The sequence below is a fragment of the Hemicordylus capensis genome, chromosome 2 (assembly GCF_027244095.1).
Source record: "Hemicordylus capensis ecotype Gifberg chromosome 2, rHemCap1.1.pri, whole genome shotgun sequence".
NCBI lineage: Eukaryota > Metazoa > Chordata > Lepidosauria > Squamata > Cordylidae > Hemicordylus > Hemicordylus capensis.
The window spans coordinates 281,680,503-281,752,591 of NC_069658.1; the positions used below are offsets into that span (position 1 = coordinate 281,680,503).

Below are 72,089 nucleotides of genomic sequence, written 5' to 3' on the forward strand. Positions count from 1 at the left end.
AGATTTCATTAAAAATACACCCTAAATAAATAAACACAGCCACAAGCTACTAAAAGGAAATAAGAGGGCTAATCATTGGCCAAAGTTCTGAATAAAAGGGCAGGCTTTAATTCCCTCTGAAAGACTGGGAGAGAGGGAGGGAGGTGGGCAGATCTTATCTGATCTCATGTTAGGCAATGCAACATGTTTGCACTAGTGCAGCGTTAAACTGCTCTATTATTGCAGAGAACCCATGCTTTGGAGAGCAGACCACCCTTGTGGGGGCTAATGCTACATGACAGGGGATGTTAGGGGCATTTGCAGACCATGGTTCTGGATGTTGGCCACTGTGTGCCTGTGCAGCAGATTTGACTTTTGGGCAGCAAATGCAAATGTGCAGGTTTGTGTATGGCACAGTTCTGCATGGCCATCTCAGAATTCATAGTGATTTGGAAGCATTTTTGCATGTGGAAAATGTATGTACACATCAGATTAAAGGTTGGTAGCAAATTGCCAGATCCATCGCTTTGCGTGATGTTATAGCATTGCCTTGGAACCTGCTTGTGTCACCAGTGGAAAGGTGCTTGCCTCCTCAAATATTAGTATCTCTGAATTGATCAACACCAAGGCCTAAAGGAAATAGTAAGAGGTCAGCCAGCTATTCTTCATTTTCACATCCTTGGAATTCTATTTTTACTTTTGTTTCTCTTCACCTTCTGCACAACACAGGGAAGAATAACATTTATACATATGGACACAGTGTTTTGTTATCACTGATCGTCATTTGTTTTAATGTGGATTTATTTAGTGTGTATGTGGACCACTTTTCAGATCTGCACATTTATTTAATAAGAAAGGCAAAATGAGAGATGAAACTCATTGGTTTAGGGGGAAAAGGCTGAAATCAGTAGTCTTTGCCAAGAATGTTTACCCAATTTACACTGAGGCAAACACTACTGGAATGATTTATAAGAAAAATAGTATTTCATATAAGTTTGAACAGAGCTTTTGACAGCAGAAAAGGCTTAGGGCTAGCTACCAATATTGCCAGAGTCTCCCTGATTGAGTATCTCCTGGTTGAGGAGGAAGGATGAACTTTGGCTACCTGATAAAGAAGCAAAACTTAAGAGTAGGTTATATAGGTTTTCCCACTGATGTCAGAGATAATTGGTGAGCTTCAATTAATTTTCTATTTTTCTAAAGTTATTATTTGGGAGAGTGAAGATGAGAAATGAGGATTGCAACTTTGATCTTTGGCTGCCCTTAACGATAGAATTTTATGAATGAGAATTTCCTCTTTCTTCTGGAAAGCACACCACAAATAATAACACATAGAGCATGTTCTCATGACCAAATGGGGGTGGGCTGGAGTGGAGGCAATGCTTACACTGCGCCTCCCAGATGACCAAAGCCCCGTTGGGTTTACTTACCCAAGCCTCACATGATTGGGCTACCACGCACTTCAGGAGGGAAGGAAAACCGGAGCTGTTTTCCACCACTATCCCACAATACATTGCATGAGCAGCAGACAGGCAGCCCTTAGTACAGCAACAGCTCCCCTCTTCCTGGCCCTGCTTTCCACCCAACTCTATGGTTAACATGGCCATCGATGGCCCAGGGACAGTTTAAAATGCACCAGCTCCAGAGACAACCAAAACAAAAAAATAAGACTTGCTCCATTTTCATCCTGCCTCACTTTTAACCTAGGTAGTGGATCTGGACTACCCAGGTTTGGAACTGCTGGGTCAGGAGGACTCCCGCTGTCCCAGATGACCACAGGTTCCTGGGTTAATCCTCTCCTACCTGGAATCTGTGGTTGTGAGAACAGGCTCATGATGTTCTTTGGATGGTTTCACAAGTTAAGTTTTATGTTATAAGCCTTTATGCTTTACATGTACACTTACAAATGTGTGTGCACAAATTTATGTTTTTAATGGCATATATGATTGGGATATACTACTACTACTACTATGATGACAACGAATATTTATCTACAGCTTTTCAACTTTTTCAATGTAGTTCACATAGAAAAATGAATGAATGAATGAATGAATGAATGAGATGGTTCCCTGTCCCCACAGGGCTCACAATATAAAATAAATAGAAGATAGACCCTAACAAAAGCCACTAGAAGGATGCTGTGCTGGGCCTGGCTCTCCTCCTGCTAAATATGAGACCTCCACATTCAAAGGTGCCTCTTCATTCAGTTAGGAGGGGCTTAAAGGTGTCTCTTTATTCCGTTAGCATGCACATGCCAGGAAATCAAGATTTGGCTGCCCCTCCTCCAATATATGTACACACAGTGGAAAACACTTTGCTTAACAAGGAAGTGGCCCTCGTTCTGGCCTGCTGTTTCTACATTTGTTCTTGTTAACTGATATAGAATCCCTGTAGCAGGGAAAGTCGGTTTTTCTTGATACCTTGAACTGATGAGCTCTATGGGTCAATGAAGATGGTAGTCAATAACCAATGGCTGAGTGAAAAATGGTTTGCTAGTTAATGAAAAGTGCTTTTAGTCCTGACAAATATGATCTATGTGAAATAATGCACATGGCTAAATTCTCTCTTTCATAGCTCATGAATCCAAAACAAATTTATTGCAGTTCTACTTTATAAGGTTTATTGTAGGCTGGTGCTTCTGGTTTTCTTCACAGAATGTTGAAAACACCATACATCTCAGAAGCTGAAGAATGACCTCGTTAGGGTACACTACATTATTTCATATATCCAGATATTTAAAGTAAAGTGGTAGGAAAGACAATTTCAGTTACTTGAATAACTATCAAATACAGATCCACTAAACTGGTTGATTTAGGGAACACAATTCTTCAAGCACTAAGATGACAGATATAGACAATTCAAGGAAAGATGAACAATTAAACCTGATGTGCCACAGCAAAATCACTTTGGGACTGCTTCATAACTGACAGGAAAAACCCAGAGAGTGTAATTTTAAGTTATTATTCAGTACTACTATGGTTTGTTGTCCAACACAAGTTCTAAAATCTTTGTCCTTCACACTAAACTTGATCTAACGTTGATTTCCAGTATGCAGGAAATTACAGCAGATAATTCTCTTTAATCTGAGTGAATGTTCTATTGGTAGAAATATTTAGGAGATGAACTGGCTGTTGCATGCCTTGTTTGCTTTCAAGTATGCTGGAATGTGAAATCATTGTCAAATTCTGATTGATCTTTCACTAATTTTGGTTAGTGTATACAGTCAAGAGAATCTAGTGCTAAAGCGTTTGCTGGTCTTCCTCACAACAAGAAAAATACAACCCTGAACACAGAAGAAAACTTGCTTGTAAAGGTGATGGACTCAGCCAAGCCTTTTCCATGACATGTTGCTTTTCTACTTACAGAAAGGGGTTTTTGTGTGTTTTTGTGTGTGGTAACATTCTAATATGCAACCTCTCATCAGCAGCCTGCAATGGTATAGTTCAAGGAAGGCTTTTCCATTTATGATGTTGATTTATATGAGCTGGCCCTTATTGGCCTGAGTTAAAGGGAACATCTTAGGACTGCTTCAAGCCCGGTGGTTTACACGATCAGCAAAAATTGGGCTAGGCTCTCTCCTAGCCCAATTTTTGCTGATCATGAGAACAGCCCCAGTGGCTGACATATTGCGCAAGGGCACATAAGCTTGCTAATGTTGCATGCATACAAGTTGTGAAACTGCATAAACTGCACAAATGATGTTATACAAGAGTAAGCCCATCATTTCCCATTTACTTTTGTATAACATCATTTGTGCAATTTTTGCATTTATGCAATTGTGCAACTTGCATGTACACAACACTACTGGGCTGACATGCCCTTGTGCAGTATGTCAGCCATTTTATTCACTTGATTAGTGAATTTGTTTTAAAATTATCAATGCACTAATCTCAAAACAAAGGAAATAAAAAGAAAATGGTTTAACGAGGAAAGCTCTTCAATGTTCTTCCTAGGGATGTGCACAGAACTGGCAGGGGCTGGTTTGACAGTGGGGTGGGGGGATAACTTTAAGGGCAGGGAAGGGTACACTTACCTCCCCCCCCGGCCGCATTTTCCCCACCGGCGCTCACTGAAAAACCGGTCTGCTGGGGCGGCAGTGTACCTCCCTGCCACCCCATACGCTCCTCGGACCGGAAGTGACAAGAAGTAGTATGTGTGTGTGTGTGTGTGCTACTTCCTGTCACTTCCATTCTGAGGAGTGGATGGGGTGGCAGGGAGGTATGCTGTCCCCCCACTGGACCAGTTTTTCAGTGAGCACCAGCAGGGGAAACACGGGGGGGGAGTGCATCTCCCCTGCCCTTAAAGTTACCCTCCCGTCGAACACTTGGAACCGCCTGGCGTTTGAACCTGTTCAGAGGCCCGTAAAAGGGCCTCTGAACAGGTTCGTGCACATCCCTAGTTCTTCCTGTGACTATATATTTAAAAGGGGGAGCTAAGAACTGGGCAAACATAAAACATTTCCATGAAGTTCCATTAATTTTCATGAACATCTGACTCTCAATGGCCTATGTCTAGAAAATTCCTCATCATCTTTAATAGAGGCTGGCATCCAGACCAACACTGCACCATCATGCTAGCATTTACTTATGTGTGAGGAAGAGGTGATTTACAGTTTCTCCTTCCCATTGCAGCTGCTCATGCCTCTTGCAACTATGTTCCTGTGGGCTGGGGGACTCTCAGGGACATAGTTTTGAGAGGTACAGGTGACTGCAGAGGGAAGGGAAGATTGTTAACAATTGCTCCTCTCCGTTGCACAATGGAAAATGCTGGCACATCGGAGCAGTGTTAGTCTGGGTGTCAGTCAGTGTCTTTTGATCTATATAGGAGCTTCTTGTATCATATGTGTTGGTAAGCTTTCTAAAGAAATATTCAACAGTGCATTTTTGTACACAACAATTATTGGGAATATTCTCATTATTCTAATGTTAATAGATCACAAATTTCATGGAATAAAAATCAAAAGCCATAGTGCAAAAGCAGTAATACAATATAATATAATATTAAAATAAATAAAACATCATACTGTCATTATTCTGATACAGAATTTTTACATAGGAATATCAATATATTTACATAACAAGAAGTCAGGTGTCTCAATTCAATAGACTTTTAGATTTTTTAAAAATATAAAGTACATACATTTCAAACATACAGTTTTCTAATGAGCTACTAGTTTATGCCAGATAAAACACCAATCCTTTCTCTGCTTATATTTGTATTATAATTGTTCGATTCTTTAAATAATATTTTTAAAATCAAAGTACTCTGACGCGGATTGTCAGATGTAAATAATGTAAAAACACTGTTGAAAAGTTTAAAGTAACATTTTGTATAATTATACAATAATTTCAACAATGGTGTAACTGAAATATAATACCCTAAGCAATTATTTTTAGTTTCATGTTGCTATATAAAATATTTTTAATTAAACTTAGTTGATTCAGAAGAAATTTAGTCACATTTATGGAAACTGACTTGATAATTCTGGGTGTCCATTTTCTAGATGACAGACCTAAGCATGTTTAAGAATGAAGTTAGGAGAGCGGAGCTAACCATCATATTTTTTTTAGTATAGGCCTACATTATCTGTGACTCGCCAAGCCAAATGCAGCCCACCAGCCATGTGTTTGGGTCTGTCAATTGCTTGGTATTTCTATTTTTGCAGTCCAAAGTAAGCAGCAAAAACAGGTACCTTTTGGGGCTTCTAGCATGTTGTTGTAGATGGCTGGTGTTCCAAATTAGTATGTCACTAATTGGGGCTGTGTTCTGAATGTACAGACCTACTTCAGTGCATCTTAATTTGTATGTGAAAAATATAAAGCACTCTGCATAATCAGCCAACACAAAATGTCTTGGCTGATATTAACTACAGCATCTTGGTATTATTATGGTTTACAAGGTGAGAAAGTATGTTACAAAATTTCCTCTGGCAAACAGCTTCATTATTCACAACAAATAAGGGTCTTAATACATGATGTGGCACAGAATCCTTCATAATGCTATTGCTAAAAAAAGACATCTTCATTTCTGAACTCTGGTAAACATTTGTATTTGCCAGGGGAAATCCAGACACAGGCCAAGTTAGGTAGACATGGACAGATGCGATGAATTCTCCTTCCAAAATATGGAACCTGGAAACAAATATTTAAAGTTTTTTAAAAGTGAAGACAGGAAAAAGCCTCAATGCTAAGTAGAACCTAAGTTTCCACACTGGTGCATGGGAATGCCAAACAAGGTATCCCATCATCTTCTTGTTAGTCTATTGGACAGTTTTTCTATGTTGATGTTTATTATTAACTGCATAATGTGACAATGATCCTCTTTGTGCACTGAAAGAAACTTCATTTCAAAAAGGTAGTAAGTCTAGTATATATGTTTATGGAAGCAACACTTTGGTGCTAGTTCAAAATCTATTGGAACTGGCAGATCCTATTTCACATATGCCACCTTGCTTCAGATTCAGATCGGGCTCTTCAATGGGGTCATCTAATCATATATGTCTTTTTCATACCTGTGGAAGAGTAATTATTTCCAGTGGTTTCCTGGATACAGCAGTCAATTTTTGGCTCTAAAAAAGGAAAGAGGTTCAACAGGATCAGCTTGGGACATGGAGCTGGGCACTGTTCTTCATTTGTTTCATAGGTTTACATATAGGGCCTCAAGAATATTCTAACCTATCTGTTGCACAGGCAGGATTCTTTTGATTTTGAACATCTCCAGATTATATTTTTCAAGCTCTTCAGAAAAATGAGACTTTTCTGCAAGGAGCATGCAAATTGAACTTAGATTATGGTGGCTCTGTGAAATGAAGCTAATGGCTTCTTTTCAGTCAGAAGAGTAGGAATTTATTATCTACAGTTCTGTACTATGCCATACTTTAAGCCAAATGCAGCAGCTTTGGTGAGGATCAGTTTCTGTTATGCTGTAAATGATGCAAATATATATGAAAATATTTGATATGATACTTTAGACATTATTTATCACAGCTTGACTTATAATTAGGCCCACTGTGGAGGAGCTGTGGACAGGGGTAGCCCAAGGTCTTTGGGCACCTGAGGTGAGGTACCAAATGCCACCCACCCACTCCCAACTGGGGAACTCTTTTCCTTCCTCCACACTTGCTGGCAGTGTAATTCTTCTCCCCCCCCGCCACACAAAGGCATGTTGCACCTTGTTTTTAGGGGTGTGCACGGAACCGTCTGGCCCGATTCAGTTCGAGGCCGGATTGACCTCGAACGGTACCGGGCCAGTTCGGTCCGGCATCCCTTGAACCCCCCACCAGTCTGGTCTGGGTGTGTGTGTGTTTGCGAATTCTAAACACTTAATTTTTAAAAACTACCTTTAAAATGATTGAAGAGGTGGTGGAGGGAGGGCGCAGAGGTTCCTTCTTCCCCCACCGGCCTTCAAAATGCACCCCTGGGGCCTTTTTGGCCAGTTTGGGCCTTGCTAAAAATGGCACAGCAGCCAAAATGGCGGCCACCATACATGCACAAAAGGCCTCTGTGAGGCCTGGCATGACCCACAGCCTCACAAAGGCCATTTGAGCATGTGCGGTGGCCATTTTTGTTTTGGCGGCCATTTTTTAAATTTGATTTTTTTAATGGCCGTAAAATGGGCCGAAAAGGCCCAAGCGGTATGTTTTGAAGGCTGGCGGGGGGAGGGGGAACCTCTGTGCACCCCCGCCGCCTCGATGGTCATTTTAAAGGTAATTAAATGATTTTTAAAGTGATTAAAATTCGCGAAACCCCCCCCCCAAACCATCGGGGTAGTTTGGTTCTGGGGGCTATTGAGCTGGATGGTGTTTGGTCCAGAGGTCGAACCATCGAACCCCCGAATCTGTCTGTACATCTCTTCTTGTTTTCCTCTTTCTTTCCCTGCTGCTGGAGTATTTCCTAGGGGGCTTACTTTATGCAGGCACCACTTACCCACCACCACTGCTACAGCAGCCAATTCCTCCAACTCTCCTCTCCTCCCAATTCCAGAAAAGGAAGTGGATGAGAGTAGAGTGGTGAGGAGATACTGTAAGTCATCACTATTCTCCATTTCCTCTTCTGAAAGGGAGATGAGTGGATGGGATGCCTCTGTAGTAGTGGCAGCAACTTGATGGCACCTGCATGGAACACACCCCAGTGCAGAACAGAAAAGATAGTGGAAAAACAGGCTAGTGGTGTGGTGCCCACAGTGGCAGGACACGGTGCCTGCCACCTCCCTGCACTCAGCACCTGAAGCAGCCACTTTACCTCGTTTCATGGAAGAGCTGCCCGTGAGGGGGGAAATATGAACAGCTCTGGTCTTTAGTAGTCTGTCAGGGGTGGCTATACTTTTTGGCAGCTTTGATCAGACTTCCTGGCATGTGACGTGTCAAATCCAAAAAATGTCATTGTTATAGTGTCTACTATAACTACCCCTTCCCCCCTTGTCTTAGCATAATCTTCCATCTAGTTTGCTGAGTTGGGCAGCAGGCAGAAATATAATGCTGGACAGGCAGACAGCAGTGTAGGCCTGATTCATTGCTTAGCCAGCCCTGTGGATCATTCTGCTCTTCTTTAGGTGTGCTACCCCCCTCACCCATTAACTGTGCCACTTTTGCTATGGGATAGCCACCTCTCTTCTATGTACTTTATACAAAAAAGCATGGGTTGAAAGATTTTTGCAGATCCCCAAACAATTTCCTCTAAGAATAAGGCAGTAGTCACTAATTATGGATGACAGCACTGTTACAAAAGCTGCAGGGCAGGGAATCAGCACTAATAATGTATCTAGTCCTGTTACAAAAACAGTCCTGACTAAGGTCAACAAGAACTTTATTTGTGCCCAGTTTTGTTCTCAAAGTCCAATGCATGTTATTCTTGTATGATTATTGCCGGAGTATCATGTTGTGAACCTTTTTCTTTACAGACGGAGCAAAAACAATATCTTATTCACTTTCCCAGAAAGAAAGAAAAATTCTCTAGAGGTGGTAGCAGGCTAAATGAATAACAATTCCCAGTCTTATCTGAGAGACTAAAATTTAAACTGTGTCCTGATTTAAGCAATATGCCTTCAGTCATCTCTGATCAGCTTATATCAGCTGGTGGTCCACTTTACAAGCTCTCCATGTGTGATTTAACAGAGGGCACCCAAGGCTAATCTAGTATAAAGACAAAATTGCCTTTCAATTTAGGCTTGTCCTTACAGATCAAGTTTAAATTCAGTGGCACAGCAGTGTGGGAAAATAGAAATTGAAGATGTCTGCTTCATGCCTGACCTGCAGACAAATTGAGAATTTCAATGTTTTGACACTTTGAATAGTCTCGTAATCTTCTATAGGTAATATTTAAAGGAAAATTAAATCCTGAAGAGTCATTGCAATTGCAGTGAGTAGTTTTAAAGAACAACAAATGCCTTGACAATTGAAAGTAGAGATGGCACAAAGCAATGCCAAGAGCTTCAAGAAAAGCACTGACATTCTTCCTGCTGTGGCTTCAACAGCAGGCTAGAAAGGAACGGAGCAGGAAGGTAGTGACCCCACACTTCATCTAATGGAATGGGCATGAAATTGCTTAGGAAAGAGGAGGAATGAATCCTTTCTGTAGTCTGTATGGGCACAACTGCATGAAGAAAAATTTGTTATACTCACATGCATGCACATGCATGCACTCACATGCTCATACACTTGGAAGGATAACACTAAAAAGCTTTATATAACCTTCATACAAAACTTTATATAAAGAGTAGAAGGTGAGCTTTGTTAAAGATATATAGTCCAGTTCCAGCTTCTAACATAGTAGTGGAGCCGCTTCTTTACCTGTTACTTCCTGACCTTGCAGTCAGGGACAAAGCAAGATTGGAGTTGGCCCTGAGACAAGAAGCGAAGATGGGCCTTTGTGCCCCCTGCTCCTTCTCCTGTCCTCTCCTTAGATCTTTGCTGCAGAAGAACTATACATGGTGAAAACATTCTCTGCATGCCTTTTCTCTTGCTCCTTCCTATGCAAATGACATCACACACTCTCCACACATGAGAGCGAAGAGCGAGCTGTTGCCCAACCAGTGCCCCCCCCCCCCGCATCCCTCAGGGACTCAGGGACATTTGTCCCACTTTGATAATGATAACGACACCCTTACTTGCAGTCTTTAATGGATGGGAAAAAACTAAAATCATTTGCAAGACCAAAATGATAATAATGTGGCATCCCTTTTGCATATAATAAACTAGTGAATGCCAAAGGCTCCTGCTTCTATTACTAGTGCTTATAGGTAAAACAGATTTTTCTTCATGCAGTTGTGCCCATATTTAAGGTGAGTGTGCGTGCGGGAGGCAGGAATCAATGCAGTAAATAAGTTTACCAAGTGCAGTGGTGAATGTAAGGAGATATGGCCAGAACTAGAATAGGAACATAGGAAGCTGCCATATACTGAGTCAGACCATTGGTCTATCTAGCTCAGTATTGTCTTCACAGACTGGCAGCAGCTTCTCCAAGGTTACAGGCAGGAATCTCTCTCAGCCCTATCTTGGAGAAGCCAGGGAGGGAACTTGGAACCTTCTGCTCTTCCCAGAGCAGCTACATCCCCTGAGGGGAATCTCTTCCAGTGCTCACACTTCTAGTCTCCCTTTCATATGCAACCAGGGCAGACCCTGCTTAGCTAAGGGGACAAGTCATGCTTGCTACCACAAGACCAGCTCTCCTCTCCTTCTGGCATAATACTGGCATAAGGTCCAATAGTGGTAAGAGATACCATCAGAAGCTATAAGCTTCACAGTTTCAACTTTTGGACTGTGTTCCCAGAAGGAAGTGGAGGCCATGCTTAATTTCTAAAAAGAGAAGTGTCAGGGTTCAGGCTTGTGTGGGAGTCCTGCCATCTGCTCAGGAAAGAAACCATACCCCTTGATTCTAAGTATAGGAGGACAAGGTGTTCAGAGGTGAGAGAACTGCACTGGGCTCCAAGGTACTTTTCTTAATTAAAGAGATCATGTCTATTTGCACCACTGACAAGGTGTAGGGAGGTGGAGAGTTAGGTTCTGTTTACAACAGGTTAAAAATATGTCCATAACAAGGCATGTGAGTAACCTTTTCATAAGGGACTATTCAAAAGCTTTAACAGGGTATTTAATTATTATTAATTATTATTTATTTACACAGTCAGACAGGTGTTATTGACTGGTTTGTTTTATCCAGACATCGAGTCCTTCCCAAGGACCTGGGATGGCTGAATTTTATTGTCAATGTTGTTGCTGTTATTACGTCTGTAATAACAGCAACATTATTATTTCTTGTTTACACAGTCAGACAGGTGTTATTGACTGGTCCAAAGCCAATGTAGCCATTGGCTACATGGAATTAGAAGCCAAAATTCCTAAAATATGAACTGAGTACTTAGGGGCTTCGTGGGTAGTTGGCACATGGGATGCCACTAATTCCCCACCCCCACCCGCAAAGCAGGGGGGTCAAAATGAACAGAAGAAATGAAGGTGTGTAATGAAGACACAAAAGAATCTAAATACTTCAAACATTCCTAAAAAATAAACTGAGTACCCCAGTGTGTGTGTGTGTGTGTGTGTGTGTGTGTGTGTGTGTGTGTGGTGTAGCTGACACATGGCAGTTGACAGTTGGCACTGTCCAATGACAGTCAAAATGAATGGACAGAAGAAATGAAGGCATATAATGAATCCTCATAGGGATTCATTATGAGGAAAGGTTATTAGACACAAAAGAATCTAAACACTTGAAAAAATTCCTAGAACATAAACTGAGTGGCACTCTACTGCCTTGCGGGTGTGTGTGGGGGATTGTAGTTGGCACATGGCAGTTAACAGTTGGCACTGTCCAAAGACAGTAGAAATGAATAGAAGAAATGAAGGTGTGTAATGAATCCTCATAGGGATTCACTGAGGAAAGGTTATTATACACCAAGGAATCCAAACACTTGAAAAACAGTGACCACACATTTTGCTCCATCACTTCTACAAGGGCTAGAGCTTAGCTTTTTAAAAAAATGAAAGCTGGGAATTTGGGGAAATTTATAGGAGGAATCAGAATCTCAAATTGATTCAAACAGAATCTGGCGCAATTCAATTTGTACCCGAATATAGCCAATGTATCACAGGGGCGATTTGTTCTGTCTCCAAATTGCCCAAATCAGCTAGATTCGGGTACAAATTGATTTGTACCCAATTGATTCACACAGCCCTAAAATTGCTTTTTAAATATTTTTGAAAAATATAAGATCTAGCAGTTACTTGGATCTGTCTCCAGCACTGATGGTAGAGCTGCCTGTTCTGATTAGTGCTGGTGGGGACTAGAAGGAATTTCTTGATATTAAAAATAAATAAATTTGTTGAGTGGACTTCAGGAAAATCCCTTTGGTTAATAATTTTATATTTCCAGTTATTAAAAGAGGGATTTTCAGTCATGTTTGTGGCTGACAACAGGAACAAACTGTGAAAACATGGAATGGAAGATTAGTAATTAGGAGCCGGATGAAAATGAAAGTCATCAACCTTGAAATAAAGGCTCCAAGATCTAAGTGGTATATTGTTTCAAATGTGATTTTACACAGACAATATTAAAAGGGGATAAGGAGTCTGTCTGGGAGCCGGCAATGAAAAACTTTAACTATCAAAACAATTTGCCTATTCAAAATAGTCACAGTTCCAGAAATCAATAGTATGACTTGAATGATTACAGTGCACAAGACAAGATTAAGGATAATTAAAAGTGTGAAATACTGACCATATTCTATAATACAAAATAAAACCCTTGGGGTATTTTTTAACCTTAGACCTTCTACAGAATAATACTGACAGTAATGTATTTATTTGCGTATGTTCTTATGATGCTATTTCCATAAAAAGACAACTTCCTGAATAATATATATGTTTCTGCGCTTTTGCAATGGATAATATTTTATGCAGTTTGACTTACAACAAAATATATTCGTATTTCCTTCTACCCTGTCAGTTACTGTATCACACAAGGTACCAGAATAATATACTAACTTTATGACTCAAAGGATGACAGTCTTCTCCCAAGTTGCCCATTGGTGTACACATGCGAAGGCTTCGAATCCAGAGACTAACAGCACAGCACATGCCTCCACCACACTGCAGATCTCTGTCACAAGCCTTAAATATAGGAAACAGACACACAGTTAAGATAAACAAAATCACCCTAAAAATACCCAAGCCCATTCCATTACCTTCTCACGTATAGAAAAGCTCTTATTTTGCTCTGTTCACACAGGGAGATTGCAGAGCTATAGAGAAAAATCCAAACTACCAGTTATCTTAGATGAAGTTTTGAGTCATTCCATGGGGCCAGTATGGGCATATACAGCCCAGTACATGCAATATGAAGTGCTGAGAGCCTGCCTGCCATGATGCTGGTGGAGGAAGCACTTCTGGCACATTCCTTTGTCATGTGAGGGGACTATTCATCTGAATCGCCCCTCTACATGCCCTCCAAATACCTGCTTAAGCAATACTTGGAGCATGTGTGTGGTGGGAGAGGCATTGCCCATTTCTGTTAGAAGCTGAAATGACTTTTTTTAAGCCTTTAAAGTCCTTAAACTGAATGTTTTAGATTTGTTGGGCAAACTCTTAATTATTTGGGTCGAATCACATATCAGATGTCATATGCTACCAATACTCAGATGCTTTCTTCTGCTTAGGTAAAGGTACCCATAGAAGACTATGGCACGGATCCAGCTAAAGTTAGTCACTTTAGTTGGATCCATGCCTCTTAGAGATAGTTAAACTTGCTATAAAGAAAACAAATTTGCAAAAAGCTTTTCACCTATGAGAAAGAAAGGCATTTCAATTGTGGGCCAGACTGAGGTAGTTTTTACAAAGAAACTCCATGAAGCAATTGAGGGCATACTGTTGGGGAAAAGACACATCTTATTTCTACCCTAAAATGAGACCTTCTGTAGGTCAACACCACAAACAGCTGGCAGATCACCATGACACTGCAAATGCCCCAAATAATCTCTTTTGGTCAACAATATACCCTGCCTAATACTGGATTCACATTCCTGAAAATGTTTCTATTTATACTAAGAAAAATGAGTATAAATTGTTTCTCTGTATCTGAAGTATCTACATAGCTTCTCACATATCTAAAACCATACCTAAACTGGTTTTATTTCTATCCATTCACATGGCCTGGAGCACAGCTTACAAAAAACCAAGAATATTAAATATAAATTTGTATAAACTATAATAAAATGATGAAAATAAAATTACTGGCTGAGATCCAGATTAGTGAAACATTTGTGCAGTTAACACTGTGTGTATTATGGGGGAGGGGAAGTTTTTGCCAGTCTCACCTCTGAGGCTGGAGGTGGCCTATAGCCACCAGACTAGTAGTTATTGAGAGACCTGTCCTTCATGAATTTGTCTAAGCCCATTTTAAAGTCATCCAAGCTAGTGGCCATCACTACATCCTGTGGCAGAGAGTTCCATAGATTAATTATGTGCTGTGTGAAAAAGTACTTCCTCTTGTCAGTCCTAAATTTCCCGACCTTCCGTTTCATGGGATGAGCCCTGGTTCTAGTGTTGTGAGAGAGGGAACAATTTTTCTGTCTACTCTGACTGATTAAGTGCAATCAAGTCAGTGTTGACTCTTAGCGACCACATAGAGAGATTCTCTCCAGGATGATCTGTCTTCAACTTGGCCTTTAAGGTCTCTCAGTGGTGCATTCATTGCTGTCATAATCGTCCATCCACCTTGCTGCTGGTCGTCCTCTTCTCTTTCCTTCAACTTTTCCCAGCATTATGGACTTCTCAAGGGAGCTGGGTCTTTGCATAATGTGGCCGAAGTGTGACAGTTCTACTCTCTCTACTCCATGCATAATTTTATACACCTCCATCATGTCCCCACTTAGTCTCCTCTTTTCTGAGGGCGACATGACCCTCAAGGACAATCAACTTCAGATGGAAGGCGAGATCAATAAAAATTGCCCCCTTTCTGTAGCACGTGTTGCATTAACCGCACACACTTCATTTGTCTGGGTGTCGGCTACAGTATGGAAACAACAACAACAACAACAACCTTCAATTAACCTTTGATCTCATAGTATTGTCTGTTATGTTTTCTAGTAAGTTTTATTGTTTTAAAGAGATTCCTAAAGTATTTATCCATTTGGTCAAATCTCGTCTGGGTGAAAATTAAGCTGTCTATAGTCAGACAATTGCTATCAAATATCTTTACATGTCAACTATCAAATCCTGACAAATATTAAATACTGAAGTAAATATTAGGGCTGTGCATGAAGCATTTCGTGCACATCCGGAAGGTGGTGGAGGTGGAGAACGGGCGCTTCAAAAGGAGGGAGGCAGGTCTTACCTGCCGCTCCACTGATCCTCCTCCACCACCCCCGCCACAATGCTGTAGGTATTAAATGCTGTTCGGTGTGGCTGCAGTGCTGCTCCCAGCAACCCGTGTGTGGTGCCGGCACGTAAATGGCGTCTGCGTACGTGAAGACACCATTTACGTGCCGATGCTGCCTGTGGGCTGATGGGAGCAGCACTGCAGCCATGTGGCATTTAATACCGACAGAGCTGTGGTGGTCGTTTAATACTGACAGCGCCATGGTGGAGTGGCGGTGGCGGGGGGTGGGCAGCTGAGGAGCTATGGAGGGGCAGGTAAGTCCTGCCTCCCTCCTTTTAAAGCGCCCACTTGCTGCCTGCAGAAACGATTTGACAGGGGCAGCTCGAAGTGTTTTAGCACCTTGAATTAGAGACACCAAAATGCTTCATGCACATCCCTATAAAATATCAAATCCTATGTTGAATACAGAGTATTTGGTGAATGTTTGCTATTAAAATCCACAATGGAGAACCTTGAGCAGAATTGGGGGTGGGGGTTCTCCTGTGTGTTTCTCCTACTCCTGTCTCCTCCATGCTGCTATAATTAGAAGACTCCAACATCTTAACTATCAAACCAGGTTTATCTCCTTTTTAAAGTACTTCCTTGAAACCTCCTACTTCCACAAAGCCTTTCTTTGGCCAATGTAACTTCAGCTTGTCTACTCTCACTATTACCAATTAGCCCTCAACTACTTCTGCCCTGACACCGACTGGATGGCACTTAATCAATCAGTCAATCACTTCTGTCCTTGCTGTTTATTAAACCCTGTGCCTTATTTTCATTGTTGTTCTCTCCAGCTTTCATAGTCTGTAAGCACTTGAGCAAGGACCACATCACTACTATGTTCTGTCCATGGATGGTGCTAAATATGCTATACATGGGTCTGCCTCAGTCTGGAAGCTTCAGTTGTTTCAGAATGCAGCTGCCAGGATACTGCCTGGAGCCAGAAAATTGGACCATATTATACTGAACTGGGCTCAATGCATTAGTTTTGACCTTTAAAGCCTCAAATTTCCAAGGACCAGAGTATGGACCCATTTGAACGACCAGTGAAACAGAGGCTAGGTTTTCCTGAGGTTAACCTTGGAAGCCAAGAATAATACCACAGATGACCTAGCAGCTACAGCTCCATTGCCTCCATCCACAATCCCCCTCCCTCTTCTGCCGAGCACATCACTTGCCCAGAAACTATTCGCCCTGATATGAGAGGTGACATGCTTGCAGGAGGAACTTGAATGCAAACCCCAGGTTACTCCATTCAAACAACACAATGGGGTCAGCGGAGCTCTGGTTCTATCAAGCTAGCTTCCTAACTTCAAATCGAGAGTTCAGCCCTTGGTTTGAAGGTGGCAACAAAACCGTGGTTGAGGGATTTCCCTGTATTTGGACAATGAGGAATGCTGACCTCAGGTGGATGTAACTGAGGGTTGCTGTATCATCCAAACTGGGCCTGTCTCAAGAATTGCTGTCTCTCATATAAGCCTGCTTGAGCATTCAACTTCTGTGATGAAATATAGGGCTTTTGGTTGCTGCACCCAAATCATTGAACAGCCTGCCTAGAGAAGTACATCTGGCCTCATCACTGCATCTGGCCTCATCAACAGGGGAAGTTAAAATGGTGCAATTCCAATCAGCTTTTCCATAATATTTATTCTTTACATTTATATCCCGCTCTACCTCCCAGTAGCTCAGTACATGCTTATTTTTATCCTCACAACAACCCTGTGAGGTGGGTTAGGATACTGTTCTCTTTAATTAGCTTTTATAGTTGACTGCTGCTTTCAGTTTGTTGTTGTAACTATTTCAGATTATTTTCACTGTCATGTTATTGTTTGGTTTTGTAAGCTGCCTTGGTTACATTTTATATAGAAAAGTAAGATTAAAATGCCATAAATAAATAAAACACTGGAGCAAAGCAATTCTCTCTGTGTTCTCTATGCTCCATTCTTCTCAAATCAGGTTGAAGATGGGTAAGTGGAGGAGCAGATCCCCCACAAATATTATGTGGATCAAGAAAGCCTTCTTCCAGAGAACAGTCAACCCACCTCATTTTTTGCTTGCAAAGGAAACAGAAGTTCCTCCCTACCTGAAACTTCATCTCTCTTGTCTCAGGTGTTCCCATCCACAATTTGAGAACCAGAGGCATTAGGCTTAGGCTATAACAGGGCTGCATTTATAGTGTGGATGTGGTACACTGTAATATAAGAGGAGAGTGGATGCCTTGTTCTCATTTGGCGATGAACTGAAAATTCCACTGTCCTGTCCTGCATCTTAAATGATGAGTAGTGAGAGTACTGCATGAATCAATACTGACAGAATGCCTGCTTTTATGTCTGTACGATATTGACTACATGACTAGAGGCAGACTGCATTAAGGCAAAGCACATATTCCAGACATGGCTCAGCAGAAGACTCCAAATAATTTAACACTGATCAAGAGATATATACTTTTGTTCAGTTTTGGAAAAATATTTAAAAGAAAAATGTTATCCACAGCAAAACTATAAAAGGCACAAGATGAAAGGTACAATCGATCCAATATAAAGCACATACTTTAGGTGGAGAAAAAGAAAATACAATAAAGCCGGTCTTATTATCAACATCATTATCATTTTATGGCTAGGAAAAGCAGAGACTTTAGCAGAGGAAAGAGCATATATATATATATATATATATATATATATATATATATATATATATATAAAAATAAAAAAAGAAGGCTAACCTAGTGCGGGGAGGTATTGTTTTGCAAAGTGCGCAGAAATTTCCAGTATCTGTGGAAACTGATGGCTACGTGGCTTATAAATAATAATAAAAAAAGAACCATCAGAGGGAAGCTCAGGCTCTTGTTTTCATTTCCTAGTTTTGCATATAATTGTTTACATTAAAAGTTTATTAGCAAGGCAACAGGGAACTGCTAAATAGTTTAAATGCCATCTAGAACGGGACAATTCTCCGAATCTCTCTCAGTACTACTCAGTGAATGTTTCCTCCTCAGAAATTAATGCTGAGCGCTAAATCTGAACGGTTTTGGCGTCCTGAGGGAGAAAGATCAAGCCCAGAAGAGGTTTCATCTCAGAAAGAAGGGAATTGGGGTCATGGATGAAAGCTCCCGGTTAGACTCCCTCAGTCTACTTTGGAAAAAATAGCCATTTCCCCCCAAATGGAATCCCCCCCACCAGCAATTCCGTCTTTATACTTCCAGATCGGGCACAACTGGGTGGCGAGAGAGGCTTCAGTTACAAACTAGGACGCCGCAGGAACCAGGCAACTCTCTCCACCGACCCGCCTGAACCGCAGAAATCGCTCGGTTAAAGGGAGTGCTCTGTTCCTGCAGGCCATGGAAAGCAGTTGCTGAGGGAAAAGATTCGGTTCCCCAAGCTATTCAAGCGCGCCTTCGATTAAGGTCCCCGCTCCTTCTCCCGGCTGCACCAGACCAGAGACCTCTCTGGTGCACTTGGAAACAAAACTTCGGCGACCAGCCCAGCCTTCGCCCGCTCCCAGAAACCCAGTACAAGGACGCACACACAGAGAGAGAGATCTCAGCTTTAGGATAAAACCCCTCCCTTGCCCAAGGCCCTTCTGTGACTAGGATGGGGGAAAGACCTCCCAGGGCTCCCCCAGGTGAAACCGCCTACAAGCCATTCTTCCCGAAGCGTCCCAAATCCCAGAACTTATCCAGGCTCAGGTTACCGCATCTTCCATGCCGCCCGGTTACAGACCCACACACACCCAGGTCAACTCAAGAAATCCAACCCCCCGGAGCACACACCCAACTTCCCTTAAGAATCTCAGCGATCATCAGAAAGACACGCCCCGCCACCCCACTCCAAGACCGACCCACGCAACAGCAGACAAACTCTGTTTTGTATGAAGTGCCAACCAGAGCAAAGGTGACACCCATGTCCCATGCAGGTTTTGAGAAGGAAAACCTCGCCCTACCTCCCTACAGGCTCAAGAGCATCCCCTAAATTAACGCTCCCCTTCTCTCTCCGACTCTGACCCATACCTGCCTACAGTCCGGACCCTCATATAAATTATAACTCTCGATAAGAAGAAAAGAGCCGAGCAGCAACCCTCCCATCACTTTCGATACAAGACTCTCCTGCTGCGGCCCCCTCCTCTCTCCCAGCGCCCACCCCACTTGTCCAGCCCTGCCCCTGCGCCCCTGGCGCTGCTTTTCGCTCAGCGCCGACTTTCCCGCCCAAATAGTGGACGGAGAGATTCACACGCGTTGACGCCGGACTCAACCGTCGCAAAGAACCCGTGCCTTGGTGCCAGTGCCGCCACTCCCCATGCATTTGTCTGCAAGGATGTGCGGCGTGGCGAAGTTTCCCCGTCCCAAAGGCTGCCTCTCTCTCTCTCTCTCTCTCTCTCACCCCGGTGATGACCGCAGAGTCCCCCGCTGAGAGCAGCAGGAAGAGGAGGGGAGCACAGCGAAGGCTCCTCATGGCTCCCTCTATCTCTCGCTCTCCCCGGGGCTGCGCCTGCTGCCTGCTCTGCGTTAAGTCTCCGTCGGAGTTTCCCTCAGGGCAGCGGCAACTGTGAGAAGGAGCGGAGCGGGAGTTCGGGCCGCTCTAGCTGTTATAAGGCTCAGGGCTGCCATTCAAAGGGAAGATGAGTCACCCACCCACCTAGCCCGGCAACGCTGCCGTCGGGGAGAACACGAACACGCGGCACGCGCTCGCACACACACGCACATCCCGACACAAACAATCCCACCTCCCCACACACACTTCGTCATGCAGAGGAGGCGCTCTCAAGTGGACACCCAAACAGTAGCACAGCAATGCACCCACACAGAAGGATACACACATCTCTTTCTCTGTGGCTGTAAGATACACACACAGTCATACCAAAGGACACACAAAGAGGACTTCGAAAAGTAGCCACCGAAAGTGACACAGTAATGTCTGATCACACATGGAAAGATATGCATGCTAATGTAGATTCAGTCAGAACAAAGGGCACAATAAAATGTCCCCAAATAATAGGGACAGTGATGTACCACCCAAATATGTGAGAACACAGTGTTAAACAGAGACAGAGACAGACTGAGAGGAATGCAAATAACTGGCCAAGTAGTGACCACATACACTCCTCTATTAACATCAAAAGGGAGAAACACATGCTGAAAGACTTTTGGTTGTGGTTTGGGACATAATATTGGATGAGGGAAAGCCAGAATCAAATCCCCTGCCAGTTGTGAAACTCACTATGTTGTCTTTGGCAAGTCATTGTTTCTCAGTCTACTATTTATGAGGTTAGTGGAGAAGAATTACTTTGTACACTGAACAAAGGGCCAATTTGGTCTGACCAGCCCCTCATCATGTGATGAGGAATGTGAGCTTTCATGTGTTATTCCTTTCTCAGGGTGCTATCCCGCAGCCACATAATTGTGTGTGTGTGTCCGTGTATGTGGTTCATCCAAACTGCCCCTCATATGAATTTTAAATACTACATTCAAGTATGATTTAAATCTCATGTGCCAGGCTGTTAGATTAACTGCTTCCCTCACAGTTATGCAAAGCAGAAGGGGAGTGGGAAATTTGTCAGAAAGGAAAGTGGGAAATGTGCACTCATAGCCTTCATTGCATAGTGGGCTGGGCCAGGCAGATGTACAGTACCATTTGAGCTGCCCCAGTGTTCCAATTCTAAAAAGGACAGCCAGGGTTTTAATACATAAGATATGCTTAGAAGACTAAGCAGGTGGCTAAGGTTTTGGCACCTGACTCACCACCTCCATTACTCATTTGTCCTTGTTTTTTTCTTTATCCCTGTCCTAGTTTTCTCTTTTTCTTTTAGATTATCTAAATTCTCCTTTGCATACTTGAAGGTAGAACTTTTGCTGTCCACACATATGCATAATTTTTTAAAAAAAGGTTTATTCTCTAATAGAAGCAACTTTAAATACATCCGAGGGTGAACACATGACATATTTCAAAATCTTGAAAATAAAATCTTGTTCAAATCTGGTCAGGAATTGTCAGATTTGTTTACAGTACTACAGCTTTTATTAGAATTACTTTTGTTTCATTATCATTCACAAGATGGCCATTTGAATGTTTCTGATTTGGTTATGATGGTGGCACTCAGAGGTCATGTACTTCTATGCATATTTAAGGGGCTGTGTAAGACTACAAAAGAAGAGAGGATGCTCCTCTTTTAGAGGAGCTGAAGGGAGAAGCTCTGACCTGACAGGACAGCTGTATTTTTATCCATTGTTAACATTATTTTTACAATTTTAAATAACTGTAAGCTGCCTTGGGTATGTGCCTTGGCAGAAAGGTGGTGTATGCATGTGTGTGTGTGTGTGTGTGTGTGTGTGTGTGTGTGTGTGTGTGTGTATGAAACAACAACAACAAGCCGACCCCCGCACAGAGCATCTGCGTGTTTTTTGCGGCCGGCTACCTCTCTCCCCCCGCCCCAGTCTCTGGCCGGGCTGCTGCCGGCCTCCGCGTTCAGGCCAGGCCCGCCGCCGCCGGCCTCCACGGCCGGGCCAGGGCCCCCGCCACCGCTGGCCTCCCCGGCCAGGCCCGCCTCCGCCCTGGCCTCCATGGCCCGGCAAGGCCCGCCGCCGCCTCTGTCTTCCACCACAGACGTGCCTCAGCCAATCAGGTGCGTCCCTCCGCTCCGCTGCCCAGCCAATCAGCTGGGTTGCCGGGATGCATCCCCACAGAGGCCGAGGCATGTCTACGGGGATTAAATATATAGATTAAACAATGTTTATTCGGAAACGAGACATGATGTGCAGCAGTAGATCCAGGATAAACAGGATGTGGTGCTTTGATGGGCTTAGACAAATTCATGGAGGACAGGTCTATCTTTGGATACTAGTCTCAGGGCTGTAGGCCACTCCCAGCCTCAGAGGAAAGATGCAGGGGGAGCAACAGCAGGAGAGAGGGCATGCCCTCACCTCTTCCCTGTAGGCTTCTCAGAGGCATCTGGTGGGCCACTGTGGGAAACAGGATGCTGGACTAGATGGGCCTTGGGCTTGATCTTATGTTTTTATCTGTTAAGAAGGGCTGTGAGTCTACAGGGAACCTTTAGCATCCCTGAGGTGACAGTCCATTGTACAGCAGAGTGAACACAGAGGGGGAGAGAAGATTGATTTTCACTTCCCTCCAAAAGTCCTTTCCACTTACATAAACATGTTCCTGATAGTTTTAATTAATTAATTAACGTATTTCTATACCAGTGTATATACCACCTCGCTGAAGATCTTAATCCTTAAATTTTTGCATATTAGTAGCACTGGGCACAATTTGGTCAAATTTAAGGACTTACAAGTACCTTCGATAGTAGAAGAATGAAGAACATGCTTTCATTTCTCCCACTAAAATCAATAAGAAAAGTGATTGAGTTTGACTGGATTGTGCCCAATATATTTTAAAGAAGGAACTTACTCACTCTTCATGATTCAAAATAGCACATTTGAAGGCACAAAGTCATGAAGTTTTTTTAAAAAAATAATGCATTAGAAATAAAACTAAATTCAAAAAAGAGGGGGGGAAACACCTGTCCCATATAATATCAATCAAGTCTTTAAAAAAATCCATCTTTAACAATTGTTTTGAGTTTTTAAACATAAACTGTTCAAGCCTGAAGGCAAAATATTATCTAGAGGAACAAGTATGGAATGTTAAAACAAGTATTTCTGCACATGAAATATTTTTAGAGGCAATAGGGCAGTTTATGCTAATCTAGTATTTGGCCTTCAAGCTGAGAATGGCCACAAGTGGTAAACACATCTTTAAGATCCGGTCATACATTTCTAGGAAAAACTGGAGCAAAATGAAACTCATGTGACATATCTTTCCAGTATTCAGGCCCTGCCAATTTGCGAAAGATCTAAATGGTTGCCATGGGCTTAGTTGTCCATGGGCCATGGAAAATCTGTTTTATAGCTGCTTTCCTCAAAAATACAAAGAAATCTTATGTAGATTTAACTAAAGGGTTATTCAGAAACAACTCCATTTTCTCCTTCTCCATTCCCTCCCTAACTTCACTCCCCTCTCTACAGGATCCCCACAAGGATCCCTATCCTTCTCAAAAACGCAATATAAAAGATTATTAGGTAGAATACAACACATCCCTCCCCTTTATAGCAACCAGAATTTAATTAATTTTAAATTCAGTGATGAAGTCTTGAAGTCTTTTAGGTGGTCTCCTGTCATGATGAGAGCCAGCATGGTATGGTGGTTAGAGTGCTGGACTCGGGGAGACCCGAGTTCAAATCCCCATTCAGCCATGAGACTTGCCGGGTGACTCTGTGCCAGTCACTTCTCTCTCAGTCTAACCTGCTTCACAGGGTTGTTGTGAGGAGAAACTTAAGTATGTAGTACACCGCTCTGGGCTCCTTGGAGGAAAAGCAGGATATAAATGTAACAAACAAACAAACAAACAAACAAACAAACACACATTTCCTAATTCTTGGGTTATCTGGCACAGGAGCTATTAGTGATGTTTTCAATGGTACAGAGGATTGTTCATCCCTTTCCATCAGCCTCCTCTGTGAGGTCAAAACTGGAGGCAAGATCAAAGTCTTTTCCAGTTCCTCTCAGCAATTCAAAAGGTGATATGCTTGTAGCAGAATGAGGAGTAGTTTGATAAGCAAATAGAATTTCACGGCTGCCGCTTTCCATGGTTGCTGTTGTGTAGTAGCTAGAATCTGTTCATTCTTTCCACTAAGCCATTCCTTTGAGGATGGTACAAGTAAAGAGTCTTGTGTTTTTCCCCCATGGTTATGCAAGTGTTGCTTCATTTCAAATGAGGTAAGCTGTGTCCCATTGCCAGTCACTAGTTCTTTAGGAAGACCTTCCCTTGCAAAAACTACAGCCATGAACTGCAAGCAAATACTGTTGTCAGCAAGTGAAACTTCTGGCCACCTGGAATAGTAATCCACCATCACTATAACAAATCTTTGTTTTGCAGGTTATCAAAAGGCTCCATAATATCCGGAGCAAGTTTTCCCCAGGGATCATTGGGCTACTCTACTGGACTCAAGGCAGTGGTAAAAGTCCTGTGATTTGTCAGACACAGCACAAGCCATACAGTGCTTGGTTACATTTTCAGTATGTTTGTCCATACCTGACTACCAGAAACTTTCTCTGATTCGCTTTTCAGTCAAGCTGAAAAGGTGACCTTCATGGGCAATTTTGATCACTTTTGCTAGTAAGGAGGGTGGTTTTGGGTTACCAAAGAGAGTGATTTGGCATAGTGAAGAGCATTTTCACTTTCCTAGCCATCTCTATAACTTTATTTAAGGTAGATTTCTGCTCCAAAAGCATTTTTTCATGCAGTTTGGAGCAATTTGTTTTCATAACAATCTGATCCCTGATCATTTCACCTGTAAAGTTGGCAAATTCATAGATTACACTTAAGGCATGCGATGCTATGATATACTGATTGACAGATTTACCAGGCAGTGGGGATCTAAAACAGAACTTGTAATGTTCAGCAATCACATTCAGTGTAGGGTTGAAATGATCAGCTAAGGCTTGAAGAGCAGCTTCATAATAATCAGCATCCCCTTGGTAGGAAAGTTGGCAGGAAAGGGCAAATGATTATATATCCTCTGGTCTTCAGGGCCCAGGCAGTGGAGCAATATTGTCTTTTGCATTTTTGGAGTAAAATAAGGGATCTGTATAGTGAGGAGGTAATTGCAGAAATAGGACCGCCATTGTTTCCAGGGAAGAGCAGGTTCTTCCGGGGTGGACAAGAAAAATGGCGGTGTTGGGATCTGTTGGGATGCTGCAGCAATCAGCCAGTGAACAACAGAGTCCAGGATTGATACAGAAAAAAGGTACCTTCAGGGGTTGTGCAGGTCAGGAAGCTGGAGAAACAATCAGCAGCAATGATAGTAGAAAGCAGTTCAGGAATGTAAGCCCAGTAATGCAATGAAATGAGGCTGCAGGAACATCGACAAGCTTTGCAGGTTCACATGCTTAGCTGGTTCTCATCGGTGAATGTTTTATAGCTGCTTCCCTCACAAACACAAAGAAATCTTATGTAGATTCAACTAAAGGTTAATTCAGAAACAACTCCATTTTTTGCTTCTCCTTCCCTTCCCTTCCCCTCTCTGACTCCACCCTACACACTCTCTACAGGATCTCCACTTGGAAAAACTTCTCAACAAAACAACATAAAAGATTACTAGGTAGAATACATCAAAATCCTTTGTGGCAAAGCATGCCCAAGAATGAAATTTTAAATGTTTTTTTTTTGGGGGGGGGGTGCTATTTGTAATAAAATTGCCATATTCAAGACCTCCAAATCCGGGCACCCTAATTTTTGCATGTTATACAAAGTATTCTGCAAATAATTTTCATGTTATGCAAATTATTCAGATTAATTGATGCACTGACCTGTTGACTTGTATTTGCTCTGGATATCTACCAGAGCAAAATAATTTTCTACCAGAAGATACCATGAAAATAAAAGAAGACTACACAAAGTCTGAGATATGAATAGCAGCAATAGAACAAAAAATACTTTGAGCTTTTCAGTTAGGGTGCAATCTACGCAAACTTACTTGGGAGAAAATCTGATTGAAACCAATGGTACTTCAAAGTAGGCATGCATAGAATGGATTGCACTATAAAGCCAAAAACAACCTTAAACATTACAATACACAGATAGGCAGTGATTTACATCAAAACCAAGCTATCCTCTCAACTGCCCTATAGAGATCCCCTGCTGACAAAAAACAAAGGCAACATACCTCAGGGGTATTCATTATTGTGAATCTTTCCCAGCCAGCCTCCTGTGCTTTACCTGCCTTTTTTGAAGTCCAGTGGTTGAGCAGAATAGTGACCTCACCTTTTGCTCCATAACTCCATTTCTACAAGAGTTAGAGCTTAGGGGTTTTTTTTTAATGGAAGCTGGGAATCCGAGCAAATCCAGGAAGGCTAAGCAATCTGGGTTACTTGTTTAAAATCTGGGCACTACCTGGAAATCTTGGGGAGATGTCAACCTTAGTTAGTAAGCACAGATGAAATTTGTATGGACTTCTGGAAAAAAGGTAGTTTAAAAATAAAACTTAACGTAAAGCTTTGTGCTTTCAGTGTTGGTGTTTGGCAGCTGCTCCTGTGGGGCAGTTCAACAATCCTCTCCAGTCACATCTGCCTGTACTGCCTACCTGCCACTGGTGAAAGCAAGTCCAAGATTCCAAAACCGATGGTAGAATCAACAGTGCACGCAAAATTCCAAACTGAATTTATTTCAGCAGATGAAACGTGCAGCGTAGTGGTTTCATGTTTAATAATTAAACTATCATTAATTAAAGAACGTTTTGATTGGATATAGTCTTTTTTCATTTAGCTGCAAAAGACGCATATAGTCTTTTTGCATTTAGCTGCAAATTATCAAACCTCAGGGGTCCTGATTTGGTCCTGATCAACTTTCAGTCCTGATCAACTGGCTTTTTGTGTGTGCTCTGAAGTATATGGGGAGTTCCTGTATCATCAAGGTTCCCCAATTCATTTTAGTGTTGAAATGAGTTCCACATGCAGGTTATGGGTCTCTGTTGCACATTTAGAGCTGTTTCCCATACTGAAGTGAATGACAAGTCTTGGTTCTCTGTACAGTATGCATGCTGGAGTTTTGGACTGGGCCAAACTCATATGTTACATGTTGAGATATCCACGACACACTGTATCTTGGTGACAACCTTTTAAGGTCATGATCACTTTGGATGTTTGTTCAGGCTTGGTTGTATTGCTTCAGCACATCCATTCCTCTCAAGTGACAGAGCAGCTGTGCTGTTGCCTACACGAATCTCTCCAAGACCAAAGAACAACTTGAGAGAATTCCAGGTCTAGCAATCATGGCACAGATAGTGCTTAATTTCTAGAAAATAGAGATGCTTAGGCTCAAGCCTGTCTGGAAACATTTAATATGTAAATTCCTTTCATCACAAGTATAAATATAAAAAAGTAAAGTAAGTAAATCATCTAAATAACCATGCTTTTACATGTAACAAAATCAGGTATTGGTAGTTTTTAAAACCTCAGCTGCTTTTATATCCAAGAGTACCACCTATTTTTAGCTTTTCAATACAGTTGGCTGTGCTCTTTATAAAAATCCATTCTGAGCTTCAGTTTTACAGAAAGTTAATTGTGTGTGAGTGGGCACTTAAAATTAATTGCTCTATTCTAATGCAGAACAAAGTGTATAGATTATGAAGAGCATCAGCTATCTAAAAGGATAATTTCTTTAATAAAAGAAATGACATTAGACATCTGCTAAATGCATCTATGCTTTTTTGTTTTGTTCTTGTTTATTGTCCAATGGTATAATTTGTTTTATAGATTAATAAAAAAGAAAGGCTTAAATTTGCACAAAATTTGTTTATATGTACAGGCATGCATGGGAAGAATAGTTTTCTAAATCAGCAGCTTATATATATTTCATAAATTGCTGAACAAAGCAATTAGCTTTCCTAATATTGCCTATTCAACATTCTGTTTGTAAAACAATACATTTCCTGAATATTGAAATATCACAATGACATTTTTTATGCACAATTCTACATTTCATCTTTGAAAGTAACACTTCCAACAGTGGAGTAGCTTGAACTCCACATCCAACTTCTAAGGGAGGAGAAAAATATAAGTGTAATTTGAAGGCCAAGTAGAAGACAGATTATCCTGGAGAGAATCTATCTGTGTGGTTGCTAAGAGTTGGCACCGACTTGACAGCACTTAATCAATCAATCTAAATGTGATATGTGTCTTGAAGACTGAGATGTTGGGATAAAAATTGGTATGCACATTCAGGACACAGTTCTGTAAAGCGCACTGTGATATGATCTCTTCCTTGTGTTCTTTGATATCACAGTGATTTTCAATGACAACATTAATTGTAATGTGTCTGAAGCAAACCTGGGAAGCATGGCATACAATGTGTAGGGCGCATGACCAACCAAGCTGGGAGGTGTGGCTTATAATTCTGCCAGCAAGCATACCACAAATGGAAAGTAGGTAATGGTGCATGCAGAGCACATTACTCCAGATTACTAGTGCAGATGAACCAAGCCTATACCTCCAACATTTCACAGATAAAAACAGGAATACACTTATAACAAACAATTCTCATTGCAAGGTTTCCTGCCTGTCCTCCACTTGGCTATTATATATTACTGAAGACTGGATTCCACCCACTATATCCCTGCTAACTTGGCAAAGAGGCACCTTTAATGTGGTGATTCTCTTTATATAGCAGGGGGAGAGTAACTGGCCCTATCCCCCCCCCCCCGCCCAGCACAGTACCTCCAGTGACTGTTGCTGGTGTCTGTCTTATGCTTATTTTTAGATTGTGAGCCCTTTGGGGACAGGGATCTATCTATCTATCTATCTGTCTGTCTGTCTGTCTGTCTGTCTCTGTGTATTCCCTGAGCCATTCTTGGAAGGGTGGTATAGAAATCTAACAAACAAACAAACAAACAAACAAACAAACAAATGTTGTGCATTGCATGGTGTCTTAGCGCTGTGAATCATTTACATACAGGTTACTAGAGACACAGAGTATCCACCCATCTGCTTGGAGATTTAATTTCTAGAAGCTCTGTGGAGCCCCTGAAAAAATGACAACTCTATCAACTCACATGAGGGGGAGGGAGAACAAGACATTCCCTAAGAGGCAAAAATAGAGACAAAATAGGGACAGTGATTCCAGAAAAAAGGGAGACTTGCAGCCTATGAATCATTATCAACTTTTTGTTTCTTGAACATTCACTAACAGGGATGTGCACAAAACAAATTTTGCATTCTGTTTTGAGCTGCAAATGGCCAAAACATTTTGAGTGTTTTGCCCCTAGGGAATAATGGGATACTTGAAACACCCCATTGTTCCCCATGAGTAGCTGCTAGAGACACAAAAGTGGGTTGTGCAGTAGGGCATGATGGGTGCTACCTATCATACAACCCCAAAAGGAAATGGGCTAGCATGTGATTTTAAACAAATGTCAAACCTTTCCCCATAGGATCTTATGGGCAGGGCCGTCCTTAGGGCGGGGTGACTGGGGCAACTGCCGCGAGCCCCTCGCTGGCACAGGCCCCGCTCTGCCCTGCCCTCCTCTCTCCCCCAGTCCCAGCCACTTATCTTTCCCTGTAGCCCAGCCGGAGCCGATCTTTTGTGTCTGTGTGCAGCTTGAGAGGCTTCCAGGGAAACTGCTAGATCCTCCTCTCTCCCGCCTCTCAGCTGTTCGGTGGGTGGGCAGGGCTTCCAGAGAGGCCCCCATGCAGTCATCCCTGAAGACTGAGGCTCAGGAAAGAAGCAAGCAGGCAGGCAGGCAGGCAGGCAGGCAGAGAGTGTCCAGCACCAGAGCTCTCTGTAGACCCTCTGCCCAGCCCAGCCCAGCCTTAGTAATGGAGCTATGATGTGATTTCCTTTTTGTGATTATCTTCCCCTTCCCTTGAATATTTAGGGATTGGCTTGCCATGGGGCTTTGGTATTAAGCAGAGTTGTAGGGCAGGGTGGGAGGAATATGTATATTTAAATTGAAGTGGATTGGACAAATTTTTTGGTCTTTAATTTTTTCCCTTTAATTTAAAAAAATCCCATCCAAAAAGTCTTATAAATGGCTTGCTTCATGGCAGAAAATTACAAAAATATCTGGAACTGAAGCTCCCCCTTAGACCATCATTCCATCCCCATATGTAAGAATCTGCCCTTTGCCTTCATACAAAAGGGTAAAATGCCCCCCTTTCTGTCCCAGCCTTTAGATCACCTGTTCTGGAATGAGTTGGCATAGGGCTTTGGTATTGAGCAGAGATGTAGGGCAGGATGGGAGAAATATGTATATTTAAATTGAAGTGGATTGGACAAATTGTTGGTTTTTTAAAAAACCCATCTAAAAAGTCCTATAAGTAACTTGTTTCATGGCAGAACATTACAAAAACCTCTGGAACAAACAACATTTTATTTATTTATTTATTTATTTATTTATTTATTTATTTATTTATGAATGCACTATGCTCAAGTTGATTTGCAACCCAGAAGGTCTGAGAACTGTGAAGCATGTGTTGTGCTTTTTATTTTTATTTCTTTAGAAATGCATTATATGTCCAAGCTGGTCGGACATGTCCAAAACCCTCACTCACACTATTTACACTGTATGCCATCAATCAGTCTGATTCTGTAATAATATGAAATGTTAAGGAGGCCCTGCACATGCTGATTAACCCCCAGACCTGCACTCCACTAGGGACGGCCCTGCCTATGGGGGATTTGGGGAAAGGTTAAAAATATGTTAAATATTGCCGGCTTGCCCATTTCTTTTGTGGGTTGGGTGGGTAGCACGCATCATGCCCTACCACACAACCCGCTTTGGTGTCCCTAGAGCTACCCAGGGGGAACAATGAGGTGTTTCAATTAGTTTTCCCATTGTTCCCTATGGCCAGAACAAGCTGCACTCACAGAGTTCACACAAAAGTTTTACATTGCAATTTGCAATGCATTCTGCAACCCTGCCTTGAAAAACACTGCAGAAGCACACAGTAAAAGGGAATCTGTCCCTCCCAAAACAGAACACACATTTTACAGACCAAAAATGGCCCCCCAAAATCACTGACCCAGAATCCACTGCCAGCCACAGTGCCTGTGCTGCAGTACATCAACACAAATTGCTCTCCCACAGACAATTATTACTCCTTACATTACTTCCTAACATTTCAACAGCTGCCATGGCAGCATCCTGACTTAGCAGCAAGCAAAGCCATAAACTTAACTAGAGCAACTTCAGCCACATTTTGACTGAGTACACCTTACAGACCAGAGTAGTGAGTGAAGCACAAGTTAGTCTCAAGACCATCACAGAAATCACCAATAAATATTAATTACACACACACACACAGCTGCTGCTGTCAATTTCTTGCCACAACATTATTCTTGCAAACAAAACAAACCACAACACATGGAAGGCAGGTACCCAAATTCTGCCTTTGTCAAACTGACATCCAGCAAAACCAGATAGTTATAGCAGCAATAGCACAGCATATTATACTCAGTGCTGAGAAAAGAAAACCACAAGATCAAACCTTCCTTGATTCCTTCCTGCTCTCCTCCTGATGCATCCTCTTCAAGAAAGGTAGGCACAGTATAAGGGCTCTCTCTGCTTCCCAGTCCCTTTGAATGCATTTTGAAATTCCATCCTTTTGTGTTCCCCCCACTCTCTCCTCCCTCTCCCCAGTCAATGGGTGCATAGTTGTCCATGACATCACTTGATTTGTATAATAACACAAGCCAACCAAGAAGCAAGGAGATTGCAAGTCAATGGGTGCATAGTTGTCCATGACATCACTTGATTTGTATAATAACACAAGCCAACCAAGAAGCAAGGAGATCGCAAGTCAATCGGAAGCCAGTGCCAGAAAACCAATCAGCGAGGGAAAAGCAGGCCTCCAAATTGGGGGTGGTTCTGCTCTGAGCTTGATATAGGCGCTTTATTTAAAGGGTATTCTGTTTTGAGCTTGAAACACTAAAAATGGCACATTTTGAGTTGAAATGTTTCACCATTGAAACATTCTGCATATCCCTATTCACTAAGGCCTGCTTCAGTCTTGTACTAGTGAGATAATTTCTACTGAGAACAGGCCATGTACATATGGGCTTCTGTGTATAAGGCCATATGTGTGAAGTAGTCTCATGCAGTTTGGGCTGATGTTAACTGCTCCATTAATATATTTTGCTGGCCTTGTTGAAATCAGCCTGAATGACAGGAAAACCAATTCATACACAAATGGCTTCCCATTTGGTTAGACTTCTCAATAGCAACAGTGTCACATGAAGATAACTTAAGCTTTCTAGCTGAATGGAAAGAACAGGCTTGACCTGGATGTTACTTCAAACTTTTGCAGCTGAAAAATGTATATATCCTGATATTAGAATTTTCTATGTACACATCATAATCTTTTCACAAACTACCAAAACCAGACAGCTCTACTAGGGGGGGAAGAAGTCACAGATAGAACTACTGAATGCAGACTTTTGTAGTTACAGTTGATATATTGATGCATATTTTATTTTTGCTGTGTATTTTGCACTTCTACACTTGTATTATGGGCCAAATCAGAAGTGATGAGGGAGAACAAATGAGAAGCCATTTGTGTGAATCAGATCTCTTGAATTTAATTTTAATTTCCCCCTTTTATTTTCAAATAAAGCATTACAACATAATATAATATAATAAAAATAGAAAGAAAAAGGAAACAATAACTAATATGACATATAAAATTATGAAACTCTTTTCATGATCAGTGAGAGAGCTTCTGGAGGGTTTGTGGGGAGAGTGGGCCACCCACATGACTGCTGGCTCCATCACGGAGTCGGTGGAGGCTGAAGGGATCAGGGGCTGCCCAGCCCCCAGAAGTTCTTCTGGAGAGACCCCCAAGGCTGGGAGGCTGGCTGTAGCCTCCCGGTCGGGGGTCTACTCATGTGTCTACTGATTGTGGGAATAGCTTCTATATATGTTTCTTTCACGAAACAGTTCATGAAAGCTGGACCAAATTGCTAAGAAATCCTCTTCTTTACTATTCTTTTGGGGAAAGGAGAGAAGAAAAAAGAATGACAAGGAATGAATATGAGTTAGCTACAACTGCAAATCAGGTTTAGATCTGTCCTTGCAATGCCATATAATAATTCTTTTGGCAACTCCCCATGTTTGAAAGATCCATAATTATTGATGCAGAAATAAATTCCATACACTGAGGGTATAGCTCAAAAGAACAAGTACATATTTAACAAACAATGTTCATTGTAAAGTCATATAATAATCTTATGAATTTCAGACCAGAATGGGACAAGTCCAAAGCACAAGAGCAAGTCTTCCCATATCTGCCCCCAACATCTCGAAGTCTGCAACCAACCTTTATTAAACATTATTGAGATCTGCAATTAGTACAAAATACAATTTTCTGTTGTTTCAACCCTATTCTATGATCAAAGTGACCCACCATTGATCTGGGAGAATAGAGTACTGAGGTTCATTAATCCAAAGAGCTTGAGTGCAATCTATATCAACTTTACCTACAGTATATCTTAAATTTTCTGATAAATGAAATTTACTTTAGTAGGGTTTGGTTGCTTCTAGTGAATGCTCCAGATCCAATAACAAGCAGGGAACTTCTGAAGCTACAATCTCATTGGAACCCAAAAACTGTGATAGGAAATGATTAAGCTGAATAAATGCCAACTGGCACTCTGAGATAAATCACACTTGGTTCCAAACAGCATAATGGATTTTAAAACAGCATCAGAAAAAATGGGCTGATTCAAAGCAATAATAGTATGGGCTGTGCTGGCCTAAGGATTGCCTGGCTTTGGTGCCCACCACCCTCCTTGCCTCCCATCGTCCAAGGGCAGGTGCCTCCCATTATCCAAGCATGAGAGTGGATAGGTGGGTAGGCAGCCCCCATCTTCCTTCTGAGAAGACGGAAGGTCTGTCCCCATCACTGCCCACCCACCTACTTGCTGCCCTTGCTGCTCTGCTGCCTTGCCCACTGATCCTGCCACCTGCTTCTGGACAGCCAGATTGCCATGGTGCATTATAATGACATCATCACTAAGCGACCCGGCAATGTGATTATAATGCTCTGCAGCAGGCCGGCAAGGTGGCAAAGAGAGTAAGTAGGCAACCAGGCAGGTAACAGGGATGAGGAGCACCTGCTCGGTCGCCCATCCACTCGCTTGTATGATGGGAGGTACACATGCCCATGGGGGCAGGGGGCACCTGTATGGGTGGGGTGAAGGGGGCAGTGGGTGCAACATACACCATACCAACTGCCACTCCAGGCAGCCACCTAGGTTCACCTAGGGGGCGGGCTGGCCGGCCTTGCTTTTGGTTTGCTGGGTGGCATGTGACCCTGACTGTCGGTACCCCTCCCCACTTGGTGCCCCAGGTGACCCCCTAGTTTGCCTAGTGGACAGGCCATGAGCTTAATACCTGTCAAGATTTCAAAGGAGATAGAGAACTTTCAAGTTGTACCCAAAAAGAAACCGAAACCTGAGACTCATTGTTCCTCCCAGAAACTGAAGTTGAGCTATATGCCCAATAATAAGCTTGAAAATGTGGCAAGTTAAACCCGTCTTCTCCAATATATAATTGCAATTTATGAAGTGAAAATGGATGCCCTTGCCATAGGAAATCCTTAACTAATTTATAATGTCACCTAAGATAAGATGATGGTATAAGAACTGGAAGACCTCTTAAAATATATCTAAGCCTCAGAGTAAAATTCATGTTTATCACATTGATTTCCCCCAAAATACTTATAGGGATCCTGGTCAAAACAAAAAAAGACTAATTTTTATTTTAAAGCAGTCATGCAGGGTGGGGCTCCAATTCTGAACATAAGAATAATGCTGGGAGAGGGGATGTTTAATGCTTTCCCCAGTACTGTCCTTCAGAAGCTGCTGTAACAGTGGGAAAAATCTAGGTATTATATTGGTATTATTTACACTGTATGCCATCAATCAGTCTGATTCTGTAATAATATGAAATGTTAAGGAAAGTTGTTGTTTTTTTGCTGGGGGCTAATAGCAGATTTGGAGTATATGTGTGATTTAGATTTGCAAAACAGCTTGGGAAGAAAGCATGGAAGGAAAATGGCTTCTTAGTCAAAATTGGAGCCCTGAATGCATGTTCTAAAGTTTTTTTTTTTATTTAAAAAATCATGCATCTCCTGTGTCACGTGGGAATCCCCCACATCCTAAGTGACTTCATTTTATTTATTGTCGTTTTCATTTGCATCTGTAAATGACCATGAACTTTCCCTTTTAAGATGTGTTCAGTTTAAAAACAAAGAAGAAACACAATATCATTTTTTCTCCATTGAAAACCAGCCAACATATCCTGACCTTTTCTTTGTATGTTCCTAATGATCAAGGCTAGAGTAGTTTCTGACTAATGCATTTTAATCAGAAATGTAGTAGAATAATATTTTAAATTGTGAGGCAATGCCCCAAACTTTAACAGCCATACACATATTGTATAATGATATGAGGAATCTGCACAACGTGTGATACTTTTAAATACAACATTCTTCCATATAAGAATGTCCTTGAAACCATCTGAAGGACATTTTGTGTGGTAGAGTGCATGTTATTTTTCAAGAAACAAGATAGGAACCAAATTATAAATTCTTTACAATGGTGGCCAAAACCTTCATTATGAATTTAACTGACTGTAAATGTTTAAATGCTTTTGTACTCATGTGTGAGTACTCCCAACTATGTAGCTTGGGAGTGCTCTTGGATCCAAAACTCTCTTTGGTTTCTGAGGATGAGGCAGTGGCCAGGAATGCTTTTTATCATCTTTGGCTGATACATCAGCAATGCCCATTTCTGGAAGTAAATGGCCTTAAAACAGTGTTGCATATGCTGGTAACCCCCAGGCTTGGAGGTTATGTACTCTATGTGGGGCTGCCTTTGTATGCAGTCCTAAAACTACAATTGGTACAGAATGCGGCAACCAGACTGGTCTCTGAGACAACCTGAAGGGACCATATAACACTCATTTTAACCGATTGCACTGGCTGCCAATATGTTTCCACCAATTGCACTGGCTGCCAATAAGTTTCTGAGAGAAATACGAAGTGCTGGTCATAACCTATAAAGCCCTAGCGGCTTGGGTCTAGGGTACTTAAGGAAGAGCCTTCTTTGTCATGTACCCTGTCACTTATTAAGATCATCTGGTGAGGTCCGGTTACGGTTGCCACAGGCTCATTTGATTGTGACTCAGGACCAGGTCGTCACTGTAGTTGCCCCGGGACTTTGAAATATTGATTGATTGATTAAATGCCATCAAGTCGGTGTCGACTTTAGCTCATCAAATAGATTCTCTCTCCAGGATGATCTGTCTTCAACTTGGCCTTTAAGGTCACTCAGTGGTACATTCCTTGCTGTCATAATCGAGTCCATCCACCTTGCTGCTGGTTGTCCTCTCTTTCCTTCAACTTTCCCCAGCATAATGGATTTCTCAAGGGAGCTGGGTTTTCGCATAATATGTCCGGAGTATGATAGTTTGAGCCTGGTCATTTGTGTCTCAAGTGAAAATTCTGGATTGATTTGTGCTATGATCCATTTGTTTGTTCTCTTGGCTGTCCATGGTATCCTCAAAAGTCTTCTCCAGCACCAAAGTTCAAAAATGTCAATGCTTTTTCTATCCTCTATCTAAAGACACATCTGTTCACCCAGGCTTTTAACTGATATTGTTTTAATTGTTTTAATGTTGTTTTTAGAATATTGTTTTTTTGAAAAAAATTAAATTGTGTTTTAAATTTCTTGTTTGTGTTTTTAAATAATGTTTTACCTTTGTTTTTATTTGGTTGTAAACTGCCCAGAGATGTAAGTTTTGGGCAGTATAAAAATATGTTAAATAAAATAAAATAAAATAAAATAAAATAAAATAAAATAAATAAATATCTTACTTTTTCAAAGTCCAGCTTTCACATCCATAGAGTATCACAGGGAAAACCATTGTCTGAATGATTCTAATCTTTGTAGGTATAGACATGTCATGGCATCTAAATATCCTTTCCAAGGCCTTCAGTGCAACCCTACCAAGTGTTGGTCTGCGGCGTATTTCTTGGCTGCTGGATCCTTTACTGTTGATGGCTGATCCTAAAGGTAGAAGCTATCTACCACTTCAGTGTCTTCATTATCAATTCTGAGACTGGTTGCTGTACCTGTTGTCATTAGTTTAGTCTTCTTGACATTTAATCGGAGTCCCATTTTTTTCCACTGTGCTCCTTGACTTTTATTACTAAAGCTTGCAGATCATCCACATTCTCAGCTAACAGACTGGTGTCATCAGCGTAGTGCAGGTTATTGATGTTTCTTCCTCCAGCTTTAAAACCATGCTCATCTTCTTCCAATCCAGCTTCTCTCAGTATATGTTCAGCAGATAAGTTGAATAAGTCAGGAGAAAGTATACAGCCTTGTCTCACTCCTTTGCCAATCTGGAACCAGTCTGTTTCACCATGTTCTGTCTGGACTGTGGCTTCCTGTCCTGTGTATAGGTTTTTCATGAGAACAATGAGATGTTCTGAGACACCCATTTTCCTAATGGTATTCCACAACTTGACATGGTCCACACAATCAAAGGCTTTTCTGTTGTCAATAAAGCATATATTTACTTCTTTTTGGTATTCTTTGGCTTTCTCAATTATCCAGCGTGCATCAGCAATGATGTCTCTTGTTCCTCCGCCTTTTCTGAAACCAGCTTGAACATCCGGCATTTCCCTTTCCATGTAGGGCTCTAATCTGCATTGGATGATCCTGAGCATTATTTTGCTAGCATGTGAAATTAAGGATATTGTGTGATGGTTTGTGCAATCTGTTAAGTTTCCTTTCTTTGGTATGGGTATGTAGACTGACCTCTTCCAATCTGTTGGCCACTGTGTTGTTCTCCAGATTTGCTGGCATAGTTTGGTTTGAGCCTTGACTGATGCTTCTTCTGTTGCCTACCATATTTCTGTAGCTATTCCATCAATTCCTGTAGCCTTCTAACTTGATAATGACTGGAGTGCTGATCTAACTCCGTCTTCCCGTACTAGAGGTTCTTGCAAGTAGGGAATATCTTCTAGAGTATCTTGGATGCTGATGTCCATGCTGTACAGATTTTCAATATACTCCTTCCATCTCTGTTTGATCTTCTCAGAATCAGTTATTATCTGTCCTTTGGTATCCCTTAACATATCAATTTGAGGTTGGAACCTCCTTCTGAGTTCAGAGATCTTTTGGAAAACTTTCCTTGTTTTTCCATGTCCATTTCCATCCTCAAGGGCTTTACAGATGTCATTGTAGTACTGTTCCTTGTCTTTGGAATATGCTCCCTGCCAAAATAAGAGCATCTCCATCTCTGACTGCTTTTAGGAAGACCCTCAAGACACACCTGTTTTTCCGGCTTTTAACTGAAATTAATTTTAAACTGTTTAATTGCTCTTATCCTATGAAATTGTTTTAACTTTTTTATTCTGTTAAATTGTTTTAATTATTTTTACTCTGTTTTATATTATGTGTTTTAAATTGTGTACACAACCTAGAGATACACATATAAGGCGATACATAAATATCACACACACAGACACGACCCTTTAGAAGCATTTCTTTTTAAGATTCAAAGACATGTTCCCATAGAGGTAAAGTATTTTAGGTGTAAGGAAACTGGCAGGCATCCTGAGGTATTGTTGACTATTTCCCTGGACATGCCTCTTGGGTGCAGAGAAAGGGGAACAGAGCCTCTTGAGGAAGGGCCGATTCACATATTCAGGGTTGTGGGATGGTGTCAAAGAGTTCCAAAATCCCTCTGAACACCTTAGTGGGTGTTGCAAAGAAGTGCTTAGATTGGGAGATGCTCTGATTGTAGGTGTGGAGCCAGGGTAACCTACCCCTACAAAAGCTGACTGCAGGAGTGGGACAGGTCTTTGCCCTGCAGGACAAAAGTGACTGGTACTGGCACTGGGTAGATTAGCTAGTATAGTTAATCACTGCAGATCCTTGCAGCTGTTTAGTCTGGCTAATAAAATCTATTTGGCCTTTTAATTTACCTTTTCTTCATTGCTGTGTCTGGGAGCAATGGGAGTTCTTGCAAAATATGTAATCCACTTCCACCACTGACTATAAGTCTGCTGCTCTAACCTGCCCTTTTTTGGCCAAGGTGATAGAGCGTGTGGTGGCAGCTGCAGAGGGTCTTGGATGATACGGATTATCTGGACCTTTTTCAGTCTGGCTTCCGCCCTGGATATGGGACTGAGACTGCCTTGGTTGCTCTAGTGGATGACCTACGCCGGGAACTAGAAAAGCGAGAGTGTGTCCCTGTTGGTTCTGCTGGACCTCTCGGAGGCTTTCGATACCATCGACCATGGTATCTTTCTGGGCCACCTCTCAAGTATGGGAATCGGAGGTATGGCGTTGGAGTGGCTCTGGTCCTTCCTTGGGGGAAGGGCCCAGAAGGTGGTGCTGGGGGTCTACTGCTCGGCTGCATGGCCGTTGGCCTGTGGGGTCCCGCAGGGTTCGGTTTTGTCCCCCATGCTGTTTAACATCTACATGAAACCGCTGAGAGAGGTCATCCGGGGACATGGACTGAGTTGTCAGCAATATGCAGATGACACTCAGCTCTTTCTCTCCTTGTCACCTGATCCTAGGGAGGTGGTGGATGTCCTGAATTGGGGGCTAGAGGCTGTGATAGGTTGGATGTTGGCTAATAAACTGAGACTGAATACGGACAAGAAGGAGGTAATGTTGGTCAGTAGGAGAGCCAATCAGGATGAGGAGATTTTACCAGTTCTGGATGGGGTTGCACTCCCCTTGAAAGAGCAAGTACACAGCTTGGGGGTACTACTGGATCCAGCTCTGCTTTTGGAAGCTCAGGTGGAGGCGGTGGCCAGGGATGCCTTTGCATGGCTTCAGCTAGTGCGCCAGCTGCGTCCCTTTCTCGAGAAGGCAGATCTGGCCACAGTTACCCATGCCTTAGTCACGTTACGGCTGGATTACTGTAACATCTGCCCTTGAGGCTGCCCTTGAAGAATATTTGGAAACTACAGCTAGTGCAAAACGCGGCAGCGAGGGTCTTATCTGGAGCTGTACAGTGGGAGCACATCACACCCATTCTGAAAGATGTGCACCGGCTGCCAGTTCATATCTGGGTCCAATTCAAGGTACTGGTTTTGACCTTTAAAGTCCTTAATGGTTTGGGCCTGGGATACTTAAGGGACCGTCTGCTCTCAAGGGTTGCTGCCTGCTTGACGAGGCCATCTGAGGGGGCTCTGCTCTGGGTGCCGACAATGAGGGCACCTCACCTTGCTCCTCTGTAATGCCAGGTCGGTCCAGAACAAATCAGAAACTATCCATGATTTGATTCTGGATGAAGGTGCTGACCTGGTATGTATTACAGAGACCTGGTTTGGGGAGGCTGGGGGCCCAGTGTGGTCCCAGCTTCTCCCTCCAGGGTACTCTGTTGAGGAGTGGGTGAGGGACCGGGGGCGGGGAGGTGGAGTGGCTGTGGTCTACAAGAATAATATCTCCCTTACCAGGATCCCTGTTAGAGTGTCAGACCATATTGAATGTGTGTACTTAAGTTTGGGGACCAGGGATAGACTGGGATTTCTGTTGGTGTACCAATCGCCCCGCTGCTCAACAGAGTCCCTAACTGAGTTGACGGACTTGGTCTCGGACTAGGTGTTGGAATTGCCCAAGCTTGTGGTGCTGGGGGACTTCAATGTTCATTTCGGGACCAATTTGTCTGAGATGGCTCAGGAGTTCATAGTGGCCATGACGATTATGGGCCTATCTCAGGTGGTCTCGGGACCAACGCACATTGCAGGCCACATGCTTGATTTGGTCTTTCACTCTGATCAGGGTGGTGTTCCGTGGGTGGGGACTCCTGTGATTTCCCCATTGTCATGGACGGACCACCATCTGGTTAAGGTTGGACTCACAGTCACACCCCATCTTCGCAGGGGCAAGGGACCTATTAGGATGGTCCGCCCAAGAAGGTTATTAGATCCCATAGGATTTCAAGAAGCCTTGGAGAGATTCAGTGTTGGCTCTGCCGGCGATCCTGTTGATGTCCTGGTAAGAATTGGAACAGCAAACTCACCGGGGTGGTAGACATGATCGCTCCTAAGCGTCCTCTCCGACCTGCTTCAAAACTGGCCCCTTGCTATACAGAAGAACTATGGGGGCTGAAGCGGCAAGGCAGACGACTGGAGCGCAGGTGGAGAAAGACTCAGCTTGAATCCAACAGATTGCAACATAGAGCTCATTTGAAGACCTATGCTCAGGTGATACGTGCAGCAAAGAAGCGATTCTTTTCTGCCCGTATTGTATCCGCAAGTTCATGTCCGGCGGAGTTGTTCAGGGTTGTGAGAGGGCTAGTATGTGCCCCTCCTCACTTGAATCAGAATTTGGAACCATCGATTACCCGCTGTGATGTGTTTAATGAATTATTTGTGGAAAAAATCTCTCGTATGCGGGCCGACTTGGATTTTGTCTCCACACTTACTTCAGTATCTGATGTGGAGGTATCCAGCAACTCCTCTTATGTGGTTAGGTTGGATCAGTTCCATTGTGTGACTCCTGAGGATGTGGACAAGCTGATTGGAACGCTGCGGCCCACCACCTGTCCTCTTGACCCTTGCCCGACATGGCTTATACTATCTGGCGGGGGGTTGTTGTAGAAGGCCTGGTAGAGATTATAAATGCATCTCTGAGGAAAGGTAGGATGCCTCCTAGTCTTAAGGAGGCAATTATTAGACCGCTTCTAAAGAAGCCTACCTTGGATCCCTCAGAGCTGAGTAACTACAGGCCTGACTCCAACCTTCCATGGCTGGGCAAGGTAATTGAAAAGGTGGTGGCCTCCCAGCGCCAGACAGTCTTGGAGGAAACAGATTATCTAGACCCATTTAAAACTGGCTTCAGGGCTGGCTATGGGGTGGCTCGGAGACTGCCTTGGTCAGCCTGATGGATGATCTCCAACTGGGAATTGACAGAGGAAGTGTGACTCTGTTGGTCCTTTTGGACCTCTCGGTGGCTTTCGATACTATCGACCATAGTATCCTTCTGGAGTGTCTGAGGGAGTTGGGGATGGGAGGCACTGCTTTGCAGTGGTTCCGCTCCTACCTCTCGGGCAGGTTCGAGATGGTGTCCCTTGGAGAATGTTGTTCTTCAAAATCTGAACTTTTGTATGGTGTCCCTCAAGGCTCCGTATTGTCTCTGATGTTGTTTAACATCTACATGAAACCACTGGGAGAGACCATCAGGAGATTTGGTGTAGGGTGCTATCAGTATGCTGATTACACCCAAATCTATTTCTCCATGTCAGCATCATTGGGAGAGGGCATAACCTCCCTAAATGCCTGCCTGGAGGCGGTGATGGGCTGGATGAGGGATAACAAACTGAGACTGAATTCAGATAAGACGGTACTCATTGTGCAGGGTTGGAGCTCGAGAGACGATTTTGATCTGTCTGTTCTGGATGGGGTCACTCTTCCCCAGAAGGAACAGGTATGCAGTCTAGGGGTGCTTCTGGATCCAAGTCTCCCCTTGGTGTCCCAGGTTGAGGTAGTGGCCAGAAGTGCCTTCTATCAGCCAGCTGCGTCCGTTTCTTGAGTTAGACGACCTCAAAACAGTGGTACATCTGCAGGTAACCTCCAGACTGGATTACTGCAATGCGCTCTATGTGGGGCTGCCCTTGTACGTAGTCCGGAAACTACAGTTGGTCCAGAATGCAGCAGCCAGGCTGGTCTCTGGGTCATCTAGGAGAGACGACATTACTCCCGTATTGAAGGAGTTACACTGGCTGCCGATATGTTTCCGGGCAAAATACAAGGTGTTGGTCATAACCTATAAAGCCCTAAACAGTTTGGGCCCTGGGTATTTAAGAGAACATCTTCTTTGTTATGAACCCCACCGCCCATTGAGATCATCAGGAGAGGTCTGTCTGCATTTGCCACCAGCTCGTCTGTTGGCTACTCAGGGACGGGCCTTCTCCATTGCTGCCCCGAGGCTTTGGAATGTACTCCCTAGTGAAATAAGAGCCTCCCCATCTCTGACAACTTTTAAAAAGTCTTTAAAGACACATTTGTTCACCCAGGCTTTTAACTGATATTGTTTTGATTGTTTTAATGTTGTTTTTCGAATATTGTTTTAAAATTTAAAATTGTGTTTTAAATTTCTTGCTTTTAAATTTTTTTCTTTTTGTTTTTAATTAATGTTTTACTTTTTAATCTTTGTAAACCACCCAGAGACATAGGTTTTTGGCGGTATAAAAATATGTTAAATAAATAAAATAAAATAAAATAAAAACTACAGCTAGGATCAGTGTCAAGGAAAGAGGGCAGGGTCTTGGCTCCCGTCTAGATGACTGGGGGTTGTAATTCTACCCCCAGTAGTTACCAAGTCAAAGTACTTGGTAATTCTACCCCCAGCAGAGTTCCAAGTCAAAGTACACACTCCACTTGCAGAGTGGAGATACTTACAACTATCTAGAGAAACACAGGGGGATCGTTGTAGAACTAAATACCAGGCATTTGATGGTGAAGTGCACTTGAGATTGGAAAGGTTTAATCATAATCTAAGAGCTAGGAAGGAGGGAGTGTGACATACCAGGAAATACCTGAAGAAATATCAGGTCATAGAGCAGAGTCAGGTAGGACAGTAGGGAGCCCCGCCGCACTCCTTACTCACTATCTCTACTCTCAGTGCCTCTGCAGTATGCTCTGAATTGTGTAGCAGGAACCAGGACCAGGACATGGGCCTAATCATAGGCAACTGAAGGGGATGGCTTCATCTCCAGCGCATCCGGTTGGACAAGTATCCCCTCGTAGGCTTGTGCCCGAAATGTTTCAGAGGCCATTATGAAGGCCTCCGAAACGTATTGGCGCTGGGGGCAGTTTCGGCGCCGAAACGCCGACGGGGGTAGCACTTTAAGGGCGGGGGAAGGTGTACTCACCCCTCCCGCCGCATTTCCCCCACCGGCACGCTGTCATTTTGAAGCCCCTCGGTGCGGCAGTGTTCCTCCCTGCCGCCCCGTTTTCCCCATCGGCCGGAAGAGGCCTGAAGTCGCGAGCGCACGTGCGCCCGTCGTGCGTGCGCACGCGCCCTTCTGCCATGGGCGCGTGCATGCACGATGGGCGCATGCGCGCTCGCGACTTCCGGCCTCTTCCAGCCGATGGGGAAAATGGGGCGGCAGGGAGGAACGCTGCCGCCCTGAGAGGCTTCAAAATGACAGTGCGCCGGTGGGGGAAATGCGGCAGGAGGGGTGACTACACCCTCCCCCGCCCTTAAAGTGCTACTCCCCGTCGGCACCGAAGATCTTCGTGCACATCCCTATGCCCTCGGTTTCTGGTGCCAGGGGCCCACGTGTCCCTGAGTTTGGGATCCTGGTGTACCAGGGCAGCTTAAACCATACAGCTCAGGTGACGTGAATGCTATTTTGCGCCTCCTGGGCAGCTATTTCCCACCCTTGGCGTGAAACTCTCTGGGCAGTTCATGTAGAACTGGGGACAGACTTAGGGGGGTTGCCTTACACCCAGGTTTGATCCCAAAGATATATTGTGTTCTTCCTTTAAATTGCCTCTCATGTGGCACGAGGGGAGACTCACATCCATACATTAGTGCATTTCCATAAACCAGAGATTAGTTGGTATTAGCCCAGTGTTTAATTGGGGAACACATTTAGGATAAGGATTTGGAAAGGGTTTTCTAGATATTGGAAGCATGTTGCCCTGGGTTGGTACTATGAGCCACATCCATTTTGCAAGGGGACCCAACAGAAACTGCATGGCGTGACAGAAGGCAGCGATGAAGGGAAGGAAGCAGGTTAGCAATCTGCAGACGTCAGACGCTTTTAGATTAGGTCATCTCTGCCTCGCATTGCCTTACTGGGGTGTAGGGAGGTGCAAGAACGGTGGATATTGTTATCAGTACCACCAATACGTAGCATGGTTCTTGATTACGCAGGCAACATCTGCCCGCTGTGCACATGAAGGGATACCATGTCTGTCACAGATTGGGAGGCTGTGAGACTGGAGGCCTATCCACCTGGCCTGGCCCCTGAGGCAGGGCAGGGGTTGCTTGCACCCTGTTTTGATGGGCTGCCTGCACCTGCTTCCGCTGTCGTGGATAGGAAAGATTTCTTATATAGCAGGGTGTTTCTGGGGTCAGTTTACTCCCATTGCAGTGACAGTTAGCCAGATCTCAGGAGCAATCAATTAAGAAGGCTTGGGAACCACAGGGGTTGGGCCTTACCCAGTTTTAGGGTATCCTGCAGCATTAGGGAACACCGGCAGATTCATCACCTCTCCTTCCTAGTGGGTGGATCAGGTGGCGGATCAGGTAATGACCTGATACACTGTCAGCGGTGACGTGATACCCCACCAGCTGTATGCTACAGTATCTTGCAGGAGGAGTGCTTTTGAGCCCTTGCCAGGAGCGGCAGAAGTGGAGTGCCGGGGGTGTCAAGGGAGGCTGTGCACCGTCGTCCGTCCACTGCCAGAGGAGTATGCCGCCACACGAGGGATACCACAAACCCGAGTCTCTCACCTGGGAGGCAAGGACCCCAGTTGCCTAATGCGCAAGGCCATGGGAGGCTAGGATCTTGGTTGCAGATCAGCATAGGTACCCAGTTGGGCCTGGCTAAAGCGGCAGAGGTGGAGTGGGGTGCCGAAGGATGCTGTGGAGACTTTTCCTCCCACTTCTAGATGAGAACAAAGTGGGGACCACATGTCGTGGTCATTCACTTGGGAGGCGATGACCTGGGTTTGCTACTAGGCATGGCCCTGATTCAGCAGGCGATCAAGGATTTGTGGGGCCTAGCTGCCCAATGGCCGGAGATGAGGTTGGTTTGGTCCAACTTACTTCCACGTATGGGTTGGAGGGGCCCCGATCGGGAGAATTATTTGTTCCTTTGGGACTTGCAGCGAGGTCTTCAGGAAGTCCTAGCTGGGTGGGGGAAGCAGGGCTAGGCAGAGGCTTGCCCCGCTTCTGTGGCAGGAGAGTGCAGGTGTGGGGTAGGTAGATTCAGGGATCTGTGTTTAGCTGGAGGTCCAGTTTGGGTGAGGGGGGTTCATGGAACAGCCCAACAGGGTTTTGGCAGCCCGGAAGGCTGGGAGTGGCCCCACTCAGGGGGTGGTTGCGACTCGCCGGCTCAGGGCCTTGGCAGCTTGGGTTCGGTGTGAAGTGGGTCGCCCCCCACTTCAGTGGGGGAAGCCTTGTGGTGAGATGAGATCAGGACATGGAGCCTGACTGAATCAGGACCCACTCCTTCGCCCTTGTGTGGGATGCTCTTCACTAGGAAGGGCCACCACACAGAGGAGTACCTGCACTTGGGTTAGTTGGAGACCTTGCTGCAAGTTTGTTATCACTGTACTATAATAAAGTGGCCCTTATTTGCTCTAACTAAGTGTGCCCTGTCTTCATTGGGGCCTTGGGGTGCAATGGTCTGCACAATGTCCTTGTGCAAGCAGACTGTCCTTTTGCAAGCACACTGTTAGGATGTCTGCCAATGTTGGTAGTCCCAATCCAAGGGGCACTGATCTAACTGCTATTTAACATTAAAAAACAAAACTACCAAGCGGTTGTGGTTTAGTAAATGTTTACTAAACATTACTTTAAATTTAGTGCTTGCAAGCACATGTTTGATTTTAAGTTTGGTTCTCAGATCACTGGTCAGTCTAGCTCTGTACTGACAGGCAGGCAGCAGATCTCCAGGGTTCAGACACGGAACTTTCCCGGTCCTACCTGGAGATGCTAGAGACTGAATCTGGGGATTTCTCACGGAAAGCAAGGTGCTTTACCACTGAACCAGCGCTCCCATTCTTTTGGTTTGTGGCCAGAAGAGTCTGGCAGGTGTCCACAAAACACAGGGCCTTCTCCGGGAGGCTCACTTTGTCCCATCACTGCTGGTTTTCTGTTGCCTAGTCAAAGCATGGTTATTCTGGAAGCTTGTGGTGGAGGGAAACATCTGTTTCTTTCTTTTTGATCATCATGCCTCTGCTATATTGGTTGGTTGAGTGCTTGCTTTTCTACTGCTTGCGGGTTTGGTTTTATTGCTGCTGTTTTGTTATTCTTTGATTATGGTTTTTTTTTTTAATTGCATGCTTTGTTAGCCTCTGTGAGTTTCTTTGGAGGGGAAAGCAGGATTGACATTTAAAAAAATAAATAAACGCAACAGTGTGAATTTTCCTGTCTTCATTCGCTTACTGATGTCAACATTTTAAAGTATGTGCTTGGCGTTTTGCTAAGCTAATGTCAAGTGACTGTTACCTCTGACAGCTAATGAAGCTTAGCATGTCCATCTAATCAGCATTCTGATAAAGAGCTTGTCTATATAATTAGGATAATTACCCAGACATGGGTATAGGGATGATTTACACTATCTAAACTGTATGCCTGGGGTTGTGCTTCATCCAGCACTTTGCAGACATGAATTGATGTTGATTAGCTGAAACTAAGCCTTTATTCTTCTCTTGCTGATTAAGGTTCAGAATGACATATATGAGAGCAACATATACATCTGTGGAAAAAATAGCCAGATGCTGGCATTCAGATGTTATGTTTTTGTCCTAGAATAGTTCATTTATTCACCACCATACAGTACTTATATAATATGTATGAAGGCAGCTGAACTGTATTTAGAGGCATGTCTAGTTATGTAGTCCTAAATATGTTAGTCCATTGCATCAGTGGGATTTAATATCATCTTTAGCTTATTAATATGAACAAAGGATGATGTTCTCTCTCTCTCTCTCTCTCTCCCCACACCATCTATCTATCTTCAGCACTTTGAACATTTTAAATAATGCATCTAAAATGACTCTTTGTCATTTGTTTAAATTCCCAGTGCAGAGTTTTCAGGGAACCTAGTAAAACACAATGCATAGTTATTAAGGTTGTTCACATGACCATTTTCGCTGGGGCTGGGGAGGGTGGGGGGGGGAGGACAGGACACTACCTACCTTCCCCCATACACAATCCTCGCTGTTCCCAGGTTCCTCCGCACCATAAGCCCACATGACCGGAACATGAGTGATCCTGGATTGGCAAGGGGGTGGAGGAAAAGCAGGTTGCATCTTCCCGTATCCCACAATGCATCATGTGAGGCGTGTGGTGCATTGGGGGATTCCCACTTCCAGGTCACTCTTTCTGTCCGGATCTATGGAAGCTTGGGCTGCTGGCAGTCCAAGCTTCTACATGAACAGGTGATGAGGTAGGAGGGCACACATGCACTCTCCTATCTCAGTTTTAGCTTGGGTAAAAAACCTGAGCTACCCAGCTGAGTGTGGGGATCGGGACTGATACCGGTGATTCTCATGACCAGCCCTACCTGGGCTACAGCTCCCCTACCTGTCTAGGGCTGGTCACCTCATTATGTTTTCATGGATTTTCAGCCATTGGAATCATTCCCTAAAGTGATTCTCTGAGGGGCAGTTGTTGTTGCAGAGTGTGTTCTGTCTCTGTGGATTACACAGCAAACACCAGTGAAAGGTTTTTAAGATAACTTTACTTGAGAGACAAAGACACTAAGAGGTCAGTATAGAACTTGCTGACCCATACACAAAGGAACAGGAACAAACATGGACAGGAAGGAGAATAGAAACTCCTAGCTAGCCTAACCAATATAGAGGAAACTGTGGTGCCCCCTTGGCTTTGTAGAAGATTGAATGCAAACTATTAAGCAAGCTAAGCTGCAGCTGTTGCTTATCTATCTATCTATCTATCTATCTATCTATCTATCTATCTATCTATCTATCTATCTATCTATCTATCTATCTAGTACATTTATATACCAGCCCATACAAAAAAGTCTCTGGGTGGTTCACAATATAAAACCATTAAAACATTAACATAATTAAAACAGATTTATCAGAGTCATTTCCCCCATCCAGTGGCAGCTGGTAATGTGGGGAGTGGGAAAATAGACAACATGATATTATTACAACATGGATACATCTGATTAACCATCATGTAGAGAGGGAACAGACCCATGTCCAGTGTTACCTCCAATTATGTAAAAAAATCCAAAGCATCTATAGATACTCAGCCTTACTCAGCTCTCTGATTCTTTGCAGCCAACTGAATTACAACATGCACTTATTTCCATAGTGGAAAATGTCATTTGTAGCCTAATCCTGTGGAGAGCTAGGTTGTACTTAAACGTAATTGACTTAGGCATCTAACTTTGTGCATAGGATCTGGGTGTTAGCACACCACTTGTTGGGATTTGTGATTATTTAGCAAAGTGCCTAGGAAGCTACCACTCCAGTTACAGAGTGCAGAATTTAGTTGTTGTAGCTATTTAAGGAACACACATGGAGATCTCTGTAGAGTCTTAACTAAATTTATTTGTTGGTGAAGTACATTTGAGATAGGAGAGACCTATCTTATCTATCAGCTGCATAATGAATATGTAGGAGGAGAGAGATAAATGTCCATCTTCTCTCTAGGAGGAAAGGAGGAGGACTGACTCAATACAGGAAATACCTGAGGAGTCAAAGCAGGGGTCATAGAGTAGAGAGGAAAGCAGGGACAGGTAAGGAGACCCTCACTAGTTACCTCTACTCCCAGTGCCCCTAGTGGTGATTAGGATAGTTGGTGCAAAAGGTCAATGCACGGGAACTCCATCTCCAACACCAAAATTGCCTTAATTTGGACAGAGAATGAGCATGGATATCTGCACCAACAGAAGAGGAATTTGTGGAAGGTGGTACAGTATTGTTTAGAAATAAGACACATAGCTGAAAGTTGTTGCCCATGCAAGAAGTAAAGTTGCTACAGAATTGTCTTCCAGCTGTCCCTGTAGTTCATTTGCTACCCTGCCAGTTCTTTTTGTTGAGCTTGCTCAGTGATGGGCAAATTCTGAATCTGTGTATATTTAAATAGATCAATGTATTCAATGCCAGCAAAGAAGCACTCCAATAAGAAGCAGTATTAAGACTTTGAAGGGGACAGTTAAATCATATACAAAGGAAACTTTTTATAGTAGCTTATATACTCTGCTCTGTTCTTGGGGTTTCATTGTTTCTAAACCATGAGCTTGCTTGGCCTAGATAAGCAGTGAAGTCTGCAACCTTCTGCTAATAATAACTGGATCGACATCTTTCTCTCTTTCTCAGTTGCTGGCAGCTTACCTTAGGGGTATGTGCCTCTGGAGAAAAGGCATCTATCCAGTGAGTGTGCCATGTTCTGTCTGAGTGACAGCTGAAATCAAACAGAGAGGAAATAGTTGAAGGTCCTTGAATTCTAAGACCTTCATGTACTGACACAGAAGCAGGCAACTTCAGTTCAAGTCATGGTCTGTACCACATGAATTAAGTTTTGAAGTCATAACACAATGTGGGTTGTTTTGAAGCAAGTCTACTAAATTGGGGTCTTTTTGTCCTGATGTGATTGTCAGAAAAACCCTGTGGTCTCCGTTACCAATTACATAGTAACTTCATTGTACATTAATTAGGATCTAATGCAGTCTCAGAACTAGATGGGGGGAGAAAACAAGGACAGTTAAAAAAAATCTATCCAGAAATGTGTAATTCAGCCAGCTGCTCCTCTCACATCAATGGCGACACTGCCAGTATGCAACAATCATAGGGTAGCATGTGGACAACACCCCTATGTGGGCCTGGCATGGAAAAAGCCAATGTGCAGTGCTTCCCCCTCCGCTTCCCCCATGTTTCCAGCCCCTCGCTGCTGCTCTGTCCGTTGGGCTGGGCACCATGCAGGAGCCACTGGAGGAGGGCTCTCACTCCCAGACAGAGGATGATGTCCCTGGCAACCTGTGCCTGGCCCCATGCTGAGGGGCCGGTGCTACTGTGGCCACCTTCCCGAAAGACTCACCGAATGGTGAGTTCAAGAGGAGAAGGCTTGGTGTGGGGAGGTTGCCCTGCACCTTGCATCTGCCATCAGGCACAGGGAAAGTAGCTTGGGGCTCTGGGGCACTAGGAGCCCCTCTGGTTAAACTTTGTCCCTCGGCCACCTGGAACCTCGCCATGCCCCTTCAGTCTCCATTTTTTTGAATGCACAACACAAAGGGAAGACTGATCTACTTTGAGAGAGAGGAGACAAAACACACAGGCTCCCTAGGGCAAAGGTTCTAGTCCCTAAGCAAGCAAGATGCATCTGCAGCAAAGGGTCTTTTGCTAGGGAGGAACTGAGACAAGAAGCAGCGGGAGCCCTGATTGCATTCAGGCAAGAGGAAATGCTGGAAGCTCACTGTACAGAGTACTTGGCTGGGAACTGGGCAAGCTGGGTTCAAGCCCAGCTAGGGAATAGTAGGATTAAGGCCATCTCATCTTCTACATACATAGCTGGAAACAATGATGTCAGAAGCAAAAGAGTGGGAGCAGACAAGTCTCAAACTCATACCATCCAGTCTGCAGACTAGAGTAGCTCTCTAACCACTCCACCACAGGGAACATCATGGGGTATTTGTCATTCTCCAGGCACCTTCCCCAATAAGCTAGCATATATATCAGAAACACAGAGGCAGCAACCCCAATATTGGATGTGGGTCAGCTGCCAGAGTGGCCACCTGTGTCTTGTTCTGAAATAGAAGCTTTGGTAAGACAGTTAAAACTTGGTAAAGCCCCGGGATATAACCATATATCAGTGGAGGTAATCAGAAATAATCTGGCATGGTGGACCCCGGTCCTGGCTTTATTATTTTCATATATTGATAAGACACAGCTCATGTCCCGAAGGATTGGGGTGTGGCAGTAATTATTCCGGTTTACAAGAAAGATGATAGGAAGCTCCCTGAGAACTATATACCTATTAGTCTGATCAGTGTGATAAGTAAGCTGTACGCCAGACACTTGTATGAGAGACTGCTGGACTGGTTCGAAATGGACATCTTGGCTGAGGAGCAGTTTGGCTTCTGTACGGGTCTTTCTGTCATGGACACAACCTTAATTTTGCAGCATATAGTAGGGAAATACTCCTCCAGTTCTGGCTCTGCTTTGTTTGCAGGATTTGTTGATTTCATGGCTGCCTTTGATTTGATCCCTAGGGAGAAACTCTGGAACAAGCTCTTAATTTGTCAGTGGATTGTCAGCTATTATGCTTGATAATAAAACTTCATGAAAACCCCTGTAAAAGAGTGTGCTGTAGTACACAGGGGCACCTCATCAAGGAAATTCTAACATTTAGGGGAGTAAGACAAGGATGCCTTTTGGCTCCACTATTGTTTAACTTTTACATTAATTCCCTTGCTTCCCACTTAAACGACTTGGATCATCACCCTCCCAAATTAGTGGATAAGCATCTTGCTATTCTCTTGTATGCAGATGATGCTGTTATTCTTTCGCAAACACCAATAGGTTTAAGAAGAGCATTGTGCTCTTTGGCCTCCTATTGTAAGGAGCATTCACCTGAAATTAATTATAGTAAAACCAAGATTCTAGTGTTTGCGAAAAGACCAAAAATTTACAATTGGATACTAAATGGGTACAAGTTGGAACAAGTAAAACAATTTAAGTACCTTGGTGTAATATTTCAGGCCTCTGGCTGCAGATCTGTGCACAGAGAATATGTTAGTCATAATGCTAAGAAGAGCACACAGGCAATTCAATCTTATTACTACTCCAGAGGTGCCCATTTTATCCCTGCAGCTATTACACTCTTTGAGGCCAGAGTCCGTGCAAAGCTCTTGTGTGGAGTGCAGCTGGACATATATCCTAATTTTTCTAAATCAGAAGTGGTTCAATTTAATTTCCTGAAGAATATATTTCAGGTCCCCAGCTGCGTTCCTAGGGCGGTTCTATGGCTGGAAGCAGGGTTGCTCAAAATAGAGGCTAGGGCTTGGATTATTATTTTTGAATTCTGGCTTAAGCTGATTTTCCATCCCATTGGTTTAGTTCCATTGGTGCTAAAGGGCATATATCACTCAAAGTGGGAAAAAGGGGTGGAGAAAAGGCTATATTATTACGGTTTTTCTCACACCTCACTGCTAACCCTGGGTTATGAAAATACCAGACTCAAAATAAGGGAAAGAATTTATGATATGGAGCAGCAAAATGATCAGGGCCCCATTCTGGTTTGTTTGTTTGTTTGTTTATTTATTTGACATATTTTTATACCGCCCAAAACTTACATCTCTGGGTGATTTACAACAGGGTTGTAAATTGCCCAGAGATTTGGTATCTTTTTGGGCAATCAAATTCTGAGCTTTACCCCGCCAACTGTTTAAACCAGCTAACAGTCCCAAAGTATTGCAGAGCCCTGACAGTGGCCCGATGCAATGCCTTTTGCACAGCTGTGTTGGAAGGGAGATCTCAAAGAATTCCATATGGAGACTGTATTTGCCCCTGTGGCTCTGGTGAGACTGAAACGGCAGCTCATGTACTCTTGCACTGTCACTATTACCGTGATATCCGGCATAAGCTTATCTCTTCAGATATTAGCTCATAGCCAGGCTGTACTGATTCCTTTTGCCTCAATTTCCTCTTGGCAGATCAGAATGACTCTAGATCCTATAATGTGGCTAAGTTCTGCCTTATAGCTAGCAAAATTCATTTAGCGCTCATTAAGAACTAAATAGTCTATGAGATTTGACACTGCTCTATATTAATTACATAATTTTGCTGTCTTGCTACCTTTATACTCAATGTCATTTTGTTGTTAGTGTTGACTAACCTTTATATATAGTTTTTTGTCCATAGGTTTAACTTCTAGCTTATTATAGTAAGTTGTTTCATAGAGACTCTTAATTATTTTGTAAGAGTAGATTGTTTGAACCGTTTTTGTCTCTTTTGCTGTTGTTCTGGTCAAAGACCGTAATGCTATGCAGAGGCAGCATACAGAGCTCTAGCTCTGTGGAACAGCTCAGTTCTTGGTATACAACAAATCCAAACCCAGGGTGTTCTTTCTTGCTAGAAAGTGCTGGGAGAATCCTCACAGACAGGGACATTTGAGAGACTGCAGATTCTCAGCCAGTCAGAGGCAGCACTGCAGGGGCCAGTGACCTGGCTGATAGGACAGGGGTTGCCCTTTGCCTCAGCCTTTCTACCTAGCCATATGTACCCCATTTGCCTGTAAGTCCAGAAGCCCTTATTATCACCCCCTCCATTTCCCCAGTTGTCCGCCTCATTCATGATGGCAGCAGTGAGTTGCCTGCTTGCTAATCCAAAGGAGCATTATTCTTTTGGTGCTCATGGGGCCAGAGAGTGGAGAAGATGCAGGCCTTGAGCCCATGTAGCGGAGTGGTCATCCCATTTCCCCTTCCCTTTCAGAGTCCCATCTGCTGACCAGCTGTGGTAAGAAACAACAAGGTTGGAGGGAAGGGATCTCTATGGACCCCCAGGTAACGAACTGTGATAAAGTGAAAGTTCTTCTATGACAGCATCAGAAATGAAGCAGTATCTGAAAGAAAGAGTGGAGTTGCCGACCACCTCACCCTACCGGGACTCCTGTGCCTTTGCAGTTTGCACGACAGACCACAGAGTAGCAGCAGGTATTGGTTGGGTTTGGCTTCACTTGTTAGGCAGTTGTCTATCATGGAGTTTACTACAGCAAAGCTGCAGCAATCACACTGGCCAGCACCCACTGCTGCTGGTCATGCTGTGGGCTTCTCCGCTGGTCTGCACAGATGTGGAGCCACCACAGTAGACCACCAGATGTGCGGTATGTGGAATCCTCTGCGCCTGATGGAGGGCAGCTTGTGGAGACGAGTATAGAGTAATGAGCAATGGTCAGCAGTTGGGACACACGGTCTCTGGATCTAGATGTCCAGTCATCATTTACACACATGATGCCACCTAAGTGCTCATGCAGTGTCCTTGTTCCAGACCTGTGGCTACCCCACCTCTTGCTGGGGCAGAGACCGCAGAGACGGAGGCAATACATGCCCCACCTCTGTGATGAGTTGCAGTGACTGTTATGTTTCATGTGGTCAGGCTGCAATTGTGAAAAACAATTGGGCATATGAGTGCTTGGCCAGTAGTTAGCAAAGGTTATCTGGCTGCTGAATGAAAGGGAGATACAACTTATTTTTTGAAGGACAAGAGATTGCAGGGGCATATGCAAGATTTCAGTACCAAGACACTTCACAAATAATTAGTTAAAGCTGCAATGAATGTATTTAAAATGGTTGCCTTGTTCAGCACAATGTGTTCTGTTTGGTATTGCTTGGTGTGACTTAGATGACTGCGTAGGCGATCCCAAGGGCAGGAACTCCCAGTCCTATTGCTGATTTGCTACAGTTTGGCCTTGAGTACATCACTTAACATTCCCTTGCATCACTCTGCACTGTATTTCACTGATGTTTCAGGCAGATTTCCTGCTAACTTAGTTAACAGGCAATGACCTTAATTATAAGAGAACATACAAACAAAAATGCTACAGGAGTCAAATGTAGTCTTTTGCACCTTCTTCTTCTTCTTTTGCATGTAGAGGAAAAAGGATTAGATATAGGAATCTAAAGCAGAAGCTGTCAAAGGAATTTGTATACTCAATAAAAGGGGGAAAACCTCTTTGATTTACAGGGATAGTTATGGGTGTGGCAGCTCCAACTGAATTGCAAAAAGTAAGGCAATTCAATAGCTCATGGTGTCCATGCCATGGGGAGATGAGATCTAATGTCTTGTCTGAGATACTGTACTGTCTACAAAAATCATAATTGGGGATAGGTGTTACTGCAATGTTTAAGGAGAATTTGGTAGCATGTGCCTCTGAGCATATGGTGAGTTCTGTTATCTCAGCAGGCAACAACTACAATCAGTACAATTAATAAAAGAGCTGATGACACTCACCATATGCTCAGAATGTCTCAGCTTTTACTGTTGCTGCAGGCCGACAAAGGTAGTGGATTGGAGCATGAAAGACCTAGCCAAATTGTGTTTCCATGGTTATGGGGGGGGGGGCTGCATTCATACATAACAACACAGAACCATTCCCCACCCCCACCCTCTCCTGTCTACATTTGGACTAAACAGAGGTTCTCTGCAGTCAGAGAGGCTGCAGAGAGGAGAGGGAACTGCTCAGCAGGCTTCCTTCCTGCTTGAAGGACAACCCACACCGCCAATCATAGCCAGAAAGAGGGAGGAGCTTCCTCCCTCAACTCCAGTTAGAGCAAATGCAACCTCCAGTTCTGCATTTGCTCGTAATGCTCCAGAACTCCAACCTCAGCTTTGAGCAGTGAAACCTACTACAAACTGAGGGTTCAAATTGGAGTTTAGGGAGCATAACTTCCAATCACTTTCCAAATGGGACCAGAGTTTCATGCATTCATACGTAACAGTTTGGCAACCTCTGGCCTCTGCAACTCCGGTTCTACGTTATGTGTGAATGTGGCCAGAGACAGGAATTAAAATATGTGCCTCTGTCTCCATTAACTGCAATCAGCTAAGCTGCGAAGCTTCCCCTCCCACATTCTCTCTCCTCTCACAAACCTTCTATAGAATATTCTTGGCTGACTGTAACTGAGCACATAGAACCTAATGAGAGCCATTTTCTTAATCTGTATAAATTCAGAACAAATACATTTTGATAAACCCATGAAAGGCCCTCTTTTAGAAGACAGACTTTCAAAAGAGACCTTTCCCCAAAGAAATAGTGAGGACTTAACTATTAGTTAGCAAATCTCCAATTGTAAATATAGGGGAAGAAAAAACCCAACTGCAGTGTTGTGGTTTCATATGTGCTTTTCAACCTCTGATCCTCACAACCTAGCAATTTCCCCACTGATTCATTTAAAAAAACTGACACACCTGTTCATCAGGCAATTCTGAGCTTCAAAATGTCTGTTTTAGCATGAATAGTGCCAAACGATAGCCTTGAGAAACCATGGAATGTTTGGTTTGGGGGGAGGTTGGGTGACATAACATGATAGAATGCTGTTTTACCTCTCCACTCATAATACACAGGCGCTCCTGTGCCTGTGTAATATGAGATGTCCATGTATCCAGGATTCTGTTCAAAGGATCAATCTATGTGGGTGATGCATTCTGATGAAATTTTTTACACAGCTTTCTATCTACTAGAATCATTTTTACTTTAATTCATCCTGGGTGAAAAAAATGTAATCAGAACTGGCACTTAAATTTTTTTTTTTTTAAAACCCCACAGGGTTTGACTTCCATAGATAAGACTGCACAGTGTATCCTGGTGATTTAGAATCACAACTCAAAAGATTTGTTCATACATGACAGTAAAAATGATTTGTCACTTTGGAATCTTTGATGGTTTGCTATATTTCTGTTCATAGGATAAAAGAAGGGTTGCCACACTTCCAGCCAGTACAGGAAAAAACAAAGTGTTTCCAGTAATGCACATCTATTTACAGGTGACACCTAAAGTTCATTAAGGCAGGAGTGGGCAGAAGATAAAGCAGGATCTGCTGCTGGTTGATCCCTGGGTGATTTGCAGTACATCACAAGGGTTTCTGACTTTCCATTCTTTAACAGTAGCAATGAGAAAAAGGTTTTCCCCCTCCTAAATGAAACGGAGAAAGCTTAGGGGCTTTCTAGAAGAAGAAAGAAGTTAGTCCGCTAGAAGTGGGTTTTTGTGTGAAAGCACTGTGGGAGCAGTTCTGACACAGGAGAAAAACCAAATTTTGTCTGAACATGCTCTCAGAGGGACCCAGTTTCTTAGTTCTGTGTCTGCACCTTGAGCTACCATTTTGCTGCTCTGGCTGATGAACCTCAGGGTTCTAACAAAAGATCCAGTTAGATTCCACAAGCCTGAAATCTGCCATATCCAGCTCATCATTAAAGTTATAACAGGAATGTGAATACACCTTCCTTCATAGCCCTCAGTGGAGTTAAAATTTGCATCCAGAACTGCATTAAAATAATTCACACATTTGTACAACAAGGGAGTTAAAAGTGGTGAAAGATGTTTTTACAGTATGTGTCCACATACCTCAAAGCATCTTGTGATTTATAAAGCAACTCTAATTTCATGCTTTCAGAACCTGAGTTTGAATATTCAGTACTAAAAAAGACAGAAGAAGCACATGTGAGACTTTCAGCGTTGCATGTAGCTTGGCCCACAAATAGACTGAGAGCTTTTAGCTGGAGTTAGTTGAAACCAGAGGCACCACCTTGACTGCATCACCTTTCTCTCTGGGGATTTGCTGCCATTTTTCGGAAGTCCGCTTGCTCCCAATAGGCTGTACACATACATTTGTAAATAAAGAAAGTATTTCAAAGACACCGACAGTGTTTTCTCATCATAAAGAAACTCTGCTCAGAAACTGCTGCTGGAACTTCTCATCACTCAGAAGTGGAGCGCACAAACAGGGACAGTTTAAGGGATGTCTGTTCATGCTTTATATGTTTTGATCTTTACATATAGTTGAAAAAACATGGCAGACCGAGAATGCATAAATTGCATGTATCCTATTCTGACTTCCCCGTCAGGTCTGTTCAGTTTATTAGAAGAAAACATACATTTGCTGCACACTTTACTTCAGAATGAATCTATTTCAGGAGAATCACAGGCACTGTATTCTTGGCATTTTGTAGCTTATCATTTGGTACCAATCGTTCTGCAGAATAAACTTCTTTCCCAGTATTAAGTCAGTGATGATAACTCCAAGTGATAATACAAGGGGTGAGAAGAACAACATGTTAGTGTCAACTCGAGCTTACCCTGTCTTGTCAGAAATCCAAGGGTGGTGCAAGTTGCTTCAAAACAAAGCTCATGAGTGAATATCAAAAATAAGGAACAATATTTTTCTGGGGTTTAGCAGGCCTTTTATTTCACAAAATATAAACTTGACACAGGGGTGGGCATCCAGCAGGGTTTTTGTTTGTTTGTTTCATTCTCAAAGCCAGCCCACCAAACCCTTGAGCCACTGTAAACCTCTCCAGGTTTAAAGAGCAGGATGGGTATTTGACAGGAGAGCTGCTTCAAGGAAATGGTGGTGCTGCACACTTGCTATTGCCCCAACTCTCAGTTTTCCCTTTAAACTTGGAAGTTAAAAGATGGACCAGGTTCTGTAGCAGAAGCTACCAAGAGGGACATTCAAAACCGCTGGAAATGATCATCAGGTGGTTTGGTGCAGGGTGTTATCAGTATGTTGATGACACCCAAATCTATTTCTCCGTGTCAGTTCATTAGGAAAAGGCATATTGTCCCTAAATGCCTGCCTGGGCATTTTCCGCTTACATGCTGCAATGTACTTGCAACGTATCCGCTAAGTGTCCCTCCATATTTCCTGTGTTTCCACATTGGTGTCACTGCATTGTGAGCAGGGTGCTGTTCATATTTCCCATGCCTTGATTCAAATTTTAATGATGCGTTTTTGCCCTACAACATTGTAAATGCACTGCAGGAAAGTAGCTGTATGTTTCCATTTTAGGGAGCCTTGCCCCGCATTTTATGCATTGTAGTGTTTTGCAGTATGGCCAGTTCTTCGCCGCCCCCCGCCCCGCCGCTGCCCGTGCTTCCGTCCTCTGCCCCCTCGCCGTGGGGAGAAAAACAGGCAGGGAGAAATTGCAGCTATCCCGTCCTTTCCTCCCCACAGATCCCAAACCACACACCTCGCTCTGCCTCCTCTTGCTTCCAATATAACTTGAGCTTGTCAACACAGAAGGGGTGGGGAGAGCAGCTGAGCAGATTTCTGAATCCAACCCTTTCTCATACATTTTTTTCTGAAGAAGAAGCCCATTGAACTAAATGATTTCTTTTTGTGCAATCCCACTTGCTTACTATAAGGGCAGAGAGAGAGAGAACAGTCACTTACTTAAAAGGCTTACTTACTTACTTACTCACTTACTTAAGCCCATTGAACTGAATCATGATTCATTTACTTCTGTGCAATTCCACAGTCCTTACTGGAGAAACGCTCATCACACCTCTGCCTCTTTCCTCCTATTTATTTATTTATTTATTTATTTTTCGGGAGGCATGCCACCATCCTCCCTCCTCGGGAGAAGGCCTGGCAGGAGGGAGGCAGTGAGAGCGATGGCAGAGAGGAGAAAGGTGCCTCACCATCACCGTAAAGCCCCTCGGCCCTAGCGAGGCTCTGCCTGGGGCACCGACTGAGGAGGAGTGGCGGAGGCTGCTGCTGCTATGGCTACCTCCAGCAGCTCCAGTGGGAGAGCTGAGGGGCCGCTGGCCACCTCTGCCACCGTGGAAGAGACTGCCTGTCATGCCCCTACTGGAGGACATTGGAGAGGAGTGGGAGGCAGGTGACTTACTAGAAAGTGAGGAGGTGTCTGAGGAGGAGCAGGCCGGTAATGTGAATGGGGAGGTAATGGTGACAGCCAGGGAGAGTGTTTGGTGCAGCAGGGCTGGGTGATTTTTGGAGAGAAGGGTTAGGATCTGAGCCAGAGTTTGAACAGCCACTATCTCCTCGAGAACGCAGACGGGAAAAATGTCAGCAGCAGGTGAGGGAATTACAAAGGAGTAGTCGGCTGGAGAGAAGCCAGAAGCCGGATTGAATATACGGCAGCTGGCGGGGGTGGCGTGTTGATTAAGTGCACGTGGCTGCTGACTATAAATCGGGCAGCTTGTGCCTTGAACAAACTGCTGGAAACAACACGTCAAAGCAACCTGGAGCTTTTGTCGGAGAGATTGTGACATTGGAATTTGGGCTTCTCACTCCTCACTTCTGTATTCTTGGTGAGACTGTTAAACCTGACTATTTAGCAGTAAAACTGAAACTTGAGCTACTGGCTTTTGTGCCATATATTTCTGGCCAGCATCTTCCATCGAGTGAGCTTGTGACAGCGCCCACCCAGGCGTGCCAGTTCTTCTCTTCCCCACTTCTAGGCTCACCACAGGATTCCATTTCACTTCCCCATTAAAAAAAAATTTTTTTTAGAACATTTGTTGCTGGAATCACTTGCGCAAGGATGCACCGACAAAATATTTTGTTTTAGAACAGCACTTTCCCCTGCTGGCAGATTAGCGCAAGGCAGCCAAGAAATTATATACTGTACGTCATCACATCACACACACTCTCTGACTCCATAGGCCCAAATGGAGCAGGAGGAGGGGCAGATACATGCGTTTCAATGAGAATATGGACACTCCTGCCTGGAAAATACATTGCAGCAGACAGAAAATATGAATGGCCACCAGCTTAAAATGAAGCATTAAACAATCCTTTACTCTCGTTATGAAACCATTGCACTATTCCATCACAGTTTGCAACGCAATAATCATTGAAATTCTCATAGTCCGGAAAACGCCCTCGAGGCAGTGATGGGCTGGATGCTGGATAACAAATAAGATGGAGTTACTTACTGTGCAGGGTCAGAATTCAGTAGACAATTTTGATCTGTCGGTTCTGGACAAAGTTACCCCCTCCCAAACCCCGAAGAAACAGGTGTGCAGTCTGAGAATACTTCTGGATCCAAACCATTCTCTGGTGTCTCAGATTGAGGCAGTGAGTAGAAGTGCTTTCTATCAACTTCAGCTGATAACGCCAGTTGTGGCCATTTCTTGAGATCAATGACCTAAAAACAGTAGTGCATATGCTGCTAACCTCCAGACTTGACTACAGCAATGCTCTCTATCAGGGGCTGCTTTTGTACATAGTCCATAAAATGAAATTGATGCAAAATGTAGCAGCCAGGTTGGTCTCCAGGTAATCTTAAAGAGGCCACATTACTCTTAAATTAAATTAAATTAAATTAAATTAAATTAAATTAAATTAAATTAAATTAAACATAAAAAACATAAGCACAGCCCTGCTGGATCAGGCCCAAGGCCCATCTAGTCCAGCATCCTGTTTCGCACAGTGGCCCACCAGATGCCGCTGGAAGCCACAGACAGGAGTTGAGGGCATGCCCTCTCACCTGCCATTACTCCCCTGCAACTGGTATTCAGAGGCATCCTGCCTTTGAGGCTGGAGGTGGCCCACAGCCCTCAGACTAATAGCCATTGATAGACCTCTCCTCCATGAAGTCATCCAAACCCCTCTTAAAGCCATCCAGGTTGTTGGCTGTCACCACATTCTGTGGCAGAGAGTTCCACAAGTGGATCACGTGTTGTGTGAAAAAATACTACCGTTTATTGGTCCTAGACCTCCTGGCAATCAAATTCAAGGAGTGACCCCTGGTTCTAATATTGTGTGAGAGGGAAAATAATTTCTCTCTTTCCACTTTCTCCACACCATGCATGATTTTATAGACCTCTATCATGTCTCCCCGCAGTCGTCTTTTTTCTGAACTAAAAAGCCCCAGGTGTTGTAGTCTTGCCTCATAAGAAAGGTGCTCTAGGCCCCTGATCATCTTGGTTGCCCTCTTCTGTACCTTCTCCAGTTCAACAATGTCCCTTTTAAGATGTGGTGACCAGAATTGTACGCAGTGCTCCAAGTGTGGTCGCACCATAGTTTTGTATAAGGGCATTATAATATTATCCGTTTTATTTTCAACCCCCTTTCTAATGATCCCTAGCACGAAATTTGCCTTTTTCACAGCTGCTGCACATTGAGTCGACACTTTCAACGAGCTGTCCACCACAACCCCAAGATCCCTCTCCTGGTCCGTCACCAACAGCTCAGATCCCATCAGCATATACTTGAAGTTGGGGTTTTTCGTCCCAATGTGCATCACTTTACACTTGCTAACATTGAACCGCATTTGCCATGTTGTCGCCCACTCCCCCAGTTTGGAGAGATCCTTTTGGAGCTGCTCACAATCCGTTTTGGATTTCACTGCCCGGAAGAGTTTGGTATCATCTGCAAATTTGGCCACATCGGTGCTTACCCCTGCTTCTAGATCATTTATGAATAAATTAAAAAGCACCGGTCCCAGTACAGATCCCTGGGGGACCCCACTTCTTACTTCCCTTCATTGTGAAAACTCTCCATTGATACCTACCGTTCCTGTCTTTCAACCAGTTAGCAATCCACACATGTACTTGTCCCCTTATCCCATGACTGCTAAGTTTCCTCAGGAGTCTTTGATGAGGAACTTTGTCAAAAGCTTTTTGGAAGTCCAGGTAGACTATGTCAACTGGATCACCTTGATCAACACACTCGTTGACACTCTCAAAGAAGTCCAAAAGGTTGGTGAGGCAAGATTTACCTTTGCGGAAGCCATGCTGGCTCACTCCCAGCAGGGCCTGTTCTTCTAGGTGCTTTACAATTTTATCCTTGAGGATGCTTTCCATCAATTTGCCTGGAATGGATGTTAGGCTAACCGGCCTGTAATTTCCTGGATCACCCCTGGATTCCTTCTTGAAAATCAGTGTTACATTTGCTACTCTCCAGTCCTCTGGTACAGAGCCCAATTTCAGGGATAAGTTAAATATTTTAGCAAGGAGGTCGGCAATTTCACATTTGAGTTCTTTGAGGACTCTTGGATGGATGCCATCCAGCCCTGGTGATTTGTTAGCTTTCAGTTATTCCAGACAGTTTAGAACATAATCCCTTGTCACTTCTATCTGACTCAGCTCTCTAGCCTCCATCCCTAAAAAGCCTGGTTCAGGAACAGGTATATGCTCAGTATCCTCTGCCGTGAAGACAGATGCAAAGAACTCATTCAGCTTCTCTGCAACCTCCATATCCTCCTTAATAATCCCTTTCAGGGGCGTAACTAGGTTTGAGTGGGCCCTGAGACAAGATTCTTAAATGGGCCCCCCCCGCCGAGAAATTTTTTAATAATAATAATAATAATAATAATAATAATAATAATAATAATAATAATAATTTGATTTCTATACCGCCCTTCCAAAAATGGCTCAGGGCGGTTTACAAAGAGAAAAAGGTGCCTCTTTGCCCAGTTAGCAGGGGACTTTTATTCTCACATTTCTGTCCTCATTCAAAACATACAAAAAACAGATGTACAAAATTGAGCAAATGAGAAGACACTAGAAACACTAATTATTAAAATGGGCCCCTTGCTGCAGATTAGCAAAGGAGACTTTCAACCATGCAGGGTGAGCCTATGTTTGTTTTCTCAGAATTCTGAACCAATTCAGTAAAGTTTGATTCCAGGAGGTTTTTCACAAGAGGCTTTTAAAGCCCCTTAACAAACATCTCCTCTGGAATGGAGGTGCTGCATTCACACGTTGGCCAGATTTACCCTAAGGGGAAAAAATATAAAAGCACAACACATGCGTCACAGTTCTCACTCATGTCTCAGTTCTCACTCAGACCTGGGTTGCAAAATAAACTTGAACATAAGTGTATTTATGAATGAATGAATGAATGAATGAATTAATTAATTAATACATAAATAAATTTGTTCCAGAAGTTTTTGTAATTTCCTGCCATGAAACAAGCCACTTATAGGACTTTTTAGAGGGTTTTTTTTTAAGCCAGCAAATTTTCCAATCAGTTTTAAATTAAATATTCAGAGACTTCTAAGTCTCTCCCCCCCCATCAAAGCCCTATGGCAAGCAGATCCCTATATAGGGGGTGGGGGGAGTGTAACCACAAAAAGGAATTCATATTCTACCTGGCAAAGGCTGAGCTGTCTGGCCTGGGAGGAGGGTCTGCTGCAGAGAGCTGTAGTGGCCACTCTGACTGCCAGCCTTCTTCCTGGGGCTTGCCAGCCTACTCGAATTCAGGCTTCACTGAGGCCTACACGGAGGCCTCCCTGGAAGCCCCGCCCACCCGCCGATCAGCTGAGAGGCGGGGAGAAAAGCAGCTTGCCTGCTGCTTTGATTTCCGACCAGGATGACAAGCAGGAGAGAGGGCAAACAGCGCAAGTGGCTGAAGGGTCTTGGGGCTGGGCAGGGGGCAATGGGGAGTCATGTGAGGTGTCTCTGGGGGGCCCCTCAAGGCAGTGGGGCCCCGAGACGACTGCCTCCCCCTGCCTAATGGTAGTTACGCCCCTGATCCCTTTCACTCCCTCATTGTCTAATGGTCCAACTGCCTCCCTGGCAGGTTTCCTGTTTCTGGTGTACTTAAAGAAGATTTTGTTATTCCCCTTGATACTTTTGGCTAAATGTTCCTCAAACTCTCTTTTCGCCTCCCTTATTGTCACCTTGCATTTCTTTTGCCAGAGTTTGTGTTCCTTTCTGTTCTTTTCATTTGGACAGGCCTTCCAATTTCGGAAGGAAGTCTTCTTCCCTTTTATGGCTTCCTTGACGGTACCTGTTAGCCATGCTGGCACCCTCCTGGACTTAGTGGTACCTTTCCTCCTTTTGGGTATACAATCTAACTGGGCTTCTAGTATTGTGGTTTTGAGTAAACTCCATGCACTCTGGAGCGAAGTGACTCTCCTGATTTTCCCCCTCAGCTTTCTTTTCACCATACTCCTCATTTTGGAGAAGTTTCCTCTTCTGAAATTCAAAATGTCTGTGTTAGACATCCTTGGTGATTCTCTCCCCGCATGTATGCTGAATTTGATGGCACTGTGGTCACTGTTCCCTAAAGGGTTGATGACACTGACATCACGCACCAGGTCCTGGGTGTCACTCAGAATTAGATCTAAGGTCGCTTTCTCTCTGGTTGGTTCCATGACCAACTGTTAATTAAATTAAATTAAATTAAATTACTCCTAAATTAAAAGAACTATACTAGTTACCACTTTGTTTCTGGGCAAAATACAAAGTGCTGGGTATAACCTATAAAGCCCTAAGCAGCTTAGGTCCAGGGTATTTAAGAGAACGTCTTCTTTGCTATGAGCTCCACCACTCATTGAGATCACCTGGAGAGGTTCATCTGCGGTTGCCACTGGCTCATCTGGTGGCTACTCAGGGACGGGCCTACTTTGTTGCTGCCCTTAAGCATACATTCAGAAGGAATTTGTCTCTTCTGCAGAGTTTGGCAATATTACGAGTCATCTAATTTAATTTATTTTCATGTGATTGTAATTGATTTTTTTAAAAAATGTTTTTAAAATTGTTTTTATATTGTATATTGTACACCCCCTCCCTTTTTGGTCTGTTATGATTTAATGTGTGTTTTTATCTCATGTTTTAATTTTGTGTTGTAAGCCGCTCGTAGGGCAATTTGTTATGGGGTGGCTTACAATTAAATTATTATTATTATTGCATTATATTGACAAAAATGTTTAGTGGCTTTACGCATCTTCCTTTTATAAGGCAATATAATAAAGAAGGGGAGAAAGTGTTTCATTAGCATTAAAGTAACATAAATATAATAATAAATAATGAGTTTTATTTGATTGAAATACAAAAACCAATTTCCAGAACCATTAGCTCTAATTGCAAATGAATTAAGAACATAAGAACAGTCCTGCTAAATCAGCCCAAGGCCTATCTAGTACAGCATCCTGTTTCACACAGTGATCCACCAGATGCCTCTGGGAAGCCCACAGGCAAGAGCTGAGGGCACACCCTCACCTGCGGCTACTCCCCTGCAACTGGTATTAAGAGGCATATTGCCTCTGAGACTAGAGGTGGCCTATAGCCCTCAGACTAATAGTCATTGATAGACTTGTCCTCCATAAATTTATCTAAGCCCTTCTTAAATCCATCCAAGCTGTTAACACATCTTGTGGCAGAAAATTCCATAGGTTAATTGTGCGTTGTGTGGAAAAGTGATGGGATCTGAGCTATTGGTGACTGACCAGGAGAGAGATCTTTGGGTTGTGGTGGACAGCTCATTGAATGTGTTGTCCCAGTGTGCGGCAGCTGTGAAAAAAGCGAATTCCATGCTAGGAATCATTAGGAGGGGAATTTAAAATAAAAATGCTATTATTATAATGCCCTTATAGCAATCTATGGTGCGGCCACATCTGGAGTACTGCGTACAACTTTGGTCACTGTATCTTAAGAAGGATATTGTAGAACTGGAAAAGGTGCGGAAAAGGACAACCAAAATGATCAAGGGGCCTGGAGCACCTTCTTTATGAAGCTAGGCTACAGCATCTGGGGCTCTTTACCTTGGAAAAGAGGTGACTAAGGGGAGACATGATTGAAGTGTATAAAATTATGCGTGGAGAGGGTAGACAGAGAGAAAGTTTTCTCCCTCTCTCACAACACTAGAACCAGGGGTCACCCATGAAACTGAAGGTTGGGAAATTTAGGACTGACAAGCGGAAGTACGTTTTCACACAGGGGGTAATAAATCTATGGACTTCCTTGCCATGGGATATGGTGATGGCCACCAGCTTGGATGGCTTTAAAAGGGGTTTAGACAGATTCATGAAGGACATGTCCATCAATGGCTACTAGTCTGGTGGCTGTGAGCCATCTCCAGCCTCAGAGCCATGATGCCTCTCAATACCAGTTACAGGGAAACAACAGCAGGAGAGAGGGCATGCACATACCTCTTACCTGTGGGCTTCCCAGAGGCATCTGGTGGGCCACTGTGTGTGAAACAGGATGCCGGACTAGATGGGCCATGTGCTTGATCCAGCAGGGCTGTTCTTATGTAAAGTGCTTCCTTTTGTCAGTCCTAAATATCTTGGGAATCAGTCTCATGGGATGAACCCTGGTTCTAGTGTTATGCACGCAAGAGAGAAATTTCTCTCTCTCCACTCTCTCCACACCATGAATAATTTTATAGACCTCTATCATGCCACCCCTCATTTGTCTAAAAACTAAAAAGCCCCAGGTGTTGTAAGGAAGGTGGTCTAGGCCCCTGATTATTTTGGTTGCCTTCTTCTGCACCTTCTCCAGTTCTATAAAGTCCTTTTAGAGGTATGGTGACCAGAGTTGTACACAGTACTCTAAATGTGGCCTCAGCATAGATTTTTATAAGGGCATCATTATATCAGCAGTTTTATTTTCAATTCCCTTCCTAATGATTCCAAACATGGAACTGACCTTTTTCACAGCTGCTGATATTCTGGCAATACTTTCAATGAGCTGTCCACCATAACCCCAATATCTCCCTCCTGCTCAGTCACCGACAGCTTAGACCCCATCAGCGTATATGTGAAGTTGGGGTTTTTTGGCCCAGTATGCATCACTCTATATTTGATAACACTGAACCACATTTGCCATTTTCTTGCCCACTCCCCCAGTTTGGACAGAACCTTTTGCAGCCTCCTCACAATATGTTTCAGATTTTCAGGGGCGGAGCCACCATTGGGCAAACGGGTTTAAGGAACCCAGGCCGCTGCCAATCAGGGGCTGTGCCTTGTGGCCCTGAGACCACCCCACATCTGACATCAGACATGGGGGGCGTTATTTTGCTCCAAAATGGGGCTGCACGGCCCCTAATTGGAAACGAAATTGGCCTGCACTACATTGGCAGCGCGGGGCTGGAGCAAATCTCCCTGTCTTTAAAGGCAGGGAGAGCCACTCTTGGCCAATGCAGCGTGGACTGATCTCCCTTCCAAATAGGGCCGCACAACCCCCTTTGGGAGAGAGACCACGCCTACAGCATCTGATGTCAGATGCGGGGGCGGGGCCAGGGGGCTGCAGCAGCGGCCAAACAAGGGCCGCTGCTAGCCTCGCTCTGCACCTGCGGATTTTACTGCCCTAAATAGTTTGGAGTCATCTGCAAATTTGGCCACCTCGCTGCTTACCTCAACTTCTACATCATTTATGAATAAATTAAACAGCACTGGTCCCAGTGCAGATCCTTGGGGGACCCCACTTTGTACTTCCATCCATTTAGAGAACTGTCCATTTATTCCTACCCCTGTTCCTTGTACTTCAACCAGTTACCAGTCCACACACGAACCTGTCTCCTTATCCCATGACTGTTAAGCTTACAAGAGTATTTGATGAGGAACTTTGTTGAAAGCTTTTTGAAAGTCCAAGTGTACTAATTCTGCAGCATTGCTAGATAGTTTGCACCTCTATAATGAACTCTAATAAATTCATTGAACAACATGTTAAATAAAGAGATAGAAGGGTCTAATTTGCTGGTTCATTAAACCAGCTGATTTCTAGAGTGCCTGGCATATTGCTTTGAATTTCATATCTCTGAAACATGAAGCAAGTCTAAGCATCTGGCTCTAATGTAGTGTGGCGCACAATTAAGGGCTCAAAAGCCTTGAATCTGTTTTCATCATGGATATACAAGGCGATTATTATTTCATTACCAGAAGCTGTCAAATATTACATATCTCCAATAGTTACCGTGACACCTGATTTGAATATCTAAGCAGATGCTGCCCACAGCAAACTCCATAATTTGAAAACATCTTAACTGTTCCTTAGAATTTTTCTAAGGAATGGGAACATTTGCTCCATCTTATTACATTTCTCCTGGTGTCATTGCCATTTGTGCTCACTTAGGTGAAGGGCAGGTTGTTATTACTACCTGGAAAATTCAAATTTAATTCTAATCAACTAGCCACTGCATAGTTAGGCAAGCATCTACTTGTGAGAGGCTCACTGTTATCACTGCAACCAAGGGCCTTCACAGTAGCAGTCATGGTCAGGGCCGGATTAAGCTAGTGTGGGGCTTGTAGCATATGTTATAAAGGGGCCCAAATTTTAAAAATGCACATAAATATTAAAACATACATTATTTACTTTATTGCAAAGGTGACTGGAAAAGATAACTGCTATCTAGAGAAGTTAATCTCTGTATCTGGGCTCCTCTGGGTAAACCTTGAGTGCACATTGTGGAGAAAATAGACTTACACATAGAAAGAAGCCCTCGAGTAAGTTGCACATCAATTGGTTTCCAGCCCCTTTTAAGGGAGGGGTGGTGGTGGAGAACTTTGTGATTTACCCATCAGAGTCCCTCCACCCATTATCAAGGAAAAACAATTGGCAGGATGGCAAAGTGCTACTGAAAAAGCACCCCCACACTTTGTAAAAATTCTTCAGATAGCAAACTCCACCATCCATCCTTCACAATCCAATCCTATGCAGAATGCTTACTTAGAAGTAAGTCCCACTGAGTTTTATATCCTAGTATATGTGCACAGGATCCTGTGCACACTCTGGAGTAAACGAGGTGGGAAGTCTGCAGCTTTAAGCGGAGATAAATCACGGGGACTATTAGCATAAAGGACTGGGAAATAAAAACACATACCCCAGCAAAAGTGCTGCAGGCAAACTGCAAAACCCAGTGGGCAGTTTGAAAACATCATCCACCAAGAAACAAGCAGAGATAAGAATTGTCAGCGTCCTTGTGCCACAAATAAACTTATACTGACTTCCCAGTCGGGGAAAGGCTCCCAAAATTCTGGAGTCAAATTATGCATGCAAATAAAAGCGGGGTGGGGCGTAGAGAGATGGGGTCGGAGAGGCGAGAAATCATGACTCAGCGCTGGATGAGAGATGGCGCTTCACAGAACAGGAGTGAAAGAAGTAGAACTTGGGTGGCATAGAGCTGATGAATTCAGGCGCGGTTGCTTCCGAGGCGGCTTCTCTCTCTCTGTTCTCCGCTGCTACACGCCCTCCGGGAGCACCACCTACTCCTTCTCTGGAAGGGCAGCAGCGACTTCACTGAACAGCAGCAGCAACCCCAGCCCCTTCTGGAGAGGCACCCGAGCCGCCTCTCCCTTTCCCGCTCTTTTCTTCACCTCCCTCCGTCCAACAAGGCAGTGTGCTCCTGGACCTGCAACCCAAGCTGTGCTTCACATCAATGGTATATTGCACAATAACATTTCAGATTTTTGTGGGGTGGGATCCAGACAGCTTTCCCCTAAGGCAATGCAATCACATCACACATAGAAATATTAGTTTGCAAAAGAAGGGGAGGAAAGCTTTTTACCCCAGTTAGTGGGTAAATTGCAGTAGTGAGTACAGGGTGGTTGCATAAGTATTTCAGATGCATAATGGATTATGCCTATGACATCATGCAATGAGCAAAGGATTACAGAGACAAAAACCCTAAGAAAAATTATCCACTGTATTCCTAAAGATTGATAGATGTGAGGATTAAAAACAGAACTATAAACTGGGTTGGCAACATGGAGTCCACACAAACCTGAAATCACATTTTTTATAGATGCTCTGGCTGCTAATTGCATTTTTATCCCACTCGATTTCCTCCGGACTGAATAGATGCTCTCCCAATTTTTTAACCTCACTGTGAAGTAGATTAGATTGAGAGATAACAATTGGCCTAAGATCACTCAGTGAGTTTGTTGGAGGCAGGGGCGGAGCTATAATTGGGCGAACGGGTTCAAAGAACCCGGGCCGGGCCCAATCAGGAGCCACCATTTGCGGCCCTGGCACGCCCCCCACGCCTGACGTCAGACGCGGGAGCGGTAGTTTAGCTCCCAAGCGGGGGCCGCACGGCCCCTTCGGGAGCTAAACAAAAGCTGGCTCCTGAAGGACTGAAGGAGCTAAGACTGAAGGAGCTAAGACTGGTGCTGCGTTCGCAACGCAGCCCAGAAGCGGCTCTTCCCTGCAGGGAAGAGCCGTTCCTGGGCTGCGCTGTGAACGCAGCACCAGCCTTCATCTAACTGCCGAAGGGGCCGCGCGGCCACTTCAGCAGTTAAGCTGCTTCTCCCGAATGGAGCCTCAAGGTTCCGTTCGGGAGCCAGACCACGCCCCCCATGTCTGACTCAGAAGTGGGGGCGTGGCTATCCCCTGTGCCTGACATCAGACGCAGGGGGCGGGGCTATCAGGGTGGCCGCTGCGGCCGCATATGGGCCGCCGGCAGGCTAGCTACGCCCTCTGGAGAATGTCAGGTGAATCTCAGGAATCCAGCATGGGGCCTAGATTTGGATGGGTTCATGTGTCATGCCCACTAAGAACACACTTGATGTGACAAGAACTTACTGACTTGATGGTTGATCCTGGGAAGTTGCCCTCTGTCATAGATAGAAATTAGTATCACACAGCAGTTCTGAAAATGTATCAGTTCCCCAATATTCATCTGTACTTAATAACAATGTTTGTACTTTTATTTTAATGTCAAGAACATTTATAGCATTAGGCCCTCTACCCTTATCAGCTGACAAAATGAATGACAGTAATAAGAAGTTGATATAGTAATACCTGGATTCAGCAGTTCCAGTGTTTATATTCTCATGAGCACACTAAAATCCAGAAAGCACAGGTTGTTGTCAACATCTTGAAGAGATTAATTAATTAATAGGTAAATTAAAAATCTCAGGGTGGTTCACAGCATAAATATTAAAAGAAAAAATCTATAGCAAAAATGCACAATAAATAAAAGCATAAAATAAAGGTCACAAAAGCAGCACCAAGAGCAGAAACTGTACCCCTTAAAGGACAAAGGTCTGGTTAAATAACTAGGTCTTTACCTGCACTTAAAGGTAGCAAGAGAAACTGAGGAGTATATGTTTGCTGGGAGGCCATTCCAAGGCCTGTGAGCAATGACCGAGAAGGCCCTTAGTGCAGTGGTTAGAGTTTTGAACTAGGATCAGGAAGACCTGAGTTCATCCCTATTCAACCATTAAACTCATTGGGTGACTCTGGGCCAGTCATGTACCTCTCAGCCTAACCTGTCTTAGAGGTTGTCATGAGGATAAACATAAACATGTACATTGCTCTGGGTTCCTTGGAGGAAGG

At 43.6% G+C, this 72,089-nt stretch overlaps 1 protein-coding gene and 2 long non-coding RNA genes across 3 annotated transcripts; 2 read left to right on the plus strand and 1 right to left on the minus strand.

The window, feature by feature from the left end:
• Positions 1–2,572: 2,572 nt before the first annotated feature.
• On the minus strand, positions 2,573–21,984 carry PROK2 (prokineticin 2). The gene is made up of 4 exons (XM_053301314.1): positions 21,738–21,984; positions 12,956–13,081; positions 6,491–6,547; positions 2,573–6,110 (listed from the first exon to the last, which is right to left on the minus strand). Exons 1-4 carry the CDS (start codon positions 21,882–21,884, stop codon positions 5,985–5,987), a joined length of 456 nt encoding a protein of 151 aa, XP_053157289.1. The 5' UTR covers positions 21,885–21,984; the 3' UTR covers positions 2,573–5,984.
• Positions 21,985–24,258: 2,274 nt separating this feature from the next.
• On the plus strand, positions 24,259–26,563 carry LOC128347139 (uncharacterized). The gene is made up of 3 exons (XR_008317405.1): positions 24,259–24,339; positions 25,436–25,485; positions 26,393–26,563. It is a non-coding gene; the product is annotated as an uncharacterized LOC128347139 (long non-coding RNA).
• A 7,351-nt stretch (positions 26,564–33,914) lies between these two features.
• On the plus strand, positions 33,915–54,251 carry LOC128347140 (uncharacterized). The gene is made up of 3 exons (XR_008317406.1): positions 33,915–33,949; positions 54,053–54,076; positions 54,163–54,251. It is a non-coding gene; the product is annotated as an uncharacterized LOC128347140 (long non-coding RNA).
• Positions 54,252–72,089: the final 17,838 nt, after the last annotated feature.

Excerpts from the sequence above, each read along its gene's own strand:
- PROK2 (XM_053301314.1), bottom strand. The coding sequence starts at position 21,884 with ATGGAGGCCAGGGCGGAGGCGGGCCTGGCCGGGGAGGCCAGCGGTGGC. Across the intron at positions 6,548-12,955 it reads GTCATCCTTTGAGTCATAAA|AGCCAAAAATTGACTGCTGT; the intron begins GTTAGTATATTA and ends TTCCTTTTTTAG. Across the intron at positions 6,111-6,490 it reads AAATAATTACTCTTCCACAG|GTTCCATATTTTGGAAGGAG; the intron begins GTATGAAAAAGA and ends ATTTGTTTCCAG.